The 72089-nt window shown below is 40.5% G+C and overlaps 1 protein-coding gene across 1 annotated transcript; it reads right to left on the bottom strand.

Moving 5' to 3' along the window:
* Window positions 1–24495: 24495 nt before the first annotated feature.
* On the bottom strand, window positions 24496–70672 carry LOC108677992 (E3 ubiquitin-protein ligase UBR4). The gene is made up of 71 exons (XM_047880147.1): window positions 70545–70672; window positions 66103–66200; window positions 65299–65749; window positions 64500–64881; window positions 64052–64233; window positions 63204–63408; window positions 62718–62843; window positions 62275–62498; window positions 61811–62045; window positions 60864–60978; window positions 60363–60521; window positions 59822–59958; window positions 59406–59574; window positions 59037–59248; window positions 58579–58723; window positions 58223–58449; window positions 57966–58065; window positions 57586–57764; window positions 56888–57370; window positions 56432–56665; window positions 55780–56202; window positions 54849–55015; window positions 53996–54150; window positions 53238–53439; window positions 52206–52851; window positions 51692–51877; window positions 51091–51299; window positions 50554–50765; window positions 49880–49989; window positions 49379–49597; window positions 48971–49067; window positions 48030–48128; window positions 47494–47660; window positions 46998–47246; window positions 46406–46644; window positions 46118–46271; window positions 45708–45848; window positions 45394–45511; window positions 43311–44790; window positions 42710–43005; window positions 42093–42223; window positions 41668–41770; window positions 41173–41361; window positions 40548–40693; window positions 40107–40202; window positions 39302–39748; window positions 38723–38908; window positions 38086–38238; window positions 35281–37884; window positions 34867–35011; window positions 34340–34500; window positions 33866–34083; window positions 33426–33581; window positions 32907–33189; window positions 32425–32643; window positions 31784–32003; window positions 31441–31638; window positions 30379–30569; window positions 29719–29917; window positions 28932–29205; window positions 28662–28794; window positions 28371–28508; window positions 27918–28151; window positions 27592–27715; window positions 27231–27388; window positions 26741–26908; window positions 26399–26577; window positions 25928–26089; window positions 25554–25712; window positions 25013–25349; window positions 24496–24657 (listed from the first exon to the last, which is right to left on the bottom strand). The coding sequence occupies exons 1-71, from the start codon at window positions 70670–70672 to the stop codon at window positions 24496–24498; spliced, it is 18033 nt and encodes a 6010-aa protein (XP_047736103.1).
* Between the last annotated feature and the right edge of the window lie 1417 nt (window positions 70673–72089).

Below are 72089 nucleotides of genomic sequence, written 5' to 3'. Positions count from 1 at the left end.
CATCACAGCACAAAAGATTCAATTTTTTAGGGTAAACCCTGACTTAAAGAACGTTTTGCTGTCGACTCAGATCACGGGGACGAATTGCACGGCACGATGGAAATTTGACTCACAGGCTGCAAGTAGGAACCTTCCTAGGTTCTTGAAGATTTAATTTATTTTGTCATCACATTCTATTAGCACTATACCATAGAAATTGTAAATATTTAATTTATTTATATAAAAATCGTCCAAAAAATCGTCCGTGCATAAGGCTGTCCTCAATCTTACATACAAGCAACCAGACTTTGGTTTAAATTCACCTTAACTTCAGTTGTTGAGTATTAGAACAGAAGCAAAACATTTCATGAGTGTTATTGTAACCAAAACTTTATAATGACGACTGGTAAATGGAGCAGTGAATGAATTTCAACTACTGCTCTTTATCACCCCTTCATTGGGATTACCACTGTGGTTTCCTCTCCAAGAATTAATCGAAATGCTTCCATATAATCACCTATAAAAACTCCATGAGCCTTGGCTCTGGAAGTGTTTTCCTTGAACTGATATGAAGACATCTGAGTAATTGATCTCTGATCGTGACGGCATGCAGCCGCTGAAAGACTCAATTAATGATCCCTTGTTTAATTTCATCACACTGCAGCAATGAAACTTTTTTCGGATAAGGTTGTGAAGGAAGTTTTAATAAAATCACAAATTTTAAAATTTTATAATACTACATTTGGAGGCGACGGATGACATTTTACATTTAAGTTACAGAGATCGTAATCAGTAGAATATAACAGAAGTAATTTTTTTATCTTGAATCTGTAGCGCTTACAAAGTTTTCTAATCACCACTAATAATCTTTGACATTCTATGCTTTATTTAGTTCATAGATGAGAATAATGATGTAACAAATTAAAAATTTCAAAATCCTAAAATTTAACAGATGAATTGCAGTTCTTGACAAGATAGATTCATTCGTAAAGTGCTTCACCCACTTCTCGCATTGAAATATATGCATCAAGTATTTGCGAAAGTGAATTTTTCTTTCGTGTACAAAGATTTTTTCACCTTGAATTATTTCCCACAAGAAGCATTCATAATTTTTTTTCACAATATTTAACTTTAGTAAGTTTGAATTTCTTCTGTCGGTCAATTTCAAATGAATATCTATTCTAATTTTGAATATTTCTTCTGCATATTTGCACCGCAAGATATCACAATGGCTATACGTTGGAAATCCTTTTTCCTCCTAATCTATAAATGCCTTGAGTCACGTTCCTGGCAAATTACAGCAACTTATCAACTTTTCAACTTGATAAAGAGAACTTTCATGGGGAATTCTCTTCGAAGAGGTTCATTTGAAAATGTTAGTATATAGTTACCTCAGCGTCTTTACGGACTTCTTCTTATTTCACCTTCAGAGCTTTTCATCCATCTGATTGTTTATCGTCACTTCATAAATGCTCGACAATTAGTCGCTAGAAAGAATAATATTCAATGACTAACGATTATCACGGCTAACTCATTATTGGCAATGTTTCGTGAAGCGTTTTAAATTATATAATTCTGAGTTTTAAATTAAGTAATTCATCATAGCACGTAGGTTGCCCATATTTCTGCTCTGCAACTTAGACGCGTGTTTATGGTGCAGCTTTTGCTCCTCAATCAGTTGTGTTGCATCTTAATATATTCAAGGCAGAGCTATTTTTGATTATTCTTAATTTTTGTTAATTATTCTGATCTGTGTGGAAAGTTTGGTTACGTTGACTGCATAACTCATTCGAAGCAATTCCTTGCATCGAATAATCATGGCTCGTACATACACGGTATTTATAAGCAATTGCATGCGTGGCAAATAGGTAACTCATGTTCACCATGCCTAAGCCCTTTAATTATCGTGCATAGCCCGCGCACCCACAATTACAAGGAACCTTTGTAATTCTTCTGGCATACCTCGTCCACCCTCGCCCCTCACACTCATCATTTCGGTCCGCTTCCGCACTCCGCAGAATACTATACATCTTCAATCTTTAATAACTCTATGTGCAACACTTGAACCATAAGGATGAAGCCTTGGAAAAGTAATCTAGACAACAATCATATTTCAAAATATTCAGCTAGATTCAAGCAGCATACGTTTTATGAATAAGGCATAATTTAACAACTTTCAAAGTCTCCTGTCAATTAACTTGTTTGTTTCTCTGTCAATGATGTCTGCCCAATTTTTTCCCCTAAATGTACCCTGTTCTTCAAACATTTAAAGTCGCTTCCAAGTTTTCTCATAAAGTCTCTTATTTACCAACGAATGACCATAGGTATAAGTATAATTTACTCATAATTACAAAATTTACAATCCCGACGCGCAGTTTAATGTGCTAGCCTGACAGCAGATCGCCTTACTTTCTACGCCTGTTGATCGAGTACAACGAAGACCTACTCTTCTACCTCATCTACCGCTCATATCCTGGAGCCACGGCAGGTTTAGAGAAACGCTTGCCCTACGCTAGGATAACCTAAAAACTTCCCACTCAATAATTTCCCAGGAGAAAAGGATAATGGGGCCTGGTAGGACGTAGGGAGAGCGACGTCCATCTTGCATGGCGACCTCATTCAAGGGGAGCTCCGCCCCTGCGAAGGGCTTTCACCGGCCATGCGATTTGGGAGCTCTCACAATGAGTTTAAATTATAAAAAGTGTGATCATAGACTTAAATTAATGCTGGAGATTATGTGGATGAGTGGAAACATACATCAATAAATAAATAAATTGCAAATTCTAAAGACATGCGAAAATATAAAAATTAGAGGGGCCCAAAGAAATACGTTCGTGGTAAAATGAGCTACAATTGGGGATCATATTCGTGATGTTAGTGATAGTAATTCTGGCATTAAAATTTTTGTTTTAATTACTCACTTCGAGTTCCTTATAACAAAAGTCAAACCCGTATACACGTGGCAGAAACTCTGTAGATTTACAAAAATATATCTGTACATTAATAAAAAATTATATGGATTAAATCAAGGACTCTCTGGTGGGCTACATATATGTACTATACACTCCTTGTAGGTCATACATTTGTGATTCCATGGATTCAAACATTCCATGGACTTTGCATAAAAGGGAAAAAAGTCTTTTTCTCTCATTCGAAATGGCAGTATCATATTTATGATGCATTACCCTAAACTGCTCCAGCAGCCCTTCAACTGCAAGGCTTCACCTTTTTTTCTAAAGTCACGACGCGTCGTTGAATCTTTTTTTTTTAATTTTGCAATGGCCCTTTTTGATAACTATATAGTTTTTATTTTCAGAGCTCTACATACTTACATGAGTGAATGTTTTCTGTTGAACAGTCAGTTCGTTTAGTCTAGCAAAATTTTAACCGGCTTTATTCGTAACAAAGATTCAAATTATTTTATCGTGATGGCAAACATAAGGTAACGCAGGCTACCATCATTACTACAAAATCCAAGCACTTCATTAGTTGTGAATATATCTGTGATTTCGCGTAGCAGGGGGTTCCATAACATTGTACTCAAACTACGAGTACATTAAACGAGGGTAACGATATGTGCTTTCTCCTTGAGAATTATGGCAATGACTAACTCTTTAGCATGGGCTTGGTTGGAATATTGTAGAAGCTATACATGTTCCCTCATTCTGTTTATCATGAATAAACAAGCTTATTTGCATGCTGAAATGTTGCTTTTCTCTGTGTTGCATTCATCACACGATTTGATGATGCAAGTAAGCACTTTAAATATTATCTCTCTATCCCTCAATAATAACGAATACTTCATCAAATTTCGTTTCTCTCGTATTTTTGTACCTATTTTATTATCATTTTTATTTCACGGTATTTTATTCGAGATTTTTAGATTTATTCGAGATTTGTTTCGACACGGTTCGAGATTTATTTCCTTGTCGATAGTGCTCTTTTTTCGCGGCTGAACATGCAATTATTTCGATGCATATAATAATCATAATGTACTGCATACAATTTTGTATTTTCAGGTGAGCGAGATGCAACACTGTCTTTAATTACATATTTTTCGTACGGTTACAGGTTATTTCCGACGTCTTACTCTGTTTTATCGGTAGCACAGCTAAGCCATCTTTAGCAGAGGCGCATTTCAGCATTTAAGTAATATTAATTGCCCGATTCAAAAGTGCATTCCGTTGCTTTGTTTTGCTCAGCTTGTGTGAGGAGCACAGCCGTGCATACCTTTCCTCATCTCTAGAACATACAATGGATAATTGTACTTGGAATTTTTAGCGCATTTTCTCATTTATGGAAAGAAATGCACTATTGTGCTCGCCATGTCCGTCTGTCTGTCCTTCTGTCCGTCCGTCTGTCCGCCCGTCCGTGACCTCAAGTTTCCTTCGATGAGAAAATGCGCTCTCTGTCACTCACTGCAGTGAGTACTGAGTTATATTTTTTTAAACGTATTAGTCTCTCGAATCTTTATCATTGGGCAAACAGAAGATATGGCCCAGTCTGGGTGTTATTTAGTTAAAAGTGTTAGCGTGTGTTTGGTGTGCTCAGTGCGGTTTGCATCAGACGATGATGCATTGAAGAAGCTCCCTCATATTACATACAAGCCACAGAGCGTCCCGTCAATAGCGCATCGAATTGATGCTGTCAGCGTGAAAATTGAATCTCACGCTACTTTTGCAATGCAGATGGATGTCACTGTCAAATCAAGTGAGTTGTGGTGAGAAGCACTTTGAGAAGTCTTCTCTGAAAACGTATTAAAGCCAGCCTCTTCGCAACAAAAAACTACTTTTAAAATAATTATACTGTATTAATATCGCTTAGGCGATTACTAATTGGAATATCATGTAAAATAATAAACTGTATTCCACTTTGCAAAATATTTTTTCATTCATAACCAGCTGCAGGGCAAAATTTAGAGAGATCATTACGCATCATTTCAGTGGTTGCGCCATTCCTATTTAGGATTTTTCTGTCCTTGACCGAATCCTGGAATTTTACAGCTTCTTACACCAATAAGATTTCTTATTTTCCGCAGGTCCAGGCGAAACGTGCGAACCATCACATCAAAATGTGGAAGCTTCACTCACAGTGACATTTAACAACCACGGCCACTTCGACTTTAACCGCCCGCTGAATTTGGAAACCTTTTACAAACTTCGCCGGGATTTATAAATCTGATGAAAATGTAGTTGAACTTATCTTTTTATTGATGCACCTTAAAGAGATGACTTCGCTTCATAGCCAATTATCAACTGGCGAATAGCGGTATTTCTATTTATGTCAATCAAATTGAGCAACAAATCCCAAGATATTGTTTGGAAAAGATAACTGCATTTTTGCTGTCCTCTTAAATGTTGCAATTAAGGTAGAATAAACTATAAAATGTTTAAAATTAGACACTCGTTTAGATATTCTGCGACACAGCTTGAGGAGTGTCAAGACAGAGCTTTTATCAACGCTGACCTGTGACACCTTCCATGCCAAGTGTAAATGCAAAAGAAAAAGTAATGTTGCTCACTTCGGGGTAATTTTTCATAATAAATCACTATAGTGGAACTTCTTCTCAGTATTGTTATGTATAAAATTTTTACTACCACTCATGTTTACTGCGTTCCAATGTATCTAGCAATTATAGTTGCCAGTCCGCCCCTGCAAAAAGAAATTGTGTAACACTTAAGGAACTATCATAATCTTCAACGCTCATAATTGTCTGTTAAAGTGAGCTGATGCCACTTTTTTCTCTGTTAAGATTTGCTTCAGATATGCAAATGGATCTTTAACACATTGGTTTGGGCGCAATGTGAGCTTGGCAGCAATACGAGTCGTTAAGGCAGTTAACCGCAATGTTGCGCTCTACGGGAGGCCGAACTTTCATTACAGATATTGGCTCTTGAACTACATCGATCCGGCGCCTCTTGGCAGCCGTAGCGAGACAAACTCAAAACAATGACTTGTTCTCTAACTAACGAAATTTGAACCCTGCATACTGTTTATGAGTCAACCTTGAGAGACTGTGAAGCAGTCTGAAGAGAATAGGCACAATTAACCCTGGGATAATGATGGAAAATTCGTACCGATATCCAATTAGTGAGACATTTATTTCATAATAAGACTGTAAAAAATAAACTTTCAGGACAGCTAGCGTTAAAATTTTTAGCCATATTTGCCCTTATTCCTATTTTTAGTTTACTGTAATTAAATATTATAATAATTCCCAACGCATTCAAAGCGATCTAGAGGAGGTATTTTTTACGTCAGTGTTTTAAGTGATTCTCAGCTCGTTCAACAATCGCTAAATTTCGTGATAAGCTGGCGTAAAGTGAAGCTAAGCCGACGCACCAGATATTATCAAGACGGTTATCACAGCGCAGAAGATTTGCCGACCACAAATGACAGGATACTTGGCAATTTGAGCCCCGCTGTAGAGGGTCCACTCAGGACGAGAACAAGTTAAGCCCCCGAATTGTGTCCAACTCTCACCAACAAATTCTTATGCGTAATGCACCCGGTATCGTTCAATCACAGAGAACCTCGGCAATTTAATATACTTTTTTAAATAAATGCTTTGCATTTTACCTTTTAAATTCCGTTGATAGCGCGCGCAACTGAAATGCGTCCCGAGAAACTTTAAAAATTTTACCTGCTCTAGTTAACGATTTGTCAGCAGATTGAGAGTAACAGTTTCCGTTCAAAGCACGGCATCTAATACAATATAACTGTCTTTTAACTCCAACTATATTTCACCTACATTTCTCAATTGATAGATACACTTTCGTTGCCAGTACTATAACTTTTATAGGACAGGGAACCGTTTAAGTAGCTGATATTGTATATTCATCGTCATTAACAGGACGCAATCGAATTTCACGGAAGCCAAATGTTCGAACACTGTTTCAGGCATTTTGTTAGACGCACCAATAATGTTCATTCCGTAAAAGCGTAGATAAAAATAAAACCTTTCGAAGACGCTATAATCGCTATAATCGCTTAATGAATCTATAATAAACAGTTTAAATAATTGTGTACTTTAAATTTAGTGGAAATTTGTACAGATAAATTTTTTAAGCCATAGCATGTGGTGCAAAAAGTAAAGCGAAAAAATTAAAGCATTTCATAAAGTGATCCAAAGCAAATCATAAAGTGATCCATCGCAATTTCAATAAGCGTTAAAAAATAATTTGATCTGTAAAAACCTCGAGATTATTCCAATTTCATAATCGAAATTGCGGATTTTTAATTCATTTACAAGACTAATTAAATTAGTTCCAAATTCTGGGATGAATTCATGTACTCTATTGGGAGTTATTTAATGAGTATTCATAAACTAAACCAAATGATATTCCCTGGCTCCTAATTGCTTACTAAAAAATTCATTGTTAACGATTAATTTTGCGATGGAAGCACAGTGGTGCGAATATGAAGAGACAGATGGGAAGACAAAATATCATAAAGCATTATGTTACTAAGTTCGTTAAATTTAGCGGGGTTTTGTAACTCTGCAGCTTTCAAAGGTTTCAGCCAACGTAATTAAAATTTTATTTTAGGATAATGGACTCGGGTATTGATATTATATTAAATTAATTAATTAATTAATTAAATTTATAATAAATTAAATATTATTCAACCGAAATGTCTCAAACTCATTAGAAGGTAAAATAAATAAAGAAATAACCAAAGGTTTCTAAAAAAATTACAAAATTGTTAGCAAAAGATTCTTAAATATCCAGTAATATTTTCTAAGGTGAATAACAATATTTCTACACTAACTTTTCACGCAATGTCAATTATTATTTTTGAACGTATTTCATGCTTTCCCATAGAAAAATTGCTAAACTTTGCGATCATAAAATATGACCACATAATCGGATTTATTTTATATAGTTGTTTCACAAACCAAACGAAAATTGTTGAGGTGAATTCTCCTCTGGATCTATAAATATTCATTTCATTGAAATGATGATTGAAATATATTCATTTCAAATATCGTTCATTGCCTATAAGGCAATGTAAAAAAACCTCCAAAATTTTATGTTTGTCACAAACTGTGCACCTTTCTTGTTAGCATCATAAAAATGTTTGGACCGAAATCCATTTGTCCCGCGACGACTTCAAAAAAGCACTAAAATGTTTGGTTTGTTTTCACGCATGTCCTCTCTAAGGTAAATAATAATATATCTACACTAACTTTTCAGGCAATGTTAATTTGTTAATTATTATTTTTGAACGTATTTCATGCTTTCCCATAGAAAAATTGCTAAACTTTGCGATCATAAAATATGACCGCATAATCGGAGTTATTTTATATAGTTGTTTCACGAACCAAACGAAAGTTGTTGAGGTGAATTCTCCTCTAGATCTATAAATATTCACGAATTATAAGGCAATGTAAAAAACCTCCAAAATTTTTTCACAAACTGTGCACCTTTCTTGTTAGCATCATAAAAATGTTTGGACCGAAATCCATTTGTTCCGCGGCGACTTCAAAAACGCACTAAAACGCTTGGTTTGTTTTCACGAATGTCCTCCTTGAATTACCATGCAATCGTTTGATATACTACAGCCAACGCGGCTCATAGCGCCAATACAATACTTTGTCCACTGCAGCCCACGCGGCTCACAGCGCCAATACAATACTTTGTCCACTGCAGCCAACGCGGCTCATCAATACAATACTTTGTCCACTGCAGCCCACGCGGCTCATAGCGTCAATACAATACTTTGTCCACTGCAGCCCACGCGGCTCATAGCGTCAATACAATACTTTGTACACTGCAGCCGCGCGCGCGTCCTACCGAAAATACAATTCTTTGTCGCATCAAAGAATTGCTGTCCTTGTTGGTCGTGCGTGGCAGCCGATAAGCGACATTGACCAGACTTGTCAACGGTTCGTCAATGCATTTAGAGCGCTTTTTGCACTCATCAATTCAAGTGACAAGATCTGTCAAGCGCTTCATGCTGTGCGCAAAACATCTTGAAGCGGCTGTGTAAATAAAGTTGTGTTTATAATGGCGAACAAAGGAATGTTCATGAGCATCAAGCGGACCTCAGAGGACCGCTTGCAAGGTATCCCGGATATTTTGAGTAGCACATGTGAACGGTCTTTGAATACTCATATAAATAATTTAGCTAATGCACTTGACGGTAAAACTCTCGTCGTGTTAAGTGGCATGACTCGCTTTTTTCCTTTGAAGTTGAAAGTCAACTCATAACACTAAAATGTTATATGAGCAAGTCAATCATTCTGATATAGTTGGAATGTTCTTTGCCATGTGTACTCCAATCTATATCATCATATTTGCAACTGAATTAGAGCATATTAGTGTCAACTCAGTTTGAACAAAATTCAATATGTATAGGCTTACAATATTTTTAGTTACCAAACAATTTCTGCTTTCGTCGTTAAGAAATGTATTTAAGGAAGAGTTTAAAAAGGCCTGCAACTGTTAATGATTTGACACTCAGTAAATTTTCATGATATATTGGAGCATCGGCCTGTTCAATGCCATGTTCGTTATCAGCCCAGCGATGAGTATTAAATAAGGCTTCGTAAATGCAAAAAGTGTTGGGAAGGCCACGAAAAATTAACGAGATTTGTCAGCAGCGAAGAGAGCAAAGAGATTTGGAAACAGTAACGTCGATCATGATGAAAAGTGGAGTAACTTCAGCTCCAGGGAAAATTTCACCAATGACGTAGATAGAGAAACTATAATCAAAGCATGATATTGGCGAAAAAAATGGCTGAAAATACTTTTTTTAAAAATCGCAGTCATAGCAAGAAGTAACAGAATTTCTTATAACTAGAAGTGTAGATAAAATGTGTACAATTTTCAAAGCTGTGTAAAGTTCCAAGTAAAACATATAAACTTTTCATTATTCTGGTTATAACAAAATCGTGGATTTTTTTACAAAAAAAGCAATCCAACCATGCGTAGCAGGTCCGCATAATTGAAATTGTATACGAGTTCAAAAAAGGGATTTTTTTGGTTTTTCAAAAACCAAAAAAAAAGGGATTTTTTTCAAAAACCCAGCATTTTTTGGTGCGCTCAAGGCAAATGCTGGGTTTCGTGGATAACCTCCTATGTATGCACGCGCTACGAGAACACTGAAAGATATTGTAAATATATATATAATATCCTTATAATAATTATATTATAATATAATAAGATAATATCCTTATAATATATAAAATATCCTTATAGTGCATGTATTTTTTCAATTTAAAATATACTACCAAACGAATGCCGGCTCTTACTATAAGGTCGGAGAACTGGCCGTAATGCAGCGTATATATATACGTGCTCTTTGGCATAAATGAGGTTTTTTCGAGCTCCCAAATATGTTCGGGATTCTAGTAGAAAAAAATTATCCTCATGCGAGCTCTTTGCGTTATCCTGACCTCAATACTAACGAAAGTTCAGAGTGAGAGCCGCAGCTGTTGGGACAGCGTGCTGTCTCATCTCATTATTTATTATCGCAAACAATTTGGTGCACATTTGACGCACTTTGGTGTGGCAGCTGGAATATTTGGTATGATATTTTGCTGCCGTTAACTGCAACTAGAACAGGCGTGTCTATTTTCTTTTTTGAAATTATACAGCATTGAGTTACACAGTTCGCAGCAAAAAACACATATTTAGCTTAATTTTCGGGTTTCAAGATGGTTACTCCATCAATTTAACAGTCACACTTTGTAGCCAACTTTCAAAAGTAATATGAAACTGAGACATTTAAACTTCAACTTATTGAGCATTTCTAATTGATTTCATGCTGCCATTCATCTTTGTCAGTGCCGATCGTGTGATTTTGCTTCTTATTTTAAATTAATAGTTCTATATTTTTATTTTACATTCAAATTTATATAAGCGAAAAATAGTATTTCTTCGAGCTGTGTTTGCTGCTTTGAATTGTAATTAATATAAATTTCATTTTAACACAGAACTGCGGAGATAATTAAAATTTTCCATGTGCTATATGGAGCTAATTATATGGGATTAATAGATTCAATTTCGATATTATCAGTAAACACTACAAAAGCTATAGCCATCTCAAATGGCATTTGACAAAGCACCGCTACCCTACCCATGCCCCGGTACGTGTAAGCGAAAGTCCGGTATTCAAGAAGCCGAATTATATGTTCCGGATCAGACTCGGTGTTGACCGCAATATCTGGCAAGTTTAGCGAGCCGACATCTTCCTTTGATGCCGGCGACACTCAGGCAGCGTCACAAGCCAGGCTTGTTTGCCATTGTATTCAATTCCACCGTACGTATATGCTCGCTAACCGCACACAATGCAAAATGCTTTTAAATCCTCAGCCACACTGAAATTTAAAGCCGACACTCAGAAGGAGGCACGAAATTTCAGTCAATTAAGGTGGTTGGTGTACCTCATGGCTGTGATGTTTGTGGTAACAAACCTAACACATGCAATTTCTCGGACTAATCCCTCGTTATTGCCTGCATGATTAAGCGAACTTTATATCTGGCACACAGGGGAAGCTCAACTAAGTTTATGTGCGCCGAGTGGTTGAATGAACTTTCAGCTGCTCACATCAAATTTGTCTCGGTAAAAAATGATAACTATACATTGCATTATTGGCAGTTCAATAAATACTTTGAGAGAATGATATTAATATTTTATGTAAGCGAGATTTATGAATTATTTTCACCAGGATGATCTTAGAAGACTTGTGAGCTGACGCTCTGATGTGAGGCTCGGTTACTCTGCAAGCATACAGTATCGTTTCAGAGAATCTTAACGACAGCCCCATACTGTTCAGAGGAATGGCTCGTCCTTATATGAAGTATTGCAATGGTGCATAAAACGTTCCTTTTATGTATTCCAGGAGCGTAGCCATGGCTCAACATAAAGCTTGCAGCTGTTCTGATCTGTTGGTTGTTTGTGAGGCATTTGGTTGCGACACTGAACGCTCCTGGACACCTTGCATGGCTCGCTGTTCCTTAAAGTCAGTATCCTAAAAAATTATGTTGGAACCAATTATTCTGTAGCTCCCTAGCTATTCGTACAAAAAATCTGGTTGCAAGGTGAACTTAAAAATAATCTAGTTTTGCTAGTCAGTATCCTAAAAATTTTGTTGGAACCAATTATACTGTAGCTCCCTATTCGTACCAACAATCTGGTTGCAAGGTAAACTTTGAAATAATCTCATTTTGTCTATTAAAATTTCATGAAATAATCGTAAATTTTTGTCTACATTTATATCTAAAATGTCATAAGAGAACGTACATAAAAAAAATCATTTAGTGATAAATTTTATTGGGTGATTCGCATTATCACAATATAGAAAAATTTGTCTATTATATAGTAAATTTCTTCCAATTTTGTGAGAGTACACATTTCTTCAAAAATATATCAAGAAATGTTTAAATTGATTTTCTAGTATGGATAAAATATGTAAATTTGGCATGAATGTCTAATAACATTCTCGCTCCATTACTGCCGATAACCTAGAGCATTGAACCTAAAAACTATGTTGAATATAATATCGTATATAATTTGTAAGAATATAATTGATTATCCTGTTCTTACTAGGGGCTTTACTCGATCCTGCACGTTGTGTTGCTGCCTAACTTATCAGTTCAACTGTACACATCAAGCCTTATTTACTAGCCCAGCCTCTCAACAGACTTGTTCTCGACGGCACTTCTGGTCAAGAACATCAGCAGTGCAGTGGCTCACAAAGATTTATGCTCCTGAATTGCCGCTCATTGTAGAGCGAATAATAATTTATTTTAGTGATCTGTTTTGTGCTGCAAGTGCAGGCCAATTCTTGCTTGTTAGGAAGACATGTTAAAGAATGACCAGGATCTGTGGAGCAAGGCATCAGCACAACATAACTCCGTGTCAATAAGAGTCGAAGGATGGGCAACTGCTGAGAAGTTTCAATGTCACTGACTTCTGTGTTACGTATTTATGACGTGCTTGGCTCTATTTAGTTCTTGATTCTTTAACTGAATACGCAAATCAATGATAAATGAAGTCCCGTGTAATTTTTTTAATATATTTAATTAAAGTATTAAATTGAAAATTAAACCGTTTATTTGAAACTTTAAATTCAAGTTTCATGACAAGTTTCCAAACAGCGACCATATCATCGAATTTGATTCATCATCAATTCATATAAAACGCGGTATTCAAAACTGCAATCAGTTCACGACCATTGTTTCATAGATTCTGATATTGTTTTGTCTTTTCTATTGTGTATGCATGGTAATTGTCTTCTTCTTGCTCAAAGAACAAATGGGTTAACCTTTCAGTGATCAGCGAATGAGCGTTTTATGTGTATTGCATTTTCTAGACGTGCATACAATATTGGAAACACCACAAGTCAATGTCCAGCTGAGCCAACATTCCTTAGATAGTTCCGACTACCAAGTATACTTCTTAACTGATAAGCAAATTGGCCGTTTTTCTTTGTTTGATATCCTAACAAGCCAATCTTTATTGGTTCAATAAAGCAGCCCTTGCCACAAGCCATGCAGGCGCTTGAGTTTGTTTTGACTTATAGTGTCAGGTCATTCACTTTTCGAATTAAGATGAGAAGAACATATTCGAAAAGAACATATTAAGAGAAGAACATATCCTATGATATGTTCTTCTCTTATGTTGAGCCGTCGTTGAGCGATAAAATAGTGAATACTAGTCCTCCTTTTTATGTCACTTGTATTTAAATTCGTTGTAACCAAAACAAATGTAATTAATGAACTTCAAAGGACGCTCCATTGAACGGGAGTGGAATTTGCACCTAAATTATTTTCTTTCCTATCACCACAATGCGCGTTATTGAAAATAAATCGAGACATGAGTGCAGCTTGTGTTCGTAAAATGTACGATTGAGAAGCCCGGAATGAATGCAATTCAAGAAAGAGACTCGTAGGTATCATGCAGGCTCATGTGCATACAATATTGGAAACACTACAAGTCAATGTCCAGCTGAACCAACATTCCTTGCATAGTTCCGACTACCATGTATACTTCTTACCTGATAAGCAAATTGGCAGTTTCGCTTTGTTTGATTATCCTAACAAGCCAATCTTTATTGGTTCAATAAAGCAGCCCATGCCATAAGCCATGCAGGCGCTTGAATATATTTTGACTTATAGTGTCAGGCCATTCACTTTTCGAATTAATATCTTACGATATTAATTCTTTTATTTCAAGCCGTCGTTGAGCGATAAAATAGTGAACACAAGTCCTCTTTTTTATGTCACTTGTATTTAAATTCGTTGTTACCAAAACAAATTTAATTAATGAACTTCAAAGGACGCTCCATTGAACGGGCGTGGAATTTGCACCTAAATATTTTCTTTCTTATTACCACAATGCGCGTTATTCAAAATAAATCCAGACATGAGTACAACTTATGTTCGTAAAATGTACGATTGAGAAGCACGGAATTATTGCAATTCAAGAAAGAGACTCGTATGTCTCACGCAGGCTCACGCAGGCTCACTGGCACAAATAATCGAAGAAAAACTTCCAGGAAGGCGCATTCCATTCAGGAGATGCAATTGTTTATAATTTCAAATAAGCTGGAACTTTCAAGGCTGTTCAAGTCCGGGTTCGCAGTACAAGATTTTTACATTCGCCACCACATTAACGATGGAAAAAGAACGATCCGGGAACTCGACCGCTCCTCGCCCAGGCAGAAGAAGAATTTCCGATATCGTTTGATGTCTCCGAGCACCACAGGAAACTCAGGTATGCACAGGCGTGACCAAGTTGGACTCAAACACTCCTTGATTTCTGTGCAATGCCAAATAAATTTCCTACTATATTAATAATATTTCTGCTGAATGTTATATGTTATGAGCCTTCGCCCAATAAAGTAATTTCGCAGAGCACACAAGAATATTCGGTCAATCATGCACGATGCACCTAATTATATAGGAAATTATTTGTATATTTTACTTATACAAGTTAATTAAGCCAACACATTTAAATTATCACTATTATAACCCCGTGCTGAGCAAACTTTGTGGTCCTGAGCTGCGGAGTATATAGAGTGAGCCAGGACAAGTGCAGCCCCGCGAGCCGCTCCGGCAGGTCCGACCGTTGCTGCATGCTCACACTTCCTGTATAATTTGTTGTCTTGCAGCCTCGCTGAGCGATTCATGTGCTTTCTCTGCGTAGTGCTGGACCTTCTTGTTATTTTTGATGACCTAAAAATTGCGCTTTCTACCAGGATAACTCCAAACGCTCGTAGAGTGAGGCAGGGAAAATGGAAAAATTATTCATTAACAGTTTTACACCTAGCCTGATTTAAATGAACCTTTTCAACTGGAAGATGCTGATCCGTCACAAGTTTGTATTTGCTTACTTGTAGGCTTGATCCGATGATCCATACTATGTTACACAAGATTTGTCAGTTGAACCCTGGCCTAAAAACCGGTGCAAGATTTTCCCTTACAACTAAGGAGAAAGATTTGGTCCTGAGCAATTTGTAGGGTATGCCTTAGAATTGTATCCATTTAGCAATGCAAGCACATGAACTCTGGTTAACCTGTTCTTCTGACTTGATTTGCTACCCTGATAGCCCCTTTGTTCCAGGTTAACCTATATACAGAGCAGAGGTAACCTGATCCGCCTATATGAACCTGCAAGGTGTCACACAGCAACCTCCTTGGCAACGCCCCGGCTACCCGCTAGTTACCCTTTCTTCACTCGTAAATATTTCGTTCCTAGCGCTATCAAGCTCCAGTGATGAAACATTGCTCTCTTCAGTCAGTGTTAATTACCAAAATTATGATAGCACCCGAGGGCGCTAAGTAATTCTCGGCTCAGTGGCTGCACCGCCATAGCAAGACACGATGGTCATCCATCACCAAATGTCGCGCATGCCAAGCGGCTATCCCAGCCGTGTCATCAAGGGGTGCGCAGAGCCCTCATTGTGCTGGCTTATTGCAGGCTTGTGGACTCCAGGGACTGTAAGAAATACCAGTCTATCGCAGCACAAATCACGCTTGAATGCTTGTTTTCTGCTCAAGCTTCAGTGGGAAATGTCGTCGTGAGAGAGCTTTTTAGCAGCGGAAAATTTAACTTACGAGGTTTGCTACTACCCATCATGCACATATAATGTATACTCGCTCAGAGACGATATACTCTTAGTTTTTAAACTATATGAGAACTATAGCACCCATAGCATAAATAAAATTCATTGGAAGTGTAGCACAAACCGATCCATACGGAGACCGATCCATTTTCTTATATATAATAGTCCGATTAAAGTAATAAATAATTTTCTTTTATAATTATAATCGACCAGCTACAGCTCTCCTATAGTTGACTATATCTCCTACAGCTCTCTCTCTCTCTCCTATCTACAGCTCTCCTATCTATAACAGCTCTCCTATAGTTGACCTCTTGCGTTGACAATGTTCAGCGTGACATCTAGACTCTATTTCTATATAATTAATGGCTGCTCATCAACTTAATTTGAGTGATAACAAAGAAATTATATTACAAATAGTCATGAGAACGGCCAATTGATAGAAGAAAGTACTTTCGATGGACTCTTACTAATGCAAAGGTGTGTAAATGACGATAATTCCATGATTTCCATCATTTTATCTCAAATAGAGGTAATTATGGCCCTTTATACACAAAAAAATACTTATCGTAACTCAATTTCTTTAAACGAATATTCATGTTGATTATTGCCATTTTTCGTGCACTTGAATCAACTTGCGTGCGGAAGACATCTCGATAAATAAATCATCGATCTTTATGCAAATTGATTCGCTCTAAGAATAAAATGTAATTTAGGGAAATGTTTTACAACGACAAGTTTGGGTGCTTATTGATGGTGACATAGACTCGCTCAAGTTAAAACGTTCAAATCCATTGCCATTATTGATTTGTTGACTTTTGAGAAATAGTATTTCACTTGCTTAGTAATTTCAGCCTGTCAGCGCCCGGGACGGAAACAGGCATTTTAAAAACTGAAAGAGAGAGGCCTTGTAGAGGCAAATACCGCGCTTTTCAATTGTTGAGGCCGCGGGACTTGCAGTGAGAACCCAGCCAGTGAGGAAGGCTATTTCGTCAACTGCCTGTCAAGTGAAACATGATAAACATGACCTCAAACATCCACATGGAGGTCGCTGCTGGCGAGTGCAGCAGGTCAGGTATAATTTCATCCCATATGTGTCATTTGTTTCTGTCAGTTTTGTAGCTTATAGATCTAACCGAACTCCTAACAATAACTGAGGTCTTTTCGAAATAATAGAATTTTGAAATAACATAGATGAAAAACTTGAACATTTAAACTTTATTTTCCTTAACAGTAATCAAAATCATCTATTAAATTCCTTATTTCGTCATTACACCTTTACCCTCTAAACGGATATTTTGACTTTACATTTCAAAATTCATTGTCTGCTTAACATTATTTTCCCAAGATGGCGAGGCTTCAGTAAAATGTTAAACACTCTGCCTAATTACCAGGTGGAACAATTATTGACCTTGAGACTCACTTTATTTCTGCTTCGTCTTATCCTTTCTGAACTTTCAATTCACTGCACCATTATTGATCACTCTATTAGGAATAAATACGCCACTTATCTTTGCTGCAAGAACATAAAAATTTTTGGTCGATGTTGAGCACAGCAATGCCGGAGTTCATGCAGCTTCGACACGACCTCTGGAGCTCCAACTGCGCCGCACGTTTGAACTCCGAAGCTAAATAAAGTCATTATTAGTACAGCCACTAGGAATAAGCATTGTTATTTAAGTGGCAATATGAGGAGCTTCTTGTAGTGTTTTCCAGCAAGCATAGTTTGTAGCCTGATAGTTCTGAAAATCTCTCAATTAATTATTTTGTCCAATATATTTTTTTAAAGAATTTCGCACACGAAGATAAGAGTTAAGTGTACTAGACTTTGCTCAGTTGCTGCAGTGCGTCAATTGAATTTGCTACTGCACCTTTTTGCTACCGCCAGGGATTTCCAAAAATTGCTGCAATTTGCTACATGGTCGAATTTTCTACAGCCAGGGATTGCCGAATAATGAGGTATTGTGTCTTTCCATACTAATTTAGGTAACAAATTTAACCAAATATCCAAAAATTTTAAAATTAAAATTCATTTAATTTGAATTTGTGGGCACATATGAATTTCAGGTTTGTAATAAAACTGGAAACATTTCATGATCCATGAACAATTGTAAAAAATTTATGTGATGATAAACTGTTACACAGCATAAAGATCTTCTTATATTATATGAAGGTAAGACAGTACCAAAACAAATAAAAACAATAATTCCACAATTAATATATTTATGCCCACTCCAGCTATTCGCAACACAACTTCAAGATTCCGGCATCAACTATTCATACTAAACTTGACTTATAATTAAGTTGATTCAAAAAGATTTTTCAGCGTTTCCACCTGACCCTACAGTGCTCCATCAAAGAAAAACTCATCTTGTTCAATCATTTAATATAATTACAGGAATTTCGAGCACTTTTACAAGCAGGAATGTTAATCATGCAGGTTATTGATTTGAAATTTCACAATGAATGCCGGATCCGCTCCTATCCTGTGATTCTTTGTTGACCTCTTGACTGAGCGCGGTCTCGGGCGTCGGAGGCCAATTGTTTTACGAGACAAAAGCTCTTAACAAATTTATCATTCAAGTATATCTAAAATTTTGTACACTAATTTGTTTCAGCAATTTTTGTCAGAATTGAGGCAGTAATATCATCGACACTTTCAGGTCATTTATTTCCTACGCACAATCACAAGTCCCAAGAAGTGTTCTCCAGACCTCGATGGATTAAACTCATTAAAATATCCATTAATATATTAAGAACACATAAATTTTGGAAACAAAAAAGTGGTAAAATTTACTGATAACAATTTAAACATTTAACATAATGGATAAATATTTTGATAATTGTGATGGTAATGCCCAATCGCACTATACCGATTCCTGTTGATATTTTCTTAAATTTGCAATTCTTTCTTAATTGCAACATCAAAGAATAAAGATGAAATCTCTTATTCGATGCTGAGTCATGATAGTTACACCGCCATGCCATCAAAATTGAATTGGTAATTTAGTTTAATGAATTACAACCTTGTGAGCATCAGTCTATACACTGCACTGCTGCGGCTGGAATAAGATTCGTTTCGACGGAACACAGACGCAACGGAACGACGTCCGTAAAATCTGATAAGTGAGAGTCGCCATGCACTCCGCTGACGTGATGGCGCAGCGAGCCCTCAGCTCAAGATCATCAATTGATTTACATACGAAATTTATGCTCGAGATATATGCTTCGGTCTTCATTAAACATTGAAAATTATAAACTTAATTAAATTGACCGTAATATTTAAAATGTAATGTACAACGTGGCGTAGGGTAATAGTTTATCTTGTATCACAGTAGGCTAAATATGCCAAACATAAGCGACTACGCGTCTTGCGCTTCCACTTGGTTATTAAATTTTCTGTCTTAAATTTATGCACGTTCTTAAGTAAAGTCATTACAGTTGCATCTTGCAAGTAACCACACAATTTAATTTGATTATGAAAATGGAATTTGCACGCGATTCTTTAAAAGTACCCAAACAGCGGAAACAAGTAATCTCGTTAATGGTCTGAATGAGATGAATGCATAACAAACCATTTAAAGTAATAAAATAAAGTCTCATAGGTTGCGCCGAATCTAGATCATAGTATAAATTAATACACATAAATTAATATTGATATGCCCTATATACAATCAAGTTTAAGTTTGATGCATTTTTGAAGAAAATTAACCACATATGGATCATTTCTAAGGCACCAAATATGGATCCACTGAGTTATACTTGCCTGTTTCTTTAAGTTTAGTGAGAATCCCCTTTCTCTGGGAGATATACTGACGATTCCCCACAGTGGAATGAAGAACTGGATCTTTGATTGTCTATTAATTTAACTCTTCACTTAGTAGATAAATTTTTTTCATTTCATTTCTGAGAGGAAACTTCGAAATTTTCAGCTGTAGAATACTTAGCCTTCGAATTGAAATATTGGAAGATTGCTTCTTTGAAATTTAAATTCTTCTATTAATCTTTCTCGTAATTACGGATGTTGGTATTTTCAAATGTGAATTGAAACGTTAAACCCAAAAATTCGGTTACTCGGCTTAACTCGTTACGTTTTTTGTTACGTTCATGATTGTCATTTGGTTACCAGTTCAGTAATATGTTAATAATTTTCCCCCTAACTTATCTACAGTCCTATTTGACAATATTCAAAAGGATCAACTTTCACCTCAGTTCAGGGATCCTAGCTTGTTAATGCCACTCCAACGAATCCAGCAAAATGTCCACGGAAATTAGTTGGCTATGTTGAACATGTAGATTTGAATCAACTGCTTTATCAAACTTATTCTAGCATTTGAATGACTTAGTTACTGACTATGAAAAATTTTTAAATAAATGAACGAATTTTCACCGAAAAACTGGTATTCATACTTCCAATAACTGATTCAAATCAATGACATGAACTCTCGCATTTTTCGTTTCATTTTCAGTTCATCTGAATTGACGCCGTAATCCGTTAAAGACAATATCTGAAAGTACAACAATGTCAATATTCTACGGCCTTCTTTAATTTCAAGATGCTACATATAGTAAATATTTCCTTAATAATCTAAGGAGAGCGCACAGCAGTGAGAGCTCTTTAAGTAGAAGCTTCTCCTGGCTACACTGGGTCAGCAGCAGGGATAACAGGAGAGATTAGGCAGCAAAAACTTTCCAGGACAACAGGTACTGGCCTCCAGAAAGGGGTCAGTGAGGCCTGCTTGTAAGAGAGAGAGCTTTAAAGAGCCTCAGATTATTCCCGTGAAAATGGAGGCTGGTCAGGACAATGTCGTGTACGCTGTGGTCCATGCCATGTCTCGCTTACACTTGCCATGCTCGCACACTGCAGTGCGATCAATCTGCGATAATCTGCGATTAAGATTGAGAGTGAATAGATTACTTGGTCCTCTCAGGCAGATAAGGCATCGATCGCCATGGCTCTTGCTTGTGGTGTTGATATTTAATTATTCTCTTTAATTTTGATCTATAATTAATTAACACAACAAACACTGCATACTATCTGCCTTAGTACTTGTATCGACCCCTATATGTTGCTGGCCAGAATCGTGCAAGTCAATTTTTGTTACATAGAATTGCGTTCGGATATAATTTCACAAGTGGATCAGAAATTTCACCCGAAATAAGGAGACTCTTATATATTTGCTTCAGCTCAACAATATAAATTTTAGTGCATTATCATTATTTATTGTTGTCTCTCCTGATTTGACTCTCAAGCAATCTACCTGAATGATATTTTAAATTGTTCACTTTTATGCCTGTGGTTGTTGTGCTAGACACAACCACTATAACCGCGGCATCGTGGAAATAAAAAATAACTCACTTGAAGAAAAATATGATATTTTTCGACGTAATGCGTTACCTTTTTTTAGATTTTTAAAATTCTGGTAATTCAGCTTTAGAAATTCAAAGCGTATTTTCTCAGTTATTCTCTTGATTTATCTACCTCGGTTGAAACAATCAGTCTGTCATCATCGAATAGAACTTTTTTACCTAAAATTTGTTGCAAATTATACATAAATTACGGCCACACCCTCAATAAAACTACTCTCCCGCCACTATACTCCTGAATTTTAATAAAAGGTATAAGCTTCGCAAGTAGAAGCTTTGATGGATAATAAAAACAGGCATGTTAAATATGAGTCCACAAATTTTGTTTTCCGAATTTCATGTCGGGTTGAAATATACTTAAGGTGATGAATAAAGAAATACCCTGTAAAGTTGTTAACGCGTAGAACTCGAGACACTGAAAATCAAGAATAATTTTCATCATCTAGCTATCGATAATCGACTTGTAATTAAGAAAAAATCATTGAAAATATTCAGTCATCGGTGGAAATGTAATCTATAAAAAGTGAAGTTCATATTCACAAAAGAATCCAATACGTATTTTTAATATTTGACATTGAAGCTTGTACTTTTTTGCAAGGTTCGACTTCTGATTTCGCTTCAAGATTTTAAACATAATCCTAACATTTTCATCCAACAAGACAGTTTTCCTGAGCCTTTTTTTCCTTCCTCTGATCTTAGTGCAATGTTTGCTTTTAGATCTGTGAAAATTAGTCAACACATTTTTCTGCTGCATTTTTGGCTGTGCAATGAGTCAGCACCGCAATGTTTAAATTCTGAAAATTTGGTTACTTTCCGCTGCCGGCGGCTCTTACATGAAGCTCATAAAAGCTAAAACCTGTATTCAAATTTTAGAGACAACTTAGGAGTTTAACTCACAGTGCGGCGCAAGGAAGCAATATATGCAATACTATCTGTCCAAGGAGTGTAAAACCTCAGTCCACTCTAATCCATTATTCACATAGAGTGTGAGTGATAACCCTCGCCCCCCCAGAGTACATGGAGTTTAAGGTCATCTGTGGGTATTGGTTTATTGGGGTGTGGCTAAAATGAGAGTGGAGTCCAGCAGATGAATGAAAATTTATGTTACAAATGCCAGCCATCACAAAGTAAACGCATGATACCGCTGGAATTATTGTCCATCTGCAATTGAAACTTTGACTTGACTCATTGTTTTTGCTCGGTCCTCAGTCAAATCCCGTGCAGTATTTTGACGGATTGAATAAATAAGCATTTATTCAATCGTTAATGTGGGTATTCACCAGACCACGAGAAGCGACAAGAAGAGGACTAATCATACAGAACTCCAACCTAGTACACCAAGCTTTTCAGAAAATGTTTCTTGACCACCAATCTCCTTACCGTATAATATCCGACGCTGATAGAATAGAATAGAATAGACTAGAAGTGTCGGCGTTGAAGAAATAGGCCCATGGCCTGTTGCCGATTCTTGAACTTTTCGTGACTTGATTCACAAGGGATCCGGCCTATTTATTCAATCGTTAATGTGGGTATTCTTCATCAGACCACGAGAAGCGACAAGCAGACGACTAATCATACAGAACTCCAACATAGTATACCAAGCGTTTCTGAAAATCTGTTTCTTGACCACCAAACTCAGTACCGTATCATATCCGACGCTGATAGTTAGACTATACATGCCCGTATGTAAACACGCATCCCTGGAGTTACGTGCGAACATGGCGTCAAGGCTGACTCGCTCATGGCTGCTGCATACATATACGATCAACTTTGCATACTTCAGATGCACGTGAGTAACGATGATGACATCATTTTCTCAAGTTTCATCAGAGTAACCGGATCAAAAGAAGTGCAGTGTGGCTACGTACATTAGAATTTCCTCCTTGCTGCGTGAAGACAGCCAATCACATATATCAACAGCTATGCAACTGACTGCTTTTTTCGACCTCTTCTTATGGACATTGATAGTTTGTGATGGTATTATGATCGTGGGCGGCTGACGCGTGATTACCAGGCATTTAGTAAGAATATTAGCATAGATCTTTAGAAGAAGTACATATTCGATCAGATGTTCCCATCTGCAGAGGTTTTCCTAATGCAAGACCCAGAGACCGCGGCTTTTCATGACCACAAACATCGTAAGTTGAATTAGGAAGAGAATGGCAAACGCATAAGCAGTGCCTGCATTTAGTGTCATATAACAAAAAATTGAGGCATTCTGGCTATCTTCTTTTCAGATTAGCTTCATTTGGTATCATAGTTGTCAGTCTATCTTCGGTGGTAATTTTGGAAGACGATGTTGCCCAGCTGCAACTTCTTGAAAATGAACTTGTCAGGCCTGACAGTACTCACTCGCTGCAGGTATTACAGAGGCACACGCTGTGCTACGACACCTATGAAATTTTTTACGACACACACGGAACCAAACTTTACACGTGTAGTAGAACTAACAGTCAGCAAAAGTATTTTATGAATTAGAAGTATTAAAATCTAATTCATTGATGAGCCTGTGATATATACGAACGTGCGGTGAATGAATTAATACAATCCGTAAGCGCGATACAACTTTATTGAGGGAAAGATACAATTTCCATGAATAAAAGGATTTCCGCATATTCAAGTTCTAAATCTACAGGAACCCAAGTTTCAACGCAAATGCGTGATAAAATCTAACGCAAAATGAACCGATGATCTAAACACAAGCTATCAATAATTAATTTCATTAATACGAAACAAGTTCCATGGTAGATATTATAGTGAATAATACGCACTAGAAATGGGCCTAAACATTGATTAATCTGATTTAGGCGAACAAGCAAGATGAATTCAGTATAATATCGCCGAGCACAGCAGTCTCACAGGAAGCAAATACGATGCAATACACCAGAGAAGCGATAAACAAACTTTATTCCTTTTCAGGAGTAAAGTACAATACCCATACATATATCGGAAAGCAAATGGAGGATTATGTTGAAAACTCTTGTAAATACAATCGCTTTGAATCTGAAAATATTTACTTAGCAAAGAAAGCTCAAAATCACCATATTCTCAGACAAGATCAAATCCGGCGAATAATACTAAGGTTGTGTAGGCCTGTAAATATTTCTTGAGCAAGGCAGCAGCTCGTTCTGGTACACGTTGAGGACGCGGCCAGCAGCGTCCAGTATCGCCGTGTCGTTATGACGAATGTATGCAGCCAGCGCCACGGACCACTCGTTGTTGCGTTCAACGCTTACGTTCTGTAACGTAATCCGATGACAAAGTCAGTTTATTGAATGGTAAAGTGTCCCAAATGAACCACTAGATTGGCAAAAACTGCTATTTGTGTAGTAAGAGGAGGCAATTCAAACTTTAACCTCATAACTAAAATAATATTATCTCAGTATACAAATACAAATTTCGTTGTTACTTTTCCCTTGAATGCTAATTTACAAAGAAGCTAACAATTTCGTCATATTTCTAAGCTGCACTTCCACACACAGGCTATAGATGAATGTATCAACTGATGATATCCTGAGTTAAAGTAATTCATCCGTGTTTTTAATCAATTTAGATAACGAATATTGCAGAATACCTTACCAAATAATATTTTACCGTAAACATAATTGAGTGGAGCTTGTCGATGAGAGTCCAGAATATGGCGGCACTCTTGTAGACGGTCCAGTCTTTGGCAGCTTTGGTGGCCACTTTGGAACCCATTGGCGGTACGGCGGAGACCGACCTCACATGAGCAGTGGCCAGCAGTCGCTTCAGCATTTCCTTGCGCAGCCCACTGTTCCATTTACCGGAAGAACAGACCGCTAACGCCAAAGTTACAAAGAAGTAAGGACCTTCGACTTCGTAAGATGCGTCCACCCAACGCGCAGGGTCTTTAGCGGTAGACTCGATGAAAATCTCCACTCGGCGCTCTTCACGAATGTTAGCCCGAGTACTGAAAATTATAAAAAGAAATTAACAAAATTGTTGTCTTTGATCCTACGAAAGAGTGGTCTGCAGTCCGATAAAGATAATTTCCATCAAAGTGATAAATCTAGAGAACAGGCGACCAGATCAACAATCAAGGTTATCAACACACTATACTATCATTCTTAGCGTATTCATGAATCTTTCTCTGTGTCAAAAGGTCGGCACTGACGTGTTGATGACGTAGAGCGCCATGTGCAAGATGTAAGGCGCCAAATTCATGTTGGACTGAGGGCCGCCTCCACCCGAGTCCTCGCTGAACGAACGCTCACGAGCAAACCTGAGCAGCAGCAGCTTCAGGTCGTGCAGCGTCCAAGTGTAATTGATGTCTCTGTGCGGAGCAAACAATAGGTCGGTTAATATGATTACCCATGACCAGAGGAGTTCTAAAAACACTTGGCCCCTGTTCAAAACTCTTTGTTCAATGAACAGGAATGCAATTTACAGTAGTCAAAAATTGGAATCGCAGAACGAAATTGAAGCAAATGAAAATATTAGCCAAAGAAGCTAAGAGCAATACAAAAATTATTGGGCTTGGAAACTGACCTGTGCATTGTGTACTCTTGCAGGTACGTGTTGTGGCGAGCGAGACAACTGACGAAGGCGCTCTCCGGCACCTGAGGTCCCCACAGCGGCAGGAGACCATTAGCCAGAGTGTTGGCGTTGTGCAGCGCAGCGCTCTCCCACTCGTCCCTTGCCCGTGAAGCTCTGCAAAATAACATCACTCTTCAGATAAATTTACGTATCAAAGCATTGGCTGATTTTCTAATGAATAAATGATATAACTCTAAGTCTAGGAAATGCTAGAATAAACAAGCCGAAAACATGTGTGCAGAGGATAGAAACCAATTTGCATGTCAAGAGCCATTGGAGAAATCTTGTTTTATTAAACTTATCTATTCTAAGCATTTGAAAATGAAATTGAACGAACATGTGGTTTACCATAAAGAGTAAAGAAATCAGTTCATTTATTAAAATCAGCTCAGGGTATAGGAAACGGCATGGTACAAAACGGACTTGACAGCAGCAAGATGGCAGTCGACGTGAACGACATTGAAATGCGAGACGGTGCTGTAGCCGAAAGTTTTATGAGGTTTGTTCTCGCGGTCTTCGACGGCTCGACGTTTGCTGTAGGTGTAGATAGCGAGGACTTTTTGAGGAGCATTGCGGTACCCCTCCAGGCATATGGCGCACACCTTAGGAACAGAATAAACGCTAATAAAACAGTTAAGGATCTCAGAAATGGTAGGATGTTTTATATTCGACAGATGGAACTGGGAATATTTTTAAGGGAATCGACGTTACATGAATTTAGTTGTATAGATACATTTAATGGAATACAGATGGAAGAAAATTTACCAATCCTTGCTCGTCAGTGATGTCAGACATGTGCTGCAACAAGGATGACTTTGAAGTGATTTGTTCTTTTTCATTAGCGCAAAGTCCGAGGCGGTTGAGCTCCTTTGAACGAGTCTTCATCGCCAATCGCTTCTTCTCCTGCCGCGTCTGGCGACGAACTTCGCCAACCTTCAGACATTAATTTAGATGAAGTTTTTCATTAATCATATCCTAGTGCCGCGTTGAATATGAGATCAAATTATTTAATTATAAAACGTAGTAGTAAACGCGGGATCAAATTTATAATTTTGAAATTAGTTTGATGACTCTATAATCAATAGATACAAATATAGTGGCAGCTGCAATATACACTGAATGTGTTTTATATATAATGGGTTATGTAATGGCAATCATACTAAATTAAGAACATTCATGAAAATACAGCAAGCCGCCTAGATACTAAGCTCGTTTAGTCTAGAACAGTAATATACACTAGAAGCCCAGGTTGTACCTGCTTGGCGATGGCAGGATCATCCGTTAGAGCCTCCAGCAGGTTTTCAGCGAGGGAGCCGACGTGTTCGTCAGATGATATTTGCTCAAGACGGTGAATGGCGGGGATACAGGACTCAGCCACAGCGCGTTGGCTGCCGGGGTGTTTACAGGCCATGCCTGAGCAAAGGGTAAACGCTCGATTCAGTTCATGTTTTTTTTTCGATAATGAATTACAGATACTCAAAGTAAGTCAAATGTAAACTAAAATTCGAAGGAAATTTCAATACTTCAATTTTTATTGTAAAATTAGAAAGACTATGAATAAATAGGCAACAATCGTTAACAATTCTTCAATAAACTTTCAGCGTTGAGGAACTGACCAGTGAGAAGGCGCAGGATGTACTTGAGTGAAGGTCGTGAGAGGAAGTCCTTCCATTCGTTGTTGCAAACGACTACAATCTTCTGGTTTTTAGGGATGTGTCGTTCTATGTACGAAATTGCATCCTGCGAACACAATACAATCAAGGCATGAACAAGGAATGGAATGAACTGAATTCTAGTTAAAATCGTAGTTTTCAGGAAAGCACAACAGCGAGTAGTGGTAGATTATGATATTAATATTCAATCAGCAATGACAATGAACTAATAAACAAGCAAAATTCACACGGCCCAAATCTACTCTACGATAAGACTTTGGTGAACAGACCTTGACTATGTTAGCGCGCAGAATCATGTCTTTGAGTTGAGATCCGATCTCACTGCGTTCGATGCCGCTGCAGAATACACAAAAAGACTCCATTTTAGCAGCGTCTTCAGGCGTGTGCTCAACGTCGAAGCGATCGAAATCGAGAATTGGACGGAAGTGTCCGACCAGCAGCTCCATCTTCTCTTTGTGGCAGAATACCAAGAAAGGCAGAACGCGCATCAGGCGTTGCTTTTCCTGTGAACATACAAGACAATATTTTCAGAATAATCGCAGTAGGTAGTTAAATAGTCGCCAAGGCAATGTAACTAGTTTTTCATATTAAAAAATTGCTTAATTAAATTCGGTGGACATTGTTTAAATAAGGCAGCAATTATTTTGTCTCAATTGTACTCAATAACAGAGATCACTCAAATTCAATAAATAACTCAAGGAAAATGGTAATTGGTAACACACCTGAGCGTTAGTGGTGGAGGAAGTGGCGACGTAGTTAAGCAGCAGGTGGATGTCTTCAAGAGTGCCGCAGGTCTCTACCAGCTCAGCATATTCACCAGCAGGCATGACGCAAGCTTCTTCTAGAATGGCTTCGAGGACCTGCAAAATGGTCACATACATCGTCGAGTTTCTAAAATCATCGTCCTACTGCATAAGTAACAATGGCAGCAAGGAGAAAGCGAATATTTTTGGCGCAGTAAAATTAAATGACAAATAAAATTAGTGGCAGCAGCCAGGAATACATAAACTAACCATGAGCAATTGCTCAGTGAAGGTGGGTTGACCGGGAGCCCCAGCGACGACCTCAGGCTCAGCAGCCAGACACTGTTTCAGGGTGTGAAGCAGCACAGCAACAGCGCCCGATGACGGCTGCATCAGCGCAGTTCTGTGATTAACAACGTACAATTATTTTTAAATACTGTAAAACGGAGTGACATGGACAGTTCGACATTCAAGAAAAGAAACCCACAAAAGAAACAAGTAACGTCAAAGGCATTGATGTAAATGTAATAATAATCTAACCTGTTGACTCTAAGTTTGACGCAAAGCTGGAAGAGTTTCAGGAGAACAGTGACAAGAGGTCGGGCGTAGGAGAGATCTGTGATACGCTGCAGGCAGTCGAGCATGGCTTTGAGACCGCCACACTCGGCCATCACAGATGCCATACGGTACACCTGCTCCTTGTCGATGTCATCCTCCTTCTTCTTAACGAGCGTCCCCACAAACTCCTCGGTAGCGTCACCCAGGAGACCACGCATGCGGTACACAATGCGCATATCGTGATTCTCGGGGTTTTCTGCAGCAAGCAAAATAAATGTTGAGAATTTCAACTTGCAACAAGCACAACTTACTATCGGTGAAAAGAATAAAAAAACCAACGTGAAAATAATGAATGAACATAATTAATTATAAAATGCACGTGCAGAAAAACAATGACAATGGAAAATGTTGAAAATGGAAGGCAAACTAAGAAATTAAACGCGAAGCGAATTACTGTCGATCAATACAATGAAAAACAGGAAATGATGAACCCTCTTGACCACATATCCATAAAGGGTGCATCAACAATACAAACAAAGTCTTCGTGGATTATCACATCTGTTCACAATCGCAAATTTTAACCCATAAACAGGTGCGAGAACACACAACTACGTATAGCAATTACGGATAAAATTCTAACATACGCGTCCACAGTACAATCACCGGCATAAATAAGCATTTAACATGAATTGAAAACTACTTTTTCACGGGTCTGATGGTATTATTGAAAAGAATGATCGCTTATATTATGATATAAATAGCACCGTACCTGCAAGCCACATCTTGTAAACGTCGCGCACGGCGAGGTCTAACGAGATGATCTTGTTGGAAACCAGCAGTTCCATGCCATTGTCGTCTTCGAGGAGAGCGACGAGCTCACAATCCTGGCAAATTTTGTTTTTAACGTCCCTCATCCGGGGCCCCATAGCAGGATCCTCACTGCTGTATGGATTGTTGTTCATACGGCCCTGCAGACACATAAATTAACTCGTTAGGAACGCGTCTCACACCGTAAAACTTGCAGCGTAAAGAAAGACTTACAGCGTCTCTTACGCAAGACTTACAGCGTCTCTTACGCAAGACTTACAGCGTCTCTTACGCAAGACTTACAGCGTAAAGAATGAAATATCGACTTGATTATTACAGAAAGATTTGTATAATTTAGCCGATGAGCACGAGGTACCAAAAATTACACACTTGCATCTCAAAAATTAAGTTATATGAAGACAATTTGAAAAGTGCTGCTATGTGCATAACCTAAATAAGTACCTATATAGATGATTAAAATATGCTGATTTTTTGCTCAGCTATATAACAATAACAACAAGGAACAGAAAATGCGTTAGAATAAAACCTCTTCAATTCACTTTGCGTTAGATTTGAAAGCCAATATTTCGTTCTCACACAAATTTAATGATAAAAGACTCGCCTGAAGGAAATCTTCCTGCTGAGGATCCTTTTCGAGAAGCATGAAAAACTCGCCAACGTCGTTGTCTTCAGGATGGATGATGGAGCAGAGCCGCTCAAACAGGAAGACAGGTGTACGCAGATCATCAGCGGGATATTGCTGCACCGTCTCGATACACACCGCCATGAAACGACGAGTTTCTTCTTCTGTGCCTGCATAATAACTGCTCATGTAATAACTCAGTTGTTGGGTTTAATACACAGTAACAGACACGCGTTGCAATTTGATAATAATTTATAGAAAGGAACCGATTAATCATGCTAATAAAGCACAGAAACAAGAACTAGAAAATAAATAAAAGTTGCAGCATGAAGACCGCCTGAACTACTGTAGTGTATGCTGTATTTAAAAAAACTTTATACAGAATTATGAAACGGAATTTTCTTCTTTCTTAAAAGAAGGTAACGAGTGCGAAATTCTCAGGCACCGGAACCAACCTCAACATTGCTAAGGAAGTCTTTTTTAAAGAATCATAAATAAGAAATAACTTGGTCAATGGTGGCTCCATGTATCCATCGGCTTTCAAAATAGCGAATGACCTGTTCAAAATTGCGCACGGAAAATAATGCGCGCCCTAGATAGTCTAAAATTGTATTCAACAAGGAAATTGTACAGACAATTAGGCTGGACTAACAAGGAAATGATACTGGCCACGTACAATTCAGAAACTTGACAAACACGCAGCTATAGGAAGATATCAGAAATTGACAACTATTGAAAAACTTTTGGCGTCTGTTTCTTTCCCTCAGTTTGTTAGCGCTTTCTAAACTGATGACACAAGAGTTAATCAATCATATGTAACCAGAATTATTCCAACTACCAAGAGATCGTAACGCCACGTCTTCAACACCGATGAAACGTGCTGAAGTGCTGCTAAATCTAAACGTATAACTATAGAACACACAAATGACTAAAGTACTGAAAGACTGAAAATTCAAAGTAAATAATAGCACGAAGAAATAAAATTCTAGAACTATTTCAAGTCATGAGCCAGTATTTGATGCAAGACTACTTGGTGCTGACCTAATGTCATGTCCTCCAGCATGTCGAGAAGCTCCTCCTGTGCGTCGTCGACATACTTGGTGCGCTGCACGACCAGTTTACGCAGTGACAGGTAACCGCTGAGAACTGTGGGCAGCAGCTGACGCTTGTATACACTCTTGATGCCCGCGTCGTCAAGGAACAACTGCAGCAGCTTCGTCACAGTCTTCAGGGCATAGCCTAAAAAGGGGCATTAAATATTGATCATCTTCACAGAAATGAGGAACAAGAAAAATGTTCGATAATAATCAGTCCCTCGGAATGAAATAACAAAATCTAATTACTGAATTCTTACCGAAACGCGAAATAAGCATGGAAGACTCACCCTGCAGGAGATCTGTGCTGAGACAAGTTTCTTCAAGCACAGAGAGCTGTTGGATCTCGCGAGTGATGAGAGAGCCGAGGGTTGTGAGCACACCTCGTACGGCCAAATATTGCTTCCATTCTGGTCCCATCATTAACCACTTGTACAGATCTACGAACTCTTGGCCACTTTCACCCGCCACGCAGATCTCAGGCAAGTACTCGGTCAGCAAATCAAGAAGCTTTGGGAGGAAGTACACAAACATCAATATTAACTAAGATTTCGAGCCGAAATCAATAGACAAGCTAGAAATATTTTTTATCTTTTGCAATCAAGAAATTTTAAACATTCTCGAATAATAAACCAAAGCTGAAGCAATTGGGAATTCAATTTTTAGACGTATAGACGTACACACGAATTCATTGAAATTAAACTTCAAAACAGGTGCTCTAAGATACGCATATCTTTTCAACAGACGGTATATTCATAACTAACACCTATAAAACTGAATATTACAGGGATGGAGTTTTTGTGATAAAACTTATCGTATAAGCAATCAAAATAAAATTAAAAATATGTTCACGATCACCCAATTACATGTATAAAAATCTCTCTAGTAGTTCGTCAAACGTATATCAGACGGAATGAAGTGCGTGTGAAACCTTGGCATTCCAGGTAGGGTTGGTGCGAGCGATGACGTAGACGACCTGCCAGACCACGTTACGTGCCAGACGAGATGCGGGGTTGAAGAGCATCTGACGCAGCCAGCTGTTGTGGGCGGCATCAGCGCCTGTCAGCGCCAACTGGAACTTGGGTCTGATCGAGTGACTTACCCACCGGCACGCGTACTTCTCAGCCAGGTAATATTGACGTACTTGAGGCTGCACAGAGATAACAATACCGGTATAACATACTCGTAATGAAAGCTGCTGATTAGCTCAACAATGAGCACCCTGAATTTATCGCTATACTCCCACAAAAAACGTGAAGGAATTAACAACCATTCAACAGTAGTCCCCAAAAACATTGCACATTGTTTAAAGAGAATCAAAATCAAGAATAATGTCAGCAATGTCAAAATAGGTCATTCTATAATTGTATTTATGAACAATAGAAAATAACAAAAAAATACGGGTATGTATACCTTGGTCATTTTCGAGAAGTTGACAGGCTTTCTATCGGACTTGGTGCCTCTAGTTCGCTTTTTCCACGCCTCGAAGGAATGTTCCGGGTCTCCTATCAGCCAACTGTGAAGGTCGACGGCGACACAGCAGCCTTTCTCATACTGACCCGTCATGACCGGGGAGGGGAGCGTCTTGGCTGCAGTTGTACTCTTGCTGGGCCCGCTTTCTTTAGCAGCAGCCGAGCGATCGGCACGAGGCTTGCGAGGGGGAAGACCACTCGACTTTGAGCTTCCCGTAGATTTGCTGCATGGGTCAGATTCATGGGTTAGCTACGTGACGAGTGAAATGAGCGACTGACAACAATCAATAATGACAGCTGAGAAGTTTTATTTTAAAAATAGCTAGCTTGGCAGTGGGAAGGAGAATATGTGATTATCCACATGAAGACTTGTTTTTATAGCCAGACAAGAATTACTAACGTATAAATTTTATGAACATGCGCATAGTAGATCTAAACACGAAGACGAAATATTTATTACCCAGCGGCAGCTTTAGGAAGTTGTTCGGGCGCATGTTTGGCTTGCGTGGTGATCATAGCTTGCTGCAAGATGCGCAGGCACGGCAGGGAGATATGCTCCATCACCTCAGGCGAGCTGTTGTTCCCACCCGCCATCAGGAAGAGCTTCGCCACGCATCTGAAAATTGAATGCAACACGCATGGTCAACTTGTGTAGAAACAAAGAAGAACTTCTTCAAAAGAATTCTCAAGTAAACACAGTGGATAAATTTGCTTTTCAAGTAGGATTAGGCACAAAATAATAAGAATGCCAGTTATAGTTCTTTCTCTATAAGTTCTGAACTTATAGAGCAGCTCCAGTCGAGTTAGGAAAAACTTATTTTTTTCGATATCCATGTCATAATTAACATCAAATCAAACTAGGCAGCTGTCAACAAGTCAAGGGTGGCGGAGAGCAGTTACCTTAGCCTTGTTTCCCAGCACGAGTCCTTGTGTGCGGCCGCGGCAGCAAGCAGCGCAACTTCGTGACGCACGGCGACGGCGAGATCTGGCGACGACAGATGAGCCGAGGACGTCACAGAACTCATGATGCGCTCGCTTATCAGATCGTTGAGCTCAGTCGTTGCCCTTATATCGTCTTGTGTGAGCAGCACGAGGAGCTCACGCACTTCTTTGCGCACCTGCAAGCAGACAAAGTTTCATCCAATTCGGTGAGCGAAGAGAAGTAAAGTTCAATACACCCAAGGATTCAATTAGATTTTGGCATTATGAAAACGGATTTTCGACTAATTTGGAGATAGATGTATATAAAGTAAAATCTCAAAGCTTTGGGAGAGAAGCTTGTAGTTTTGGTCTCAAGGCGCTTTGAAAATTTTCTGAACAATATGAATAAAGCATGTTATTTTTCAAAATTATTTTTAACAAATTCGAACGCACCTGAACGTTTCCACGCCTGAGGTTGTGCTGCAGCAGGTCTTGAATGAGACCGTGTCCACAAAGGGCTGCTCGTAATGGCTTCTTGGTAGCCAGAGCTCGCAGCAGTGTGATGCAGTGATGACTCGCAGCAGAGGCGCACCCATAACAGCGACAAATGCTCACTGAAACAAACAAGTTCACAGAAAAATGTTAAAGAGAAACATAAAACCACTACGAAGGTTTCAATGATTTGATAGATAACAAGCTTGATCATACAGTTTTTTGTAGTTTGCTAGATTCAATTGAATTGGAAAATATTGAAATGGTTCAAACAATAGTGAGAAACTTCCACACACTATTTCATAAAAGAACAGAACTTGTGTTGATAGATAATATTCTCGCAGAGAGGGTCGCTACAAGTGAAAAAATTCAACTGCAACAATGGACTCTTGAACCATAATTTCAAAACAATTGTATGGAAACCATGTGATGCATCCAGGATACGTGATACAAAGTAACAAATACAGGACAAACATTACAAAGCTCACTAGTGGAAGCAGCGGCAGCGAACGCAGCAGAAGGGGCACCGTCAGGCGAAATCTGAGCCGACGACAGGGACGCGACAGCGCGCTTACTCCCTTCCTTCTGACTGCGGTCGTAGGCCACCAGTTCACGGCGACAAGCTTGGATGCGCTGGTAAAGAATGATGGTTACACAATGTTCAGAATAGAGGTAATCCTTCGCACATCAAGTGAGAATGTAACACACAATCCGCAGCTTGAGACAAAGTTTGAGAACGCATTCAAATTAATGATGGGAAATCATCGATTAGACAGAAAAAATTAAATATGTATATATAGGTCTATCTCTAAAAGTATACGAGAAAATATTGCAATTTAATGTTTAAATGGTTGTATATTATCTACGACACAGTTATCTAATAAAAACATGAAAAAACTAACCTGGATAAGTTTGCTGAGTGCATCGAAAGCGGACTTGCATTCTCCACAATATTTCTGAGCAAGCTGCTGAATAGTTTTATTGACGTAGGTGTTGCCAACGAGCGGTGCAGCGGCCACAGTGTTAGAGCCGGCGAGTGCATCATCAAGACCTCGCTCGCCACCTTGTTCAGCAGCCTTCAATAGCAAGGCTTCCAGCGCTGGCTTGTAAGCCTGCAGTTGTTTGTAGGAAGAATCTGCCTTGTCCAGCATCAGGTTGATGAACATGGTGCTCTTCTTACGGTCCTCTTCGTTGTCAATGGGGTCAACTGCACAGCACATGCGGCACTGCAGCGTGTAGTCAAATTTGGCGTACTTGCAATACCCACACGCCGTGCACAAGAATGGATCTTTCTCGTCATAGTTGATAGCTCGGCATTTGTGACACTGGTAGACATTTTCACCGCAGTTATTACACACACCAGGCGAAGCCGGCACACCCGCGGAACAGCGAGGGCACTGCAAAGTCTCTGTGTTTGATTGCATGTTCTCGTAGAAATCAGCATACTCAAGCATGAGATTGCACGCGGCGATAGGAAGTGGGAAGTCAATTTTAACTTCAGTCTGGTTAGAAGCTAAAGTTACACGCTTGGCCTTGTGCCACATGTTGGGCTTGTTCTTCAGTTCGACGATGTTCTGGACGGTCCTGTTGTTGTAGTAGATGTTAAGGACCCTCACCATCTTAGTCCTCTTGAGCTCGTTGATCCGCAGCGTAATGCGGCTAATCAGTTGGTTGTTCACTAGCTTAACAAGTTGCGTTGTGGTTGTGTACTTGCTATCTGCTTTGATGCTGGTAAGTTTCGCAGTAGTGAAGGGAACTTCAGGATTGTTGCATACAAGACAAGGTTCACTCTCTAGGTAGTACCCATCAAAGTGCACAAGAGACGCAAGGGAGTTGTACAGAGAAGCATTAGGGTGACTTGCTAGGTGTTTTGACTGGGTACGCAGAAGTTCAACCGCCATGTTGGCATAGTCAACAATTTTTTCTTCGTGAGTCGTGTTCAAAGAGAAATATCCCAGCAAATCAACGAACTGGGCAGCGAGCCTGCCGTAGACAGGCAGCCGTGGCCACAGGGACCACATGAGGCTGAGCAGTGCATCTTGGTCTTTAGGTGCAGAGTGGCGGTACAAAGACAGCACCAGAGAGTGAGCTTGCCAACGAACACTCGTTGAATTGGACACCAGAAGGAAAGTGTGGATGAACTGCGAGAGCCGAGACCTGTCAAGATACATGTGCACTTGTGCCACAAGCTGAGGCCAGTGGGCTTGGGGCTCACTCTTATTAGCCTCACTGCTTCCTCCCGCACCAGCTTCGCTATCCTCACTGGATGCGCGTTTGCTGCTACTGCTCCCGCGGCTCAGGCTACTGTCTGCAGCGAGTGCTTTTTGAGCTGCCGATGCAACGGGTGGACCAACGGTGACGACTGCAGCACTGCTGTCAGTAGCAGCAGGGCATAGTGCAGCTTGCAGAAGTTGCAAGATTGTGGGAGCAACGCCTTCATCCAGTTGGCATGAAGCCTCGATGAGGAAACTGAGAACAGTTTCTTCTTTAAGGCAGTATTTTTGCCAGTTGTGGGTACGTACTTGAGCAATATCTACGCAAGCTTTGAGATGTTCGATAAGTTGTATGAGTGAATCATATGGCAGAGACACTGGAGATTGCGATCCGTTGCTGCTGAAGCTGAACCCGCCCTTAGCACACAGCAACTTGACTTCTTTGATACGATGGTCGAGGGCATGCAGATCTCGAATCGTTCGGTATTTGTCTTTGTGGCCAGTGAGAGCCAACAGTAGTTTTCTCACTTGTCTTTTAACAATTGCAGGCTGTTGTAAGAGCGTGTACTCGCAAAGATAGTGTGACCAAGAACTAACGCTCAATACACCACAGCCGCTGCCACGGTCGCACACCTTGTGCACTTGATACGGCAAACGCAGGACAAGTTCTGTCAGAAGTTGAGGGAAGGACGCAAAGACGTCATTCTCAGAATCTTTTAGAGGACGTAAGAAAAATGGGCTCATATCAGGCAACGGGTGCATTGGACGAGGTTTCAGTAGTACACTGCCCAGAAGAGTCGTGTTTGTGTCTTGTGACTCAGACCTCCAGTAAGGAAGCATTTGTTGCAAGAGCGAGAGGCAGTGAGTCACAGCCCCAGCACGGACCAAGCAATTGGCGGTGACCTGGGGCAGCATGAGAGACGCTCCAGCAGAAGGTGCAGTGACTCCACCGCGGGTTACGCTGGTTGTACTAGCAGCAGTCTTGCTACGCGACATCAGCACACTCAGAAGTCGCATGATGAGCAGCTGAACTTCCCTGGCAGGAGTGCGCTCGTGACATGGAGGTTGTTCGTGGTCAGTGTTGGTGATGGCATCACTCTCGCCTCCGCTGTCGCCAGCAGAGGAAGAAACAGCGCCAGTTGCGGCGACGCTGCTCGATGCCGACGGCTCGTCGGTCGAGCGGCCTGCTGAGTTAAGGTCGAGGGAAGCAACCAGAGCGTTGAGAAGCGCATCTAGAGTAACGCGGTCTCGACTGTTGCGCGGGTCCAAATCAGTTGACAGCATGAGGATTACCTGTAGAAAGCCAAATTTCGTCGGAACAGGTCGTCTATGATCAACTCTTAAGACACTTATTTTCTCATCCCGTCTACAATATTGCCTAAATGAAGGCATACCACCTCAAAATGAAGAAACCTCTAAGTATTCGTTATCGTTACGTTGGGACTCGGCAAAACTTCATACAGTAATCTTAGCCGAAACATGACAAAAGCCTACCTGAAGTGTTGGAATGGCAGCAATGCCTCCCAGCTGCTGCAGGCGCTGTAGTCGCGTAGTGAGAGCGTCCAGAAGAGCGAGACGCAGGCTGTGAACGCTGACATTGTTGGTGCTGCCGCTGCTTGATGGGTTACTGCTACCACTTCCTTCCGGCTATTAATCAAAAATTTGCATTATCCTTCACTCTTATCATGACTAAATTAATCAATATTTATGACAAAAGCATATGTAAACATTACCGAAATGCTCTGCATTAGATCGTTATCATTTAGAGAACAGACAGCATGAGAATACAACGCTAAATTGATTGCTCCACAAACTGTTCTCCAATGTAAATATGTATTATTGATTTATTGCTTAATCATTTGGACTATTCCAAATGATTAAGCAACTGAGACGAACCAACTAAGGCCGCGCTTTTTTTTACAACCGATTGTTACGTGGAGATATTCAAGTGAAAAAAAGACCCTAATGAGTTTTACGAGTTGTATAAGACCCCTAATTCCATTGATGAGCTCCTAATATGCAAGGGTGTACCAAATTTTATTCCTAACACACTCTATAGTTAACCATAGTTCTTCGTAACGGAGATTAGTTAATACCATAAATACCATCCAACGAGATTCACTGTACTTACATTAGGTGCGTTGCCATCAGCGTTGTGTGCGTCGTCAGGAGCAGGGATTTGGTCGTGCGTGGTAGCGTCGTACGCCGTGCTGGTGGCGCTCATCGCTCCAGCGCTGCCCACCGTAGCCATGCTACTCTGCTCACCCAGCAAGCTCTCCACCACTGAACACCCACTCTCACTGCCACCGCTGCATCCCTGTTAACATACATTCATAGATGATGCATCCACTACTCTCCATTAGCAACGGTACATTACAAAATTTGATGAAATAAAATATTCTAGCTGAAGTAAATCATAACATTAGAGAACAGAGCTGTCAATGCCTCAAACTTTGCTACAAAATTTGAAAAAATGCCTATTATAAACAAATGGCACCACCGACAGAATTCTTTTCATTATTAGAAGATGACCAATTTACAGCACAAAGAACATGTCTGCACATGGTTGTACGTTATAGGTTGAAGTTAATGTAAATATTATTTATAAGCATTAGCATGGGATAATTCGTATTAGCAAACGAAATGGGCGACTCTGTGTTTAGCATAAACTGTTAGGAAAATGGACGGCAGCAGCAGAAGGGAGTCTCACTTGATCAGCTGGAGACGTCCTCATAAGGTTGCTGCCACCATCAGTCGCAGCGTTGGACACTTCACCGTCCTCATCATCGCTGGCGTTGGCAGACGCCGTGGTGTCAGAGAACTGCCCCCCCTGGTTGTCCTCCCCCACGTCCAGACCCCCCGCCACGTTGACGATCTCCCCACCCACATTGACCAAGTCTCCGGCAGCGTTGCCCGCGGCGTTATCCAAATCGTTGGCAACATCATCCAAGTCCTGCGTCAAGTTGCTCCCTCCAATCACGTGGATGACGTCCATGTGATCTACATCATCATCATCATCATCGTCGTCATCGTCATCATCATCATCGTCGTCATCGTCATCATCATCATCATCGTCCTCATCCACTTCGTGCTCATCATCGTCATCATGATCGTTCTCACCATCATCCTCAGCGTCTTCATCATCGCCATCGTCATTCTATTGGTTGAAAATAGAGCAAATAATTCACAGAAGTGATGCTCGAAAACAGCAGCCTCAACATAGACCAAATAGAAGCTATGATTGTTCAAAGCACTACACTATCAAGTCGTAACCACCTGCGGAAAGAAGACAATTTTGTATATTCATTTATAATTTCGTCCAAAAGCACACAGATGAGTGGTGCACTCTTGTGCAGTGATCGGTCTTCCCTCCAGATTACGGGAAAATTCTTTCCGATAAAGCAAAGGAAAATTTGTAGACTCTAAAAAAAACTTTTCGGCGAAACATGAAAATCTCGTATCGAGGTAAAAGAGATTAGAATGAATCGGTTTTCAGGCAATAAAAATGAGCACACCTGGTTAAGAGCTTGATTTTGGAGGCTAGGAGGAGCCTGCAGAGCACCTGAAGCGAGGAGACTCTGCAGCACGTGGCCGCGCAGGTGCTGCAGACGCTGGAACACAAGAGAACCAACATGCAGGCTATACTTTGTACATGAATATTCACGTCGCCTGTCAAAGAACGAGTGACAAAATACTCCGATGTTTAATGCTCTAACACGGAGGTCAATAAATACGCATTTTCCCACATTTATTTTTCAAAATGTATTATTGAGGATAATTAAAATTCTTCACACGTTATACATACAAATGCAGCTCACATTGTAAGGGGTGAAAAAACAATAGATTACAATGGTATCCTGTAAGAGGGACGCTTCGTACAATAACAAGAATAATAATAATGATAATAATGATAATAATAATGATAATTATAATAATAATAATGATAATAATCTGACCTCCATGCCGGCGAGCTGCTGGCCACCAGCAGACGCCTCGTCATGCAGGGAGAGGGCGATGGCGAGCTCCATCATGGCGTCGTCGTCATCCTCGCCACCACCTCCGCCCAGCTCCATCATGCCTGCCAACAGATCGGCGCCAGAACCTGCGCCAAAGTAAATAAAATATAATTACACTAAATAACAAAATAATCTGCGCCTTCTGTAAATTAATTATGGACTTGCTTAAGCAAATTTTTAGTATCCGCACAACACAATATCCATAGAACAGCTTTGGTAACAACAAGTCCTGGTAGAGACCAGCGAGCGCAGTAGGTTCTTTCTTCGTTATAGAACTATACAGCTACACCATGGTTAATATTCCAGGTAATTTTAAATTATACGCAAATTTTGATATTCTTCAATATTTCGACATGCAAAGGTGTAACACAGTCTTAATAGAAAACTGAGTTAAGAATATAATTTAAACACGATAATGGGTTCAAAAAGCAATTCAAAATCATGTGCAACCGTAAAACAAATGATGACCATTGATGAAAGTTTACTAAAAAGAATATAATTCAAAATAAAATAAAAACAATCCATAATAAATAAATATATAAATGAAGACTATTGACGAACTCACCCGGCGCAGCAGCCCCCAAAAGCTCGCCACTGGCTCTAGCCACTTCGGCCAGGGCGCCCACGAGGTCGCTGGCTTCGTTGTTACCAGCGGCGCGGTGACCGCCGGCCGACCGATGACTGCTGCCCTCCCCTGCTGCAGCTGAGGCGCCTGATGGCCCAGCAACAGCCAGCCCACTGCTTTTACCTTCACCTTACAAACAAGAATTTTTCTCATAATATGTAATTAATATTACCTACACCAGGTAAAAACAATGAAAGATATTGTTCATAAATCTACAATGGAAAACTGACTCAAAAGAAATGTTACAAAATTAACGAAATTGCCAGAAAAATATTTATGGAAGAGTCTAACAGAAATTTTGTTCATAAACCTACATAAAAAAAACTGACACCATACAAATATGTTACAAAATTAACGAGGTACAAGTAGGAAGAAACATTAATTCAAGTCACTGCATTCAATTTTGGAAGGAATACTGGACGTTACGGAACTCACCAGGAGTAGAGCAGCGAGGCGGGCTAGGCAGGAAGACGCGCTTGTGCTTCTTGGTGCGAGGTCGCAACAGTCGCACTAACGCCGTCTTGGCGCTGAACGAAACCTGCAAAACGTTCATATACAAAATAAAATTAAAATAGGATTGAATCAATTGTCTTTTGGGTCAAATTCCCACAAAATATGACTAGAAACAGCAAGAAGCAAACAAGAAACTTGAAGCGAGTTAAATGGAAATGACCAATCTGACGCGGTACGTTGAAAAATCAGGCGTTTTATTAACAATGAATAAAGTCACTAAGTTAAAAAATTGTCCTAAAATGTACGTTATAGTTAAGCCTTCGTTGAAAAGTCAGGCGTTTTATGAACAATGAATAAAGTCCGTAAGTTAGAAAGGTGTCCCTAAAATGTAGGTTACAGTTCATCACCTGGTGGTGAGGTGAGAGCAGCAGGGAGCAGTAGAGGCGCATCACGAGCGGTACAGACGACGGGCTGCACAAAGAATATCCGTGCAAGATCTCCAGCATCGCCTGGACGGTCGCTTCCACGTGAGTGAGGCCTGAGAAGAAGGGAGAAAACTTTACCAACAATACGGCTAGTGCTCCTTATACGTCTAACAAAAATTATTCCTTCATCAAAAGTCAGCGCGATATTTGCTCGGTATGGTGCGAAGAGTTTTATTTTCAACTTTCATCAAACGGTCACATTCACGACCGTGTTATGTACAGTAGCAGTGAGGTTACGCGAGTGTTGAGAAGACTGGATGGTTGGCCAACAAAAATCGGAAGATATTCAAAATTATTTCAATTCATTAAAACTGTATCAAATTTTCATGGTGACCATCGTTACCATGGAAAATTTACGAATTCAGGCTTTTTGATTTAACAACTTCTCATTTTCCAACAACGTTTCAAAGACTTCTTCCTAAACTTTTCAAAGCGTAATCTGGTCTTGAAGATTCACAGTTCAATTTAATAGAACATCACGCTGTCTTAAAGTTCTGACTTAGCATAACCCTCATTGTATGGGCTTAAATCTTACTGACCAGGCTGGTACACAGGGCTCAGAAGTGGGTTGAGCGGACGCGCTTTGAGCAACAGCCAGAAGGCTTCCATGAGGAGAGATAAGAAGTGGTCATCTGCAGCTTCCTCTTGCGGAGCACCTGACGGCACGTTAACCTCACTTTGGTCAGAGACAAAGGCTTTCGGCTCCTCGGACAAAGCCTCTTCAGAGTCGTTCTCTAAAGTCTTGTCAGCCACCGAGTCTTCTGGAGCATCCACAGTAACTCGGACACTAGACTCGACCAGCGTCGTGTTCAGATCTCGAGCTTTCTGCGTGAATCTAAAAAAACGAAAAAAATTCATAATAAGTTGTCATCCAATAATATTTAAATCAAGGAAATCTTTGAAAAGCATGAATGCTTCCAATAACCATTACAGAACATACGACAGTGGCGTCAACGCAACTTGGATTTAATGCACAGTAGAAGGTGTATAGGTAACTTATTATAATACATAATTTTTGAAACGGCTGTTTACTTCTTCAACTACCTTAACAAAACGAACAAAATATCACAAGTCAAGAAAGATTATTAAGAGAACCAGAATGTTGTCAGTATCTCAGAATATGATGAAGAAGGCACTTACTTGACGAGGTTGTGAGGCCTTGAAACAGCAACTTCTCGGGCCAAGACGATTATATTATGGAAAGCTCGGCACTCCATAAGAGAAGGGTCTTTTTGACCAGTAGCGATGAGAGAATTAAGAGTTTCAATAACTCCAGAAAGTTGTGCTCCGTCCAGCTGTTGGTGGTACGTCTGCCGAGACTCGTGAAGAGAGGAAAGCAGGGAGCGCGTGCAAGACTGTAAACGCGGTGAGAGCTGAAGGTTTATCATACGAGTCACGATCTCAAGTGCTTGCTTGCGAGCGCTGCTGTTGACGTTTTGCATAGTAGAGAAACAGCCGTCCAAGGCATCGAGGGCAGAGCAGAACAGTGACTCCAATACACTGTCATTGCTGGACGCTTTGGCTGTCGTCATGTCGGTATCATCACCAATACTCCGTGACGCGTTCGCGTGAGAATTGGTAGCCGTCGTGGGTGCAGACGTGCTGGTGGCGTTACCACCAACGCTCGCAGTTGCGTACTCCTCGTCGTCAGGCCAGCCAAATTCTTCTTTTGTTTCCCCGTATATTTTAACGGCATCTATGATGGTCACCTGAGAGGGGTCAGTTGAAGGTCCGAATGTCAACACGAGTTTTTTGTCAGATTTCAGAGACTCCTCTCGTGTAAATGGTATGTCGTACCACCGATTGCGCGAAGTGTTCACGGGAATTGTGCGCCCAAAGACCTTGACGAAAGTAGGATTTTTGAGGGGGTGGAGGCTTCCAACTGCCACACGCGCGCCGCACATCACCACATTTGCATCTTTGTTGGTCACTTCAAGTTGGAAGCCGCCAGGTTTGCTGCAGGCCACATAGGTGGACTGGCTGTTTAGCCTATTCTTCAGCTGCTGTACGTTGTACACTTGCAAGAGGTCATTGCCACCAAAATCGACGTCAGAGATTGGGTTACAGTGTTCAAAGAAGTCAACTGGGAACGCTACGGATCCAGATGACGAGGCGCCATGCTTGACGTTTTTCTTTTTGCGGGATGTCCTTGGAGCCGAGTTATCTCCAGGCAGAGCGAGGCGTGATTCATTAGAACTCGTCCAAAAATCTGCTGAATCCGAGAAAGCAGAGAAGACTCTCAGCGAACCGTCCTCGCTGAGTAACAGCAGAGTGGTCCGGGACTCATTGCCTGCTGCGTGACGAAGTGCAACTATGTCGCAAACCTTGTTCTTTGATGAGGGGATTTTTATCTCCTGCACCATTATGCTCTCTGGCTTCACATAGATTAGTACAGGTACATTGCCTTGGATCATGAAGCACGTGAATAGACCTGGATGGCCTAGCACTTCTGACCACTGACATAGAGGTGACATCTTGCTGCTAGAACCTGCACTCGAGCTACTGCCACCGGAGGATCCAAGGCTACTACTGCTGCTGGCGCCATTGCTCGAAAGGCTGGCGTTGCTGCCACTTGGCTTGACGTTGATGGGGAAAAGCTTGTCAAGCTTAGCATTCTCTCCTGTTAACAATCAAAGATACATCGTGAAATGCTGACAATGGAATACCGAATATTAATATTTTCCACAAGGCGAGTTGGCGATCCTCAAACTCAAACGTCATAATTTTACACTTCAACAACAAGATTTTCAAGACTCTGTGCAATCGTGAAAAATGGTTATTAAAATCTGTCAGAAAATAGCCACCAAGATTGTGGAAATGATTAGGCTGAGAGGAAGATGCTTTAGGTGTCACTAAACGTGTCGTGGGAACGTGATCGTGACGTGTCAACGCACGAGGATAGCCTATATAAGAGCCCAGTTCATAAATACTGGAACCGTTCACACCATGAAGCCTAACATACTAAATCCGATTATAAAGTACTACGGCGACTTGAGCTTGACGGCCGAAGCAAACTTCAAGTCCTCAACCTTAGTCCCGAAAATTGCACTAGTAACGCAACAATACCCAGTAGCTAACCATACAATGATAATGATGGCAATAACCGCTTATTCTATATACCTATGATGACATTTTTATGGGATCCCGACTAAAATACTACTTTAAAAACAAACCAGCAGGCCAGGAACGAAAACGTCGAATCTGACACGAGATAAAAACTAACCAAGTTGCGTAAGAGGCGCCATGAAAGAACGTCCGTGGGAGTAGCTGAAGCAGAGCAGTTGCAGACCTTGTGAGTAGTGAATGGATACACCACCACCACCGACCACACCCGAGACATCCTGCTCAGTAGGACATTGATTCGCATGAATAATCCACAAAAAGCGACAAGGAACATAAAGTTGCAAATTAATCTTATTCGGGAGTTCGAGTCATGATCATGTCTAATTCCCGTAGTATATACCAAAATCTAGTTTTTAAATCCAGTTGTAAATAATCGCAAAAGATTAAAAAGCTGATGTCAGGATGCTGTAAAACCTTGAGCTCGGCAGCTGCTTGGTCGACAGCGAGAACGTTGGTGACGTAGAACGAGCCGTGCTTTGCGGAACTGTCCTCATTGAGCTCCTGTGTGTAGATGTAGCCTGAAGACGTCATCAGCAGCATGTGCACAGAGCCATCCTGCAGAATTTTAACCGAAACATAATAAATATGCTGGTCTAGGATCATTAGGGAGGCGATTCCACACCACCTGCAAATGATGTGAGCGAACAACACTTGCAAATATTGTTCAAGGTTTTCAAAAGCGGTTTTTATTTCGGTTTTTCAATTGGGACAAGACTTTTTAGCGTTTTCTGAAAGGGGTGTTTAGCCTCTTTTCTGCCAGGGTAGAAAAAAATTATTTGATATAATTAGAAAGCTCTGCAATTTTTGAGAGGAAATAAACTGACCGGAAGAGAAGCAAAACAAGCATCTCTGATTTTGCCCGACGGAAGCAAAAGGTAGTACTGCGGCGATAGCGCGTCCACACTCAGGTCGTATATCTTGACGAAGTCGGCAGTGACGACAGCAAGTTGTGTCTGCTCACCTGGCAGCCATACAACCCTGATGTTGCGAAAGAATAGTTTTTTTATTAAACCATGAAGGAGCTGTACACTTGAACTCCAATAGCTCTTTCAAGTAATAGTTTTTCATAAGAAAAGAGAGGAAAATGGGATTCTATGCACATTAGATCTCACTTGATGATATAGCCGCTTGACTCAAGCTGGAGGTGGAGCACGAGATGCTCCATAACGCTGCACGTAGATGAGAAAACAAGAACGTGGCAGTCCTTGAGTCCGCAGACGGCCAAGTAATCGTCATTGCAGGGGTTGGCAGAGAGACTCAGCACCAAGAATGGCAGTGGCAGACTCGTCAGTCGAGAAATGGTCAGCTTGCGCTTGCTGGCCCCAAAGTTACTGGACGGCAAACCCAACTCCTGGTGGAGGAATTTAAAGTTTTTATGAATAGCAATTGGAGTCCAGAGAAGCAAAAACAGACCTCTCAAGAAAAGGTGCTTGGGTTAATCAATAGTGTATGAGCAGATCACTTGAAACGCAAGACAAAGAAGAGAATCGTAATGAGAGATGACCTCGCTCTATGTGTGTGTGTAGTCTTAAATGTTTACACAGAAAAAGCACAAACTTAAAAGTGTACGCCGATTATTGATTGTTGGACTGATGGTCGTTGAAAGCGGAGTGAGCGTGGTTGGTTTAAACGAGCATCCAAAACAATTTTTTTTTTACTAGAAGAAATTGATCAATAGCTACATTATATTCATATTCTTGTTACCTTCTGTCGCAAGATGGACGACAGCTGAAGCAGGACAATCTTGCCCTTCTCGTGAGTGACCGCCAAGTGCTGGCGGCGGCTCGTAGGGGACGTCATGATGGACATAGCCACCCGTCGGATGGCGTGGGTGGCCACCAGCTGACGGATAGTTTGGCCCTGGTCCCCAGAGTAGTTAAGGCGCACGTTCTCGAACGCGTTCTCCTGGGCTCCCAGCGGAGAGAACATCAGGTGGTCACCCATCTGTACATTCTGAAACGATACCATGGTACAATATTGAAAAATGTACCGGTATTTATCTCTGTCTAGTTTAAGTTAATAATGGCATGATGCATTGATAGCTACTTAAGTATTAAATGCCTCAATATTCAAAACAAAACTCGATTTAATAAAATTCAGAAGGTCGCAGCATGTCACTGAAAGAATGCGATTCAATCGGTAACTGATAATAAAAAAGCTGTTGAGAAAATGTAAAAAATTATATAGAGTTGATATAAACCTTGGGTGCAGAGTGAAGCGTGTGCAGAGCCTTCCTGTTAGCGTTGAGGGAGTTCAAAGCAGCCCTGGCATGAGCCTCGTCCTCCAGACGCGGCAAAAGATTGTGAAGAAAGTAGAGACACACGCTTAGGTGGGTGTTGCTGCTGCACAGGCTACTCCATACGCCCTCTGCAACAACGGCTCGTGTTATCGCGGGGAAATCTTTTTCATGCAATCAAGAAGCACAGCGCATAAATATACTCTTATATACCTATACATACATATTCTTTACCAACAATTGAATATCTGGTTTGCACGCATTACAAATTTAATATCGACCATTGTTATTTGCGTGAAACTTCCTCATTAGTGTGGCAGCGAATCCTCTCGTAGTACTATTGAAATAAAATAAATGCATGCAATTTAGTTAAATTTTTTCGCAAATCGTCTTCAAGTTTAATTCCAAAACTGATTTTAGATGAAGTTCCCTAACAGCGAAATTAAACAGTGAGCTAATGTAATATTGTGACCAAGATACACACCAAACGAGGCACTCACCGATCTGCCGCGCCAGAACCTGACGACGCTTGTTAGTTTGTTCCCGTACGCTGTCAGTGTACGACAGCGAAGGAGACAAGGCGCGTTTCTTCCTCAAGCCTGGCAAAATAAGGCAATCATAAAGTTAGAAGACAAGCTCCTGCAAACTTGACTACTTGCAAACTTGGTGCACAGTATGGACTACTTGCTGCACAAACGTAGGAATTTTAGTTCATCAACTTAGAGTGCAAGTTCTTCCTAAAAAATGCCTGAAGATAAGACAATCAATATATCTAACCCACATCATCTCTGATAAAATCAGAGAAATATGTCATGGAACTCAAATCAGCTTCCATCAATAACACGCTAAATCTCCATGTACCTCATGTTTAAACACCGGCCTAAGAGTTATCACGATACGCGAATAAATTCTATTTTATTTTCGGGTTTTCCATTCTTGGTGTTTTCTAGTGCTCAGAAAAGTTCGGCCCATGTAAAGCAGTAGATTGTCTGTGCACTATACAGTCACTGCCAATCACAGCTGTCGATGTCCTACTAGGAGTCAAAGATGATGCTGCATTCGCCGCCACAGCAGCGTTTTCGCCTCGTTTCTCAAAAGGACATATCATAATTTTCTTCATCACTAAAATACTCCTCCTCGCTCACAGCACAAAAACAGAGTTGGGTTATTGAAATTGCCACGCATGAACATTGAAATTGCCATGATGAACGACATCAACTTGACATCACGGACCAATTTTTAAGATCATACCTCGCCAAAGATACAGTTAACACAAACTTAGCTAGTAACGTTCTCTTGTCACACGAGACACTTCAGGTTCAAGACATGTCAACAACAATCTAGGAATAAATTAACCTATCATACCATATTTTCATCTTCTGACTTAATCTTAATGTGGATTTGATTCAAAGTAATCTCAAGAAATAACAAAACAACACACCTGAGGCAGAAGCAAGGGCACCCACACTGAAGACGGCACCTGCGGACTCAGTTGCGTCACCTCTGTTGCTGTAGCTTGGTGTCCTTTTCACCAGAGCCTGCAATATTTAAATAAGATTATAAGTGTTCTTTTAGTAACGTGCGAAGTTTTATTTGAAGCTTTTGGCATGAAATAAGAGTGATGCATCCTATCACTGATCACGTACAGTCACTAGTTTCTGATCTCTGCTTCCCATGACGTGATGTGCAAATGTTCACGTGATTTTGAGTGAACAAATCAAAACGTCCAAATATAATTGCGCACGGCGCACAAAATTGCACTAAAAAATTTTTCATCAGTGAAAATCCAAGCCAAACTAATTACACTTACTATCATCACACGCAAGAATTTAATGTTTAATATGCTGACCTGACATGATCCATCCTCTTTGGCGCCGCAGTCACAGAAGAACGAGCCATACTTGGCGTAAGTGACGTCATGACCTTTATGGCAAACTTTGGCACACACGGAACACACGCCCACGCCGTCCTCCATTTGGCAAGTATGGCAGTGGTACCAGTGTTGGCTTACGAACTCTTTTTGCGTGAGAGTGTAAGTGCACAGTTTGTTGCACACGCTCTCGTCCTCCTGCAACCAAAGACGACACATGAACCGAGAGACCAGCGAACACAACTTGTTAAAAATACCAACATCGTACTAACGTCATTTGAAACAATTCAAATTAAAATGAAAATTTACCCGTTCCCTCATAATACACCACGCTATGTTCTACCTCTTTTTACAGACTCGTGTATGAAAACAAGAAATGGACCTATACTGATGCATGAATGATCAGGTATCGTTTATAGTCAAGAATAAAATTTTATGAGGCAAAGGACCCATTGCATTCCCAACAGAAGAGTTACATACGGAATCTTCGAGAACTTCTTCATCGTCCAGGCCGTCATCGTGGTTGCGATCGTCGAGAAGGTCGCTGTCAGCTGCATCTGTCACTGACTGAATGTCACCGCTGGGCTCCCCTGCACGAAGGTAGCCCAAGTGAGAAGAGCAGAAATGCAAGGATATCGATTGTAAACTATAACAAATAATTCTGGCCGAAAAAATGAGATGAAGACCTGCGAAATAATTAGAAACAAATGAATAAAAATGTAATACTAGTATACAAGCCGCATGTGATAATGTGGACAAATTGATTGTATTAAAAAAATTTAAAAAATATAGTCCGAATTCCGCCCCTAGCAAACTTGAGAACGAGTCTAACTTACAGCAGCACATGCTTTGCTGATCTGCTCTCCAAACCTAACCTTCAGCAGCACAGTTCTTGATCTGTTCCCCAATTCTAACCTTCAGCAGCACAGTTCTTGATCTGTTCCCCAATTCTAACCTTCAGCAGCACAGGTCTTGTCTGTTCCCCAATTCTAACCTTCAGCAGCACAGTTCTTGATCTGTTTCCCAATTCCAACCTTCAGCAGCAACGTTCTTGGTCTGCTCCCCAATTCTAACCATCAGCAGCACAGGTCTTGGTCTGTTCCCCAATTCTAACCTTCAGCAGCACAGTTCTTGGTCTGTTCCCCAATTCTAACCTTCAATAGCACAGGTCTTGGTCTGTTCTCCGGATATTTTAAGAGCCACGAGCACGTCGCTCAAGTACGAGAAGAGTAAGTGCGCTGGCACCAGAATTTGGTTCTTGAGGCGTTCGACAACCGCGGGGCTGAGGTTCCTGTCATCAGAGGACGTGCCAGCGTCGCCAGGGCTGTGCACATTCATCGTAGCGCCAGGGAAGACAACGTATTTGCTGTACACACCACATTTAAAAATAGTTATTATTAGGTTATTTTCAAACGCAAGAGATTTTTAATCAAGATTCAAAGAAGATAATCACAAATAAGTTCATTATTTCTTCAATGAAATATTGTTTTCTATTTGTTCAAAAAACATGTAATACTCATTTGAAGCATGAACTATATAATACTAGAACGATCCATTGATTGATCGATATTTATAACGATAAAGTTTATACTAAATAACAATCAGCTTCACAAAGAAAATTATGAAAGAACATTCTTGTACTGACAAATATAACACATGAATACATCAGAGAGCTATTGGACCAAACTCACTATATTTGTAGCCACTGTATGGCGGTGCGCAGTAATATGACGTGACCCTGAGGCGCCGCCCCCCCAGCCAAGGATCTCATGATAGGCACGAGGGTGGAGATGGGCTTGAGGAAGCGACAGCTCTCTTCGGGGTCGCCGGTGACTATGGCTTCGTCAGTGATGCTGTTGCCCACCGTTTCAAGGGCCCGAAGCAGCGAGGTACAATGGCTCTGATAACCAAAATATTTCAGGACAATGCGACACCTATCTTTTCATTTATTTTTATACTAGAATTACTGGCAAAAACTCTATGCCAAACGATTACGAGCTAACGAGATTATAAAATACGTGTGCACAACACAGGAACAACGGCTGAGGAGTCCCTAACATTAAATATCTGATCAAGAAACAAATCATTCTTTCAGAAATAAAACTGCTGGTCATTCTAATACATAACTGTATTGATAAAATCATCCTATAGAAAATAGACCAAGGCAACAAATAACCTGCTAAAGTTTGATCAATAGGTACGTATATATTTGGGAAAATATCAACGAATAAAAATATCAAAAATTTATCAACAAGTCATTCAAATGCATCCAGGATCGTCGTAAAATCCAACCTTGGCGAGCTGAGTGTCCTGAGCGCAGGCATACTTGGCCATGGCCTGCACCAGCGACCAGCAGTGACGCAGCCTCATCTCTTGCGTCACCAAGTCCGACGCGGGCACGCCTCTACGCTTGGTCGTCTCGTCATCTTCATCGTCGCCAGTGTCACCGTCATCATCGTCCAGGACCATGGCTTCGTTCTGATGTGAACATTGCAAGGCATTAATGCTGGAACTGCACCAAACAATTTCGGTCAAACACAAAACATATTCTTCAACGTGTGCCTATATCGTTTAAAACCAGTTGAATTGGCTTGAAAATTAAATATATTGGAGAAATACAATCTATGGTGGTAAAGAATGAATTTTGTATCTAATATTAGCAAACTGATATAATATTGGTCTCGCGAAAAATCCACATCTGTGAAAATAAACAAGCTAACACCTGTTAGGTGGCTTATTATATATTGTGTTATTAGCAATATTATATTGCTAGAAAGCACACTCATTTTTTAGATCAAATGCCCACCATTTTGCCTTTGGTTGCTGAAGTGGCCGCTGAACTGAGGAAGTTAAGTGGCACCAGATCCGGATCAAGGAAGGGGCTCTCAAACAAGATGGTCTTGGCAAGGAATTTCCGATCCTTGCGTTTTCTGATGAAGCCTGGCAAACGGGAAGGTGGGGGAAGCTGTGGAGTAACTTCAACTATTTTCGTGCTGCCAGGAGTTTCAGTGGATCTAGAACTCACCGAGTAGTGAGCTTTGTTGGCAGAAATGAGCCAGCGTTGTAGAGCACCAGTATCGACCCAAGACCAAATGTGGTTACAAATGCCAGATAGGTCACTGTCCTTAGGCTGTTTCTCTGCCTGCTGGAACAGCACGATCAGGAAGAGGAGGATGGGCTCGGGTAAGATATTTCGTTCACTCTCAGTCTCAGCAGACGTCAAAGCCTCTGATGAGGGATCCTCTTCCTTGTCCGACACGGAGCGTTTGGCAAGTTTGGATGACGAGCTCGACTTGATGGCAGTTAATTTAGGAGGGACGGGTGAGAGCAGCACAGAGCAGAAGTGAGGTGACGTCTGGAAATGAGACCGAAGAGATTGTCGGCCGGCAGGGTCCTCCAGCAGCTGACACAGGAAGTCCCCAATGCCGGACAGTACTCGATCGCTCACCACACTGATACATGCCATAAAATTTACATTACATATAAAACAAATGAAATGGTATTTTGTAAAACATTTGAATGCATGAAAGCAAATTCATGAAATGTCATGTTAATGAAAGGAAGGCACCTAAAAAATTGGCAAACGTACCTGTACCAAACAAAAATGTATTTTTCTGCTAAAAACATGACAATCGCTAGAAGATTACATTATTGTGTATGTTATCAGAAAGATGGAAGTAACTTAACATAAGTTTCACTTACGTTGCATGGGGACTGAAACCATTACAACTTCCTACGACTAACTAATAAGGAGAAATGATAAGGGTAGTTTGCAGCTATCTTTATGATAGCTTGCACGCTCGCTACAAATACAAAATAAGGGAAATAAGAGACTTACCCGTGGTAGTTGGCAGCTATCTTGAGCAGAGCCTGCACGTGCACGAGCTGCCTGCCGTAGAGGTGATGAGCTACCGTGGCCTGAGTGTTACTGCCACTACTGCTACTGCTGTCACCAGTGCCCGCCGCAGTGCTGTCAGAACTGCTACTGCTGCTGCTACTGCTAGCGCTACCAACGCTCTCGTTGCCGCTACCACCGCCCACTGTTACGAGAGTCGAGTTGGGAATAATGGTTCCAGCACATGACAAGAGGTTACTCTTTCTTAGTACGACAGCACAGTAAATGCTTCCATGATATACGAGTTAAAATGAATAGACCTGCCGTATTTCAATATTAAGAAACGTTCAATTATAAATTCTACAACATTAAACTAACTGCAAACACATGGATACAACGTTTGAGCAACTTCCAGAAAAGTTTACGCTTCTTCTAGTTCCACTTCATATTACAAAAACCAATGCAAATGTCAGACACTTAGAAGAAATGCCATAGCAGCGATTGCTCTTAACTAATGGAAGGAACCTTTGATAATTATTTGTATCTTCTCATGTACTTCTCAAGTAACATTTCAAAGTCAAAACAAATGCACCAACTTGAGCTCTCTCGAAGCACTTAACCTAGAATGTGTCCCGGAATACCTTCAAGGTAAAATAGCCCTGGAATATAATTTATTACATAACCTGGAATATCTTCAACAAATGTCAGACTTCATGCATTATAATGCATAATGAGTTTACTATGAGGAACTGTAAACTGACTTGTAACGCCAGTAGCTGCGGTTGGTGGCGATGGCAGGAGCCGTTCAAGGGCCGAGCCCAGCGTGGTGGACAGGCCGTCGCAGGTGGCGTCGGCGGCGATCGATACCAGCGTTTGGACCAGCTGAGCGTGCGGTTTTTCACTCTCGGTGTACCAGCTGCCATTGCAAGGTTTTATCAAATTACCTCATTAGACATAAAATTTAAAAATTTGTCGTTCAGTTCGGGAACAAAAGGTTTATTTCTGAATGAGGTCTAGGAGCAAAATCTTGATTCAAGCCAAAAATAGTCTATGAAATAGAATGCCCAACATTCAGTTCTCATGTCTTGACTTATGCTGTACAATAATCGCTCGGTTATAGCGATCAATAATTACAAGAACCAGCCATAGAAACTGAAAAATTGCGGAGAAGTTTCATTTTCTGTGCAGCTGAGCGCTAATTCGTTCAGTCCGTGTAGGCGTGCTACAGACCCTAGATAAAGCAGGCCGTACACATTTCCAACCAGTAATAAAGCATTCTCTCTCTCTCGTTCAATGTCATTCATTCAAATGCTAGCTAGAAATTCAGAGACATGTGTTTTGAGTTGTGTTTGCAGTCACGACGGTGTGCTTGCATGTGCAAAAAATGTACTCCAATTTTTCAACATTTTGTTCCAAATACATTTTAACGCTCACAAAATAGTGGAGCTTTGATAAACGCAGGAAGTAGCAAGGGATTACTACTGCCGATCTTGCGAATATTAAGACCTCATAAAAAAAGCAAGAAATACCGCTTCAAACAAACGCTTATGCAGGATTCAGACCGAATGACGCGTTACGCCAAATAAAAAGGAAGCTAAGCAGCAGAAGTTGTACCCGGCGAGGTCAGTAGTGAAGGTAATGAGGGTGCGCAGGACATGCTTCAGGGGGGAGCTGGCGACCGTGAAGTTGGGGGCGTCGGAGAGACAAGACACGTGGCCGAGCACCACGCCCGACACAAAGCTCTCGCCAGGCAACACGTCGCCCCCGCACTGGCTGCTCTTCTGTCAACAACAAAGCATAACCGATCACTGTTGTTTCTCTTAGCGTATAATCATGAAGTGCTCCACTAGTAATCCGTTTGCGAAGCATTAGTATTAGGATAAATAAATACGGCGATCTATCTTCGGATTATTCACCAAAGAAAATATGTCAATAATTAGATTATAAGTTTTGATTCCCTGCAACGATGTTCCTGGCTCACAAGCCACGAACAAACCAAAATCATATACATTAGTGATCGGAAATTTACATGCCCAACCAACGGAGATTTTCCCTTTCTTTAAGACAGAGAAAGTCGTGTTCACTTACTCAATTAGCACGGCAATCTGATTAAGAACATTTTCTTCAGGGATAAACTAATAACGTTTCACTTTTTGTTCATAGAATTTATAAGTGACACGCCCGCAAACATTCCGCCCTATATTGGCTAGTTCTAATTAATACTTTGATGCCTGGCCGGATAAGATGGAACTATGGATGTTGATGCATTGGAGTCATGTACACAGCGCTGCTCTTGAAGCTTAAGCTAAAGAAATTTAATTAACATGCTAGTCATTTATTGTCGAATTCACAATAACGTATACGAAAACTAATAATGCAGGTTTTATTGAAGACCAGAGAAAACTCTGGACTTCAATGAAATACTCTCTGGTCTTCAATGAAACCTGCATTAAAGAACAGCTTCCGTCAAACTGCACAAATGTAAACTAATAATTAGATGAAGATCACGATTTAATGCAATAAAAAAAAACAATCTGGGACTCACCCAAGCTTGAGGCTGAGGGAATGTGTCGAGGGTATTGGAGGTCCAGCGTTGCAGAGCCGCGTTCAACAGAGGGTTACGACAGTCCTTTGAGAGACATGGCTGTACAAAGCCTGCCTGGTCTCCAGATACGGCGAGAACGCGACTCAGAGCTTCTATTAATGGACCGGCATCAGATGCCGCAGTTTCTTCAGCAGCCGCTGACTTGGAAGTGCTGCTGCTGCCGCTGCTCGTCGTAGCAGGAGAGGAGCTCATGCTGTGCACAACACCGTGCCGTGCTGACTCCGTCAGTAGCATGATCAGTGACAGGAGCGACGTGACGGGTAATTGATCTGCCGTGATTTTCAGCGTCTGGCATAAATCATGAGTGTCCCCGGCACCTCGTAGGTCCAGGTCACCTCGCTGCCATCCATCATCCAGCGTGACCTTGTGGAGAAAATAAACTTTCCCTGAGAACCTCTGAATCTTTGTTACTCACACCCATCAAATCAAATACTCATCAGCGACGTTTATCAAGGCAGGTTGGCGTTTCAGTTCTAGAGTGCAGTGTTATAATTACTGGGTCAACCCCCAGTAAACTGGAGAAACCTTTAACAATAAAAATTCTCAACCAAACCACCAAAATCTGAAGAATAGATCTCAGACCAGTTCTCACCTGCAGTCTCGCAAGCACCGCGTCAACCAACAGCAAATCGGCGAAGCTTGCTACATTCATAATGGACGTAGCGGTGCCAGATGCTGCAGTTTTCGAGTGGATCTTAGCTACTAGAGAAGAGATGACGAGGCCTGCGACGCGCAAGTCATGCTGCAGCGACGAAGTGACATTCGTCACAGACTTAAGCAGAGCGTCTGCCTTCTGGGTTGTCAAACTCTGACGTACAAGACCATCCTAGGGTTAGAAAGGAAACATTATGACGGTGAATTCTGTTTAACATACATTTTAGGACGAAGATATTCGGCTGACTTGATACATACTTCAATACATACTTCAATCTCAAACAATTCACAAAGAAGTAAAAACAAACAATTTTTTGACAGTCAGCAGCCAACATATATTCCAAGTAAGCGTTCTAACTATAACTTTATTTATTTTAATTTTGGCCACAATTACCTTGATCCAGCCATTGAAAACTTTATGAGAAGCCCTAGGCCCCCAAATAAGAGCATGCAGGAGCCAAGGTCCCTCGAGCTTAGTGTCGGGACTCGCAAGAGCCTCTAGTGCAGCAACCGAGGGTGGCAGTGTCAACAGTATGCGGTACACGAAGGAGAACGTATACTGGACAGCACAGTGTCCGAGGTAACTTAGATTGTTGTCATTAGACTGAACACGTGCAGAAGCCGCGGCGCAATCAGTCGAAACGGACCGCAGGACTTCAGTGCCCGGCCTGGCAGTGGCGGGGGTGGTGGTGGCGTCACTTGCGGCACACTGCTTGATGACGTCTGAAGATGCCGAGCGCGTTATATCGCTCGAGTGAGATGAAGACGCACGGAAGCTTGGGTCCACTTGGCAACTCACACCCAGCAGGCCAACAAGGGTTTCGTACAAAGTGGTGTACTTCAGGGTGTCCGGTGTAGCCAAAATGAAACTGCATGCCTATTGAAACGTAGAAAAATAGACTAACATTTTCCCATGAATGCAATACACTAGTAAAAGACTTCCAAAATTGTAAAACCTTCCAACCGCCAACACTTCAATAAAACTTCAATGACGTAATAGGAAGAGAGCTCAGTTATTGTTCCATTTTATTTCTGGAAGATAGAGCGGAATTTTAATATTTAATTTCACTCAATAGGCACAAAGGAACTTACAAGTCCGTCCAGCTTGGGAGTGTCCTGAGAATTGGTGTCAACAGGAGTGAGAGTGTAGAACTTGGGCTTCAAGGTAGGGGCGCAGGATGGGCCGGTCTCGTCGGCCTGGTGATGCTTCTGGTAATTATCTTCAATGTCACGCCACACGTGGTACATCTTGGCATTGCCAGCGCTGTCGCCTGAGTAGAAACAAAAATAAAGACTTCATACATCTGCTCTGAATGAACAATATATAATGACTGGAATTTACGATACGTACCATTGCATGATATAGGTACAAGAATTTCGAGGTTACACTTTCTATTGGAGCAAGAAGCAAGGACTGTAAAGTTTCAGTGGGTCTACTTGAAATCTTCAAAACTTAAAGATTCGCAACTTACCAGCCGTACTGGGACCACAATTCAAGTTGTTTGAAGAAGCTCCACTGTTGTCCACTCTCACTACATCGCGAGATATTGGACTGAAGAGGTTCCATTGGACCTGTAAGGTGACAACATTGTTCCATTTAGGAACATTCACGCGGATTGTGAATAAGAATTGTCGGCTGACACACAAAATTAAACATGGGTCTTTCGGGTAAAATCGGAAGAAATAATATAACAAAACCACAAAGATTACCTATAAGCACATAACATACCTGTTCGATAAGCGTCTGAGGTGCCTCATACAAATTCTTCATGAGGTACTCAAAGATGAGGAGTAGCCTGGATAAATGAAGTAGCTGGGAGTCCCTCATGGGCGTCTTGACGACAGGGGCGACTGTGATGAGAGCGCTGGCCACGCTCAGTAACACAGCTTTCTTCTGCATCAACTGGAGTGCGTGGAACAGGAAGAGCAGGAGCTGTGCGTGCTCTACGTTTAGGTCTGCAAACGATTTTACGTATTATTCAACTAAGTGATAATAAGTTGCATATAAGATAACCTAATAAATCAGAATCAGAATAGAGACACAATGCTGAGATATTGATGATAGTTCGAGGACGTGTGACTGACCATCGACTTCATGGTCTGGATGAGGGGCGGGGCAGGTGACGGCCTTGACGAGCGTAGCGACGACGCGCTGCCAGATGACGACGCAGGCCGTGTCACAGTCGCACTTCAGGTCGTCTTTGTCACGACGTTGGCGTAGCAGCAAAACCTTCACAAAGAGTGGAAATAAACTTCGCGTTTTAAATACGGCAAGGGGAGTTGAGGAATACTGAGCGCGGGAAAGATGCGGCAACCAGTAGATAGTTAGGATAATATCGGAGCAACGCTCACAAATTCTTTGTTTAGAACATCAAAATAATGCATATGAATAAAGACTATCTCGATTCATGGTAAAAAATGGCAGCTCTCGAGATTGGCCTCCAAAATTTTTGCAAATAAAACAGACATATCACAAGATAGTGAAATACAAATTTTTTAATTAGTTCAATGCCAAACAGAGGACTAAGAATTCAGTTAAGTACCTGAGCGAGGACTGTGAGCGTCCTGGGCAGCAGCAAGAGCGGCCAGTCACCGTCAGAGATCCAGGGGGAGACCCCAAGTTGATGCAACAGCGTGGCCTGCAGAGCATCACTGAGCGCCCCCGAGGCGATGAGGTTATGAGTGAAGCGATAGAGTGACTGCGAGAATTGCTCATACAGCTTCTGCACTACTGCTCCTCCACTGCTGCCAAGCTCTGATGACAACAAAATATATAGGTAGTACGCTTTCTTATCTTTACTGAGTCTTATTTCTATAACAAGATACAAAAAATGATTCTGTTAAAATGAGTGTGGAATTTTTAATAATTTCAATGAACAGAATGTTCAGGTCTTGAAATAAAAGCTTTTAACCTGCGTCAGTTTTGGCAGTGTCGCGGTCTAAGTCTTTGATGATGGCAGCAAGCACAATCATGTGCGTGTCGGCGAGGCCTGTGCGCACATACTGCTGGACATACGCGCAGTCACACTCCACCAGGTGCCGGTTCATCAGACCGAAAATGAGCGTTGCTAGGTTCAGGAACTGTCGAACCAGAGAGAAAAGCATAAACATCTTGATAAGCAATAGCGTTTAAAAGAAATGAAAGTCAGCAAAACGTATCATAATGTTAACTATAGAACAAAATAATAGATGCCACCTCTTGGTGTAAACAACGCTAAAAAATATTTCTGTAAAATTCAGCCAGAAAAAAAAGAGCACAGAGAATACGAGTAATGAAAATTACTACTAAATCACAGGAAAGTCACTACAGAGGTAGCTGGTAACCTACCCCATGGGGCTCGGACTTGTCAGGGATGACAGGAGGTCCTGAGGCGTCGAGGACGCGGGAACTTCTGCTGTTCAGGGGGGCGCCGCCACCGGACGAGCAGCTCTCGCTCTCTGATATCGACTGCGGTTGACTGGAACCTGCACGTCGCGATGTCACGGGTGAGTTACAGCTAAAAATTGTGGATTATAGCTAACAAATCAACAGAAAGTGATAGCTGACAATGCAACAGTGAGAGATAGACAACAAGATAATAGTGGCTGAAAGCTAACAATTTAACAGAGGCTGAAAGCTATTAACTACCGTGAACACCGCATTGAGACTAATGACGTATGAGAAGAATGAACAACTTTATATCTCAATGCGCTCATCAACAACCATTTAGCCCTAACATTGGTTTACTAGCCACAAACGTTACTGATGTCACTCACTAATATGAAAATGCAATTAAATTTAGTTCATTCTGAGGTCATAATTGCATGCACTTTAGATCGAGCTATCTCTCGCCGACACTTATACTGAAATAAAGTTTATCTCAACTCACCACCACCATGTGTGGAGGCGCTCACGCCCCAGGCTGGACGAGGTCGTCCTCCCACAGAACCGCGTCGTGGGCCGCCGCTGCCTCCTCGCTGGCCCCCCTCCTCTGCCCCTGGCGTGCACGGCTCCTCGAACCATGACCCGATGATCACCGAATCGTCGTCTGAACAAATTTAGGCAAATCGTTCAACACGTTCATGATTATTACTTTATATTATTATTACTATTATTACATCCTTATTACTATTAAATTTATAATTAAAAAGGCATCCGAATATTATCTGCAACTGACAATATAATTAAAAACATAAATTAACGCTTCTATGGCCATCATGCGTGGCAATATTTAATGTACACAACTTTGGGAAACATAATGATGCGTCCCAACATTAAAAGATCAATCAAAATAGAAATTGTTTCCAGTGCTTCAAGGTTGATACTAGACTAAATTAAAAGTACCGAGATATTCTCTGAGAGTTTTTCAAGTAGAAGGAATTTAGCTAACCTTCTTCTCCAAGACTGCCCTCAGAGAAGTCGTCTTCGTAGTAGATGGTGCTGTCGGTGAGACTGTACGTGTCACCCTCGTGCATGCTGCGCTGGCTGCGCCGCAAGCTACAAGCCTGCAGCCAATAAAATGTACCAATATTTAAATATCTAGTATAATAAAAAGTACTTCATTAGAACTAATAAACAGTGAAGCCAAAATGAATCTTATATTTATTTAGCAAAGCATTACATAGCATTACTCATTGAGCAAAGTTTCCTATGGTGTTTGAAGCCTGAGGGCTGATATATCTAGGGGCAGTTCGAGCCCGTATCTAAGGTACACATCAATTCGGGATTGGAAAATTTATTCTTAACCAGAGAATAGAAAGGTACTGCAAAACTGGAATAAAAGAATTGAACCAAGAATCAAAATTTTAATTTGGTCACAAAAGTCAAATGGGAGTAATAAGTTCCACATAAAACGAGTTTGTATAGGCCTTTCTCTAATTAGCATACATTAATTTATTTCTTATTAATGAGATTCATGATGATGGGATTCAAAACGTGTAGGGATTTACCGGTGCGGCCAATTCTAAGCAAACCTACTAGTAGTAAATAAAGTGTCCAAATGATAGCTACATATCAACAGATTAAAGACAATTCATCTACTAGATCGATAATTAACGAAAGTAGATCTGACAGTAAGATGCATTTATGCCTTCTAGTTACTGAATAACATTTTCATATTATATAAATGAACACTGATGGTAGCCCATAACAATACGAGGACACGTCTATGATAACAATTGATCTTATTTTCTGCTGTTACGACCACATAATTATTTGGCCAGCATCAGTTCTAGCTTGGCTAAAACGCTTCTGAAGAGATTAAAATAGTTCAAATAAGACCGGCGATTACATAAGCTGCTTTGGTTTTGTATTGGTGAGTATTCGTTCCATACACACCTTCCTGTACGACACAGTGGCGAGGTAGAAGAGCAGCTGGTTGAGAGGCACGGCGTTGAAGATCCTAGCGATGCGGTTGGTGGCAGAGAATGTCTCCAGGACGCTCATCTTGGCAGGCGTGGGAGTGGGTTTGTTAGCATTCCAGCCCTCGACGGCCACGTCCTCCAGCAGCAGAGAAAGAAGTTCACAGCACAGCTGCGCGAGGGCAACCACCACCGAACTGACGCCCTGCTGACTAAACGGGGCAATATGTCTTGAGCTCTATACGGTAACCAGGTGTTCATGTCCACAACTAATAGAACTGATGGTAAAAATGCCAGTTATAAGAATCAGCAGACAGAACTGTTTTCTTGAGATGCAATACCCGACCTCCGCTTTACTAACAAAAAGCTACAGTTATCAATAATCGACGAAAATTAGCAGTGTTCTGGTAGGTATGAAAGACATCTGAAGAAACAACTTACACTTTATTTAGGTTAATTCTGGAAACAACATCTTTCTTTGTTGGACTTTTGCCCTTGTCTTCTTTGGTATTCTTGTCAGTGAAGGTGGCTGGTGAAGGACCACTACCGCCTGCAGCAGCAGCAGCAGCTGCAGGAGCAGGCGAGACGGCAGAGACGATCACCATAAGCTGGTGTAGTCCAGACGACAGCAGCCAACCGCCCATGAGTTGCAGGTTTTGGTGGTGCTGTAACAATACAATAAATCCCATAACAATCGCACACTGTGTGACTTGCGTTATTGCTGTTTTAGATAACGGCTAACAACTACGTACTGCTTAGGGTTATTTTGTATACACCATTTATTGAACGATCTGCACACTAATGTATCACCTTATCATTAACTTTTTACTGGTCCAATAATAATGTAAGAAAATGAATTAACAGTTTTCCTGCGGACTGCTTACATGTCCACCAGCCCTGGTGGAGGTCTTCACAGCGCGCAGCACCACCGAGTAGATGAGCAAAGCTTTCTCCGTCACGCTCGTGGACAGCGAATCAAGCTCATCGTCACGTGCGCTCGCGGGTGGAGTCTGTACAGTCAATTTGAAAACCCATCATCATCCAGAAAATAGTAAATAATTCCCGCGGAAAGTAAAAATGCTTTCATAAATAAATTCATCTCATGACAATGTCGTCCAAAATAATTTCTAAACCAGAAAGCTGAAGATGAAATTCTTTAAAATCTTTTGTGCTGGATTGGTGTACGTATTTATACCACAATTGAGCAAATTTCTAACCAAAAACAATACTAAGACAGCCTGATAAACACCTAGGATTTCAGTTCATTAAGATAAAATGATTTCATCACATTTATGAATCAGTTAGTTCCGATGAACTAGGTTGTATCGATACCTCTTAACAAGAGCAACCAAGACATGAGATCTCGTCACCTTGCTGGAAGTCGCTGATGCAGTGGTGGCAGGCGCTGAGGTGACGGCGGTGACAGCAGACGCGACCGCGACGTGGAGAGCTGCGAGCAGAGCTGCCATGCTGATAGAGGCAAGCTTCTGCAGGCGCTCAGCTGTCAAAGGTTCTAGTACTGGCAGCTGCAGTATGCGTGACACGATGCTCAGCTCCGACACTACCTGTGCCAAACTGCACGAAGAGTTGAGTGTGAGGTACGAGTAGCCAGACAATTGACAGTTGCACACAGCAATCCGATAATATCCAGCAACTATATATAGAACAAGTTAGGGGACCTAGTAATATATAGCTGAAATTTTTAATGGAAAGGTTTTTTTTTGCAGCTCAAATCAGCATGGGTTATTTTTAGAGGTTTGCACTATCTGTGTCCAGACAAGACTTTGTTGTCTTGAAGGCATATCAGTGGTTGGATTCTACATGTAAAAAACGAATTAAAAAACTCATAATGTTTTACTTTAATTAAATGTAACAATGGTTAACAAACGTATTGTAATCGTGTATTGCGGCAAGTTGCTGTTCAGTACAAGCGTACCACAAGGTACGTACTTACATACAGTAACACAAGCCACTGGCTGATACAGCTTTCAAACAGAAATGAAAATCAACTAAATAGCATTCAAACCAGTGTTGTATACAACATGGAATGCTCTTAAGGGTCATCATTGAGACACGTGCATCAGTTTGGGAACCAGGGGATCACTGAAAAAAAAATTCATGAAACACAAAATAAGATAATTTCAGCTGATGACAAGTTAGTCTCGCTGGTTAGCGCCTGTAAACAGTTATACGGCCACTAAAAAGATTGTGAACTTACCCAGGTTTGAATGCAAGCACTTCATGTTGATTAGAAGGGAAGGAGAAGCCTTTGCCCTCCAACAGTTCCTTGTACTTGGTGTTGTATTTGCTGATGCTGGACATCTTGAGGCACACGTCAAGCAGCGTAGCACCGCCACCAATGCTCTGCAGTGCTGCCTCACAGCGACTTGCAAACAAATGCTGCACAGGCGAGAAAGTTGACTCAACATTCAATGTTTCCTAACATTGAACAACAGGATATCCTATGACAATTACACGAGATATTTCCATAAAATATTTCCAAATAACATTAGAACACAAAAATTTCGGATTGGCATTAGTATTGGCTTCGGAAAAATTCGGATTGGCTTCGGAAGAAGCCAACATATATTGATCGATTGACCCAGAACACGTTTGAAAAATTGTATAAAAAATGAAGTGCACACATAGAAATAAATTGCACCAACCGCAACGTCTGAAAGACGACCAGCACCATCCTTGTCAGTTGAGAGACCTCCTCCAGGCCTCGTCTTTCCTGCCGCGTCACTTCCAAAGTCATGCAGGGGCAAGATGAGCTGTTCAAGAACAGCAGCACTTGGGTCATTGCGGTTGCGGCGACCATCCTTGATGCCACCGCTGCTGCTGCCAGCACTGCCACTGCCTGCACCACACGATGCGTCCTTGTCGTGAGAGTGAGTGCGTACGCACGGCGGCAGCTTAGCTGAGCGTATCACAGATATAAGCGAGGACTGATCTGCACGGCTGAGGCAGCCACTGCCACGACACAGAGCCTTCATAGCCAGCACCAACTGCTTGTCCGTGATCGAGACCACCTTCTCCCGGTCATCCCTGAAAATTTATTATAATAGCAATCTTTTTAACCATGGTTAATAGCAATCGTTTTTAACCCCGGTCAATAGCTCTTGATTAGGGTTAACATACTGTGCTACAACTAACTGTACTGTTAAGAAGAAAGTGATTTCGAGATTATGTGAGCAAAATAATTAGGTATTAGCATTGTATATTGAAATATTTCCTGGTTGCAGTCGAGGGCAAATGCCTATGGACGTATTTTGTGATTTGGATGGACAAGTGATTAAAAACTCAAAAGATGCATGAACTTTAAAAACAATAAATTGAACATTGCTCCCAATAGCCAATTTCCATTCATGAAAAGTTATGAAGGAACAACTAGCATTGCTGATCCAAGTCCTAATCCAAATTATGCTAATCAAACGTGCATACTTAATTCTTTCAATTACTTACTTGTTGACAGGAGTAACAATGTTGACAGCACCAGAACTACTGCTTGTGGTGCTGATGGTGATGGGAGCAACACCAGACCCTGAAGTAGCTGCAGGGGTTGTGACTGCAATGCTACCAATGATTTGGGGAACATTGTCACTGTGACTGTCCGAGTCACTTTGGTCAGCATCAGCTACAGGAGCTACAACAGGAGTCACACTTGATAGGATATTGATGGAGGATGGGGATAGAACGCTAGTAGAAATTACTGGGGCTGAAGAGCCTTGAACATGTTTCCCAGATGATGCAGTTGTGGGTGCAACAGAATGGGTTGATATGTGCGAGTGGGAATGATTGTGGCTGATAGCAGCAGGGATGGTAACAGTCAGTGGGGGAGAGCCCACTCGGCTCACGAGGTGCTGCAGCAACACCTTGCATGCGCTGACGCTGTGCACCACACCTCCCACGGACACTGTACACAAGGAGAAAATTTTAGCTATGGTAATATTTGAATGCTCCCTGAAAACACTAGAGACAAAAATTTTTCAGGACATCTCTCCAGCACTATTTCAATAATGATACAGTTGAATGATACAGTTTAAAATTATTTTACACACTTTTTTCAGTGACCATGCCAGCTGAATATAAATTGCAAATCCCAAGCTTGGAAAAAACAGGGTTCAAAATTTTCATATGCAAAGATAACATAGAACTCATGAAACTTATAACCAAAATCAAGAAATTCTAATCAATTTTCACTTCCATATCCTCTAGGAAACGTCTTGATTAAGTAGAGAAACTTTGTCAATGCAAATTTCAACTTACAATATTGGGCATGTGTGGCAAGGTAGTCAGCAGCCAGGATGCAGAAGGCGCTGTAGAATGCTTCATACTGATCCTCATGCTGTCCAATATCCTCTTTGCTGCACAAACAACAAATGTGATACAGTAAGAAAGCAAAATTATTCAGTTTACAGATTATTCTCCAAAACGCAGTGCATTCAATCATGCTAAGGAATTGTTACCAGTTTCAATAACGAACCTGGAGCTGAAGGAAAAAAAACACAGTTTCTAACCGTTTCAAAAACACACACCACATCTCCACTAGAGAACACACACACCACATCACCAGAGAGCACACACCACCACATCTCCACCAGAGAGCACACCCCACCACATCCCACATCTCCACCAGAGAGCACACACACCACATCTCTTGAATACTGCTGTCAGCTTTAGGCACCGCTCAAGGCGGGTGCAGTGCGGCAACTAGAGACAGTGCAGCAGACCTTCACATACAAGATCAGTGCCATGAGGTAGCTGACCTGAACTACTGGGAAAGGCCAAAACACCTGGGACTGTACTCACTGGATAGTACACTTCAAACCCACCTTCTTCAGGTTGCTTTTAATTTCACCACGAGTAACAAACAGTTTCTTCTGTACCTTTCTGCTAATCTATCTTGAATTATTGTCTGTTAGTTTCCTTGGACGACCAGGTCTTGGAAGGTTAGCAACAGCATGCTCGGATGATATCATCAGGATGATTGCTTCCAGATGATATTTCCAAGTGTACTTAATGATAGATCAGTCTCCTTGGATATTATTCAAGGTTAATTACTTTTCATTGTATGTTGCCCGGTGCATAATTTTATCGATGACATTCCATGCACAATTTTGTGATGCCCAATTATGCATTAATTTTTTATCAAGTGAAATTTTTTCACTGAGCAAGGTAGATGTAATCAAAATTCTTTGTTAATAATCTTTTTTTTTTAACTGGAGCCTTAGCCAACTGAGGTTCTACTATAAATGCCCTATTAGAGGTGTCCCATATTACCCAAGGGGGTGTCCCTTCTTACCCCCATCATTCAAAAAAGCCTGTCATTTTGTTTTGGATTGAGGTACAAAAATTCTGTAAATGAAGTTTTGAAGCTGACACCTGTCTGTATCAGCAACTTTTTTTCAAGTAAAATTTTTTAGTGTGAAATTTATTATTTTATGTTGCCATTCAACATTTTTTTCAGTGATTTTTTAGAGCTAGTAAATGTACAATTTCTTAACTTCCTTTATGCTACATATAGCTAGGAAAAATGTTGGTCCCTTACTATTCCCTGTTTGATGGTACTCCAATCAGAAATCCTGCATCATATTATTAGTCCATACAGAGCTGCTCTGTGAAATTTTAGAAAGACTCATTTTCACAGCAGCTCAATGCCTAGCCACAACCCACGGTGCAGAGGGTGCAAGCAGCATTGCCAATCTATGGATATTTAGCCCAAAGCCTTGCCAGCCATTTTCAAGATGCATCACCAGGTAATTTTTAATAAGAAAAAGCTGCTGCTAACAACTTTGATAGTATATCCCATACTCTCCACACACTGCAACACGTATAACTAAACATATATACTTCAGCAGCTATCTGGCAGCCAGACGTGTGGTGCCACTACTGAGAGCGCGGCAAAGTAGAGCAAGGCTTGACACGATTCTGCCACCCAGACTGCCAATAGATGGTGCTGTGCTCATATCAACAAAGCTATTGTGAATCCTATGTCCTAGCAACTGTTGCTTAGTACTAGAATTATTATAGTACTTGTTATTTACCATATTTGTTGCTTACAGTCTTTCAGATTTTCAACTATTTTCTAGCTAGTTAGCTGACACTGACAACTGGCAGTCTTGCAAATATCTGGAATGCAATAATTTAAATCCAAATGTGGCGGCAAGATCTTCTGAAGGCGTAAATTTTTGATGCGTTGCCAAAGATCTTCCATATTCACCCTCTTTCTGCACCCTGGTTTCCATGCACTGCAACACTTACTCTTTGGAACAGATTTACGGACAAGCTTCACTGCATCCTGATCCATCCAACGTACTGGAAATTTTACTGTGGGCACTTGCGGTCTTTCAGATTTTCAACTATTTTCTAAATAGTTGGTCAAAGGCTAGCGAATATCTAAAATGCAATTATTTCAATTAAAATGTGTCAGCAAGATCTTCTGAAGGCGTAAATTTTGCTGCTGATGCGTCACCAAAGGGCAAAGATCTTGCAATATTTACCTTTCTGCACCCTGGGCCACAACTAGCATTTTATCCACAACTTAGCTTACTTTGCAGTTTGTGGCTTGAAAGAATGAAAGTTATTTGGTATAAAAGAAAAATAATTACTAAACTCTTTTCTAATTACTTCTTCATCTAGAAAATAATAAAACTTGCATCTTTAAAATCAGCACTGACCAGTGAGGCAGTGACTAGTACACAGCAGCAGCTCTTGGAAGTTGGAAAAGAAATCAATTTCTGGTTGATAGCATTTCAAGTCTCAAGACTTTCAAGCCTCATTAATGTATCATAAATTACTTGGCATTGTAGCATTTAAGGACCTAGATTGGAATTTTCTGATTGTTCATCCATAATCATCTGTTCATCCTTTATTACAAACTAACAAAGGTTTAAATTTCAATTTAAGAGCAGTAACTAAATAGGTACTACCGTAAAATGGGGTTACTTCGACCGGCAGGGTAACTTAGACCACTTTTCGTTTTTTTAACAAAAACCCCCAAAACTCAAAAACAATTTGACATAGAAAAATTTTGTCAATGGCCATCAAAGGCCTATTGACATGATGATGATGATCAGTATTTAATATTATTATTATTAATATTCACTAATATTTATAATAATTAGTTATGAATTAATATTAATAAAACTTAATAATATTATTATTACTAGTAAATTTTATTTGCGTATTCTATTCAATTTCATATTTTTAAGCTTAATTATGGTGCCAAGACCATGAAACTGAAATTTATTCCATCCAATTCTGCCTTTAAGTTAAGTTATAGCATTCATATCTAGCAGTTGCACCCATTTCCCCCACCCACCTGCAGTCAGTCTCAACCAAAATGTTTTATTCTAGTTAGAATAGATAGTCTACAACATGAGCTTTCCAATGGTACTAAAAACTTTGAAATTGGCTCATAGGAAACCTACAAATGATAGTTTTTCCAAAAAAAGTGACAGAAGTTGGTCCATTTTTGGGGTGAAATTGAAAAAAGGAAAAAATTCATATCTTTTTCATTTTTCGACCAACTTCACTCATACTTATATGATATTTTTCTAAATTTTTTTCTCTTTTCAGTGGTGTAATTTTCATTACGATCAAAGGAAAAAAATTTTTTTGTGCACATACCTACTATAAGAAGTTTATTTTTTTGCCTCAAATAATGTTGTATCAAAAAACTGGTCTAGGTGTAGCAAAAATAATATATGAACTGTAAATTTTAGAATTCCATCCTGCTTGACAGCGTAGTCACGGTAGATGTAATTACTTTATTAAGTTTACTTCTTTGCAGTCATATTAAGAGACAAATCTTTAACGAACTAATACTTTGTATAATTTTAATTGTTGAGTGAAAGCTGTGCCTGCAGCCTTGCTGGCACGCAATATTTCCAAGTGATGAAGTGAATTACCTTATAGAAACTTAGCATACCCATACGTGTTTTAAGCCTAGAAGAAGTTCATTTTTTTGCCTCAAATAATGTTGTATCAAAAAACTGGTGTAGGTGTATCGGGAATAATATATGAACCGTCAATATTAGAATTCCATCCTGGCCTTGCTTACCCCATCTGACTATATAGCATTTAAGGACCTAGATTGGAATTTTCTGATTGTTCATCAATAAATTCATAATCATCTCATTCATCTGAATCTGATCATCCTTTATTACAAAGGTTCAAATTCCAATTGAAGAGCAGCCTAAATAGGTACCAACTTATTATGTAAAATTGTAAGCCAATGACTAGGTAGGTAACTTAGGTTAAGAAATAAGGGTGTGACTGAGTAAATGCAATATCATTCAACTTCAAGTACTCTTTTTGATAATTCCACACACAAATTCATTTGTTATTGACTCATCGTATTGTCCCTATTTCCTATTCACCATCTTAGGTGCAGCATTTAGGAATCTTCAAAGTTTAAACATCAACAGATCACTTGACAACAAACTGAAGAATTGACATTTGACAGTATATCTTATTTTTCAGTAGTACTAATTAACTTAGTTGATGAAGCAATTGCGCAACATTTTACAGATTAATAAACTAAAATGTCATCGCATGACGTAACAGTTTTCCTAGGTCTACAAACTTTGATCGTTGTTATACTTCATAATATTAATAGAATAAAATGTCATTGCATGACGTAACAATTTCACTACAAACTTTGATCATTCTTATAATTCATAAGTAACTGCAGCAATTGTGCTTACCATTTAAGAATAGCTTTAACAAGTTCCGGTAGATCTTGTTTGTTGAAAGATGCATCAGAAACCGGCCAAAATGATATTATCGGCTTCACTAATTGCGACCAATCGACGCTACCTCTGCTCGCCGCCATTGTAAGCAGAGTAATCGAAACGGAGTTACGAACTTACGATACGAGTTTTGACGGGGTTTACTTTCTTCGTTTTAAGAAAGCCGGATTCAAATTTAATTTTTTATCTCTTTATGAGATTATAAAAATGTTGCGTTGTAAAAATTGTTGCCTAATATAAATCTAAAAACGTCCCAGGAAACATTGGTGAAATTTATTTACTATGTACCACTTGAAGAACTCGTATTTCGGTTTAAGAATTTAATAGAGGGGACAGGAAATTCAGGAATTTTCAAATTTTAGTAATCCTTCGGGGACCTTGTATAGACCATGAGTATACTTGTATACTTCACTGAGGTCCCCACGCAGACGTCGATAACTGAGGCTTAGAAGCTTCATAATCGTAATCTTTCTTCATAGGACTTGCCCTTCAAGCCTGGAATTATCCTTATTGCACGTCTTCGAACATTCTCTATTAAATTTCTGTCCTTTTCAAATATCGGTGACCGCACAACGTTTCCAAACTCTAGATTCGGGTCGTCGACGGCAACAAACAACTGCTTCATCGCTTCTGCATCTAGGAACTTGTATGAGCGTCTGATAACGCTTACAGAATTAGAGAACAGCTGCGGACAATTCTTCTTTCCTATATCTATGAGGATGGATACAGAAAAGAATTGGATGGTATTTGTTTAATCATGAAGAAAGAGATCGAAAATCAGTACATACCACTAATATTTCCATTCATCGAATGATACAACTTAGGGTCAAAGGTGCCCACTGTATAACAATCACATTATAGTAAACCCAAAAGTACTATTGTAACGGTTATATCAAACTGATCTCAAGCGGTGGACCCGCAGACTATGTTTTTTGTCCTTTTTTATGATAGACTATCACTATTCTAAGACTATCAGTCTATCACACACTAAGCACCAACACCAGGGGCCACGGCGGGGCGCATACCGGAGGCCAACTTTTCCAAACGTCAGACTTAGTTCATATTTCGTTCCGTAGGTAAGAACGCTAGAGGGCATAACAGCCTATGAAGTCAAGTGCTCTAAGCCATAACGTTGAATGTCCTCAACCACAAATAAACTTGCCAAAGGTAAGCATGACCATACTGCATCTGGCCAAATCTCTTCCAGACTAACCACTTCAGGCCTAACCTACACATGTTGCAACATTTCCCCACCCGAAATGTACCTGAGTGGACCTAACCTAACCTCATTGGCTGCAGGAAGTTATAAAGGCGGTCCAAGCGTGCTGGCAGAGCCAGTCATTGGCTGCAAGATGGTTGTGAGCCGGGACAGCGTGAATAGGTTTGGCCAGAAGAGGTTAGGCCGGAGTAGGTGCAGCCGGATGAGGAACTGCCTGCTTATGAGCGAGCATGCTTAAGCATTGGCTGAAGACCTACAGTGCTATTATCTTTCAGCAGTGT

Source organism: Hyalella azteca, unplaced genomic scaffold (genome assembly GCF_000764305.2).
Source record: "Hyalella azteca isolate HAZT.00-mixed unplaced genomic scaffold, Hazt_2.0.2 contig4689, whole genome shotgun sequence".
Taxonomy (NCBI): domain Eukaryota; kingdom Metazoa; phylum Arthropoda; class Malacostraca; order Amphipoda; family Hyalellidae; genus Hyalella; species Hyalella azteca.
Note: the sequence above shows the minus strand (reverse complement) of the source record. Positions and strands in the feature narration are given on the sequence as shown.

What these genes read in the sequence shown, in the direction of transcription:
- LOC108677992 (XM_047880147.1), bottom strand. Translation starts at nt 70,672, where the DNA reads ATGGCGGCGAGCAGAGGTAGCGTCGATTGGTCGCAATTAGTGAAGCCG. An exon ending in CGCTGCCGCTGCTTCCACTA is followed by an intron (nt 34,501 to 34,866) that starts GTGAGCTTTGTA and finishes TGTTTGTTTCAG; the next exon opens with TGAGCATTTGTCGCTGTTAT. An exon ending in TGCGCGCTAACATAGTCAAG is followed by an intron (nt 27,716 to 27,917) that starts GTCTGTTCACCA and finishes TTGTGTTCGCAG; the next exon opens with GATGCAATTTCGTACATAGA.